Source organism: Cricetulus griseus, chromosome X (genome assembly GCF_003668045.3).
Source record: "Cricetulus griseus strain 17A/GY chromosome X, alternate assembly CriGri-PICRH-1.0, whole genome shotgun sequence".
NCBI lineage: Eukaryota > Metazoa > Chordata > Mammalia > Rodentia > Cricetidae > Cricetulus > Cricetulus griseus.
In genome coordinates this window covers 2,720,408-2,775,841 of record NC_048604.1, presented here as the reverse complement: position 1 = coordinate 2,775,841, position 55,434 = coordinate 2,720,408, and the positions used below count along the sequence as shown (strand labels likewise).

At 45.2% G+C, this 55,434-nt stretch overlaps 1 protein-coding gene across 1 annotated transcript; it reads right to left on the bottom strand.

Moving 5' to 3' along the window:
* Positions 1–39,574: 39,574 nt before the first annotated feature.
* On the bottom strand, positions 39,575–51,034 carry Nsdhl (NAD(P) dependent steroid dehydrogenase-like; the record flags this gene model as incomplete). The annotated part of the gene is given in 4 exon segments (XM_027433108.2): positions 39,575–40,379; positions 41,234–41,336; positions 49,156–49,298; positions 50,906–51,034. Coding segments are annotated over 4 exon segments (708 nt in total), but the record flags the coding sequence as incomplete, so codon positions are not given.
* Between the last annotated feature and the right edge of the window lie 4,400 nt (positions 51,035–55,434).

Here is a 55,434-nt window from a genome sequence, read left to right as displayed (position 1 = left end):
CATCTATAGTCACCTCCTTCTACCCACACACCCATACCCATATCCCTCACCCCCCCCACACACACACAAAGCAAGGTTTGATGAAAGGCAATTAGATCATTGGGAGAACTGTTTTATGATAGATTTAATGTCTTGGGAGAACCTGGTTAGTTCGCATGAGTGTTAGTTACCCAAAAGCAAGTCTAGGCCAGCTCTGGTTTCTCCCTGGCTTCCCATTTCACCATGTAAGTTGTCTCTCCGACACACAGGTTCTCCTGCCTGCCACAGTGATACCACCAGCCATGAGATCCTTACCTGAGCTAAGGCACTGCTAAAACCATGACCTTGAGTCTCCAGAACTAAATGAATATCTTTCCTCTGTAAAGCACCAAGCCTCAGGTACTGCATCACAATAACAGAAAATGAACTCACAGAGGCCCTTTGTGATGTTAGCACACCAAGATCATGCAGTTTCCCTTCAGGTATCAGGAATGGCAAGAGTCAGTAGAGTTCTGAATGTAGAGGCCAGGGAATAAGCACACATTCCACAGCTGAATGCCACACCTATCTGTAGAGCCATGGCTGCTCAACTGGAGAATATGGAATTTGTGGGCTGTCACTGTCTGTTGTAGTCCGTTATTAAGGGCGCACTATTGAGTGCTAATGGAAAGACTAACTCTGGAGAAGACAGCTTGCAGCAAGGAAACTCCAACAGTGTCATGGAGACTACTGTGGAGCTGAGCCAGCACTGTAGAATTGAGAGGGTAGGATTGAAGCACATCTCAGGCAATACACCTTTGGGGGTAGGCAGATGGCTTGGGCATAGGGTGAGGGCTCAAGGAACCAGCTGCTTTAGGATTGGACCATGTTTGTTACACCTTAGTAGCTATCAGATCTTGGGCAAATCAGTTAATTTCTCTGGGCTGCCTCAATTTTTTATCTGTAAGGTGAGAGTGAAAATGTTCTACCTTCCTGCTGTAACATCAGGACATATTGGGCAGCAGGACATAAGCCAAGTCGTAATGACTTTTCAAGCTGTTTGCTGGAGGAAAGATAGTCAGTGTTCTCTAATCAGTAGAGGAAAAGTGGCTATTTAGGGTTGGCCTTTCATCCTGTTTCTTCACAGGGACCCAGTGCTGAGGAGTGGCCTCAGCATCAGAGGAGGAAGAGAATCTGGTCAGGGCCAATGGGTTCTTTGTACTCTATTTTCTCTTCTTACCTTCTCTGTGGCTGGCAGAGAGGCTAGTGAGAGTGGGCCATATAAGGCTATTCATCTGTTCTCCAGGCATAAGACCCCAAGCTGAGCAAGAGCAAAGGCCTAGACTGGGTTTGGATGTTGCTGCAAATAATACAGCTCTCTTTGGACCTAAAGAGAGTCCGGGAGGTTCAGGGGTGTGGGCTTGACAGAAAGCAAGGCTGTGGATGTGGTAATGCAGAAAAGCCTTCCTCCTGGGGTCTGCCACCCTCTGAGTCCCTCGAGGGCTAGGTTTTGACCATATCAGTAATGGTGCCAGCTGCCAGGACCTGGGCATGTTTCCATGGAAGTCAGGGGCACACTAAAGGGGGAAGAGAAGGGGGCAAAGACCAGATTAAATTAGCTATGTCAGCAAGAGCCTGCTCTCCCATAAAGTGTACCAAGTGCAATCCAAGCAGGCTTAATCTGCACACCAGGAATGACACCTCATCATGGCCACATCAGAGTTCTGTTGTTCTTATGACTGCATAAACCCAATTGTCTGCATCCTAGCAGGATGTGGAATAACCCCATGAGCCAGAATGCATGAATACAGTCAGTGCCTGTCGGCAGACCACTCAAGCCTTGGTTCCTGGGTCTTTTGATGATACAAAATGTGAAAACCTTGGACAGTCCCTCACCTCTTTGCCTAAAAGAAAATGCCCACTTGTTGGTCCCTCAAATCTTACTAGGCTACTTTTGCTGTCTAATTTTCTGTAAGACATGTCAAAGACATACTCCTTTTCAAGACCCCAGGGACTGTGGCCAGTTCCTCTTGATAGATTCAATGGCCATGTTGTCTAGTTTCATAATACATCAAAACCAAACAAGCCACTTCTGAAATCAAGACAGACTCATATATGTGCAGAATGCCTGGCAACTCCCCAGGCAAAGGAACAAGGATATGTGTAGGGGAACCTTTAGCCACACCCTAAGCAGGCATGGCTACAGGTTCCCCTACAGATATGTGCCAGAAAAGAACCATGGCTGGTGCTCCTGTATCGGCTGCTTTCTCTCGAGTCTAACTACATCTCAGAAGCCCAATTCCTTTTTCAATAAGACAGTAAACCTGAATGGGTTTACTGGGAATGTAGCTCAGTTATATCAGTACTTGTTGAGTACCCATAAGGTCCTGGGTTCCATCCTCACCACCACACAACTAGGTATATGGTAGATTCCTGTACCCTTAGCACAGGAGGATAAAAAGTGCAAAATTTGTGACGCATATAACCACCTACACACACACACACACACACACACACACACACACACACACACACACAGACACATACAGACACACATACACACACAGACACACAAACAGACACACACACACACACATACACACACACAGACACACACACAGACACACACACAGACACACAAACACACACACAGACACACACACACACAGACACACACACAGACACACACAGACACACACATAGACACACACACAGAGACACACACACAGAGACACACACACAGACACACACACAGACACACACACAGACACACACACACAGACACAGACACACACACAGAGACACACACACAGACACACACACAGACACACAAACACACACACATATATACACACACACACAGACACATACAGACACACATACACACACATACACACACACAGACACACACACACAGACACATACAACCACACATACACACACAGACACACACACAGACACACAAACACACACACATATATACACACACACACAAACAGAGACACACACACATACACACACAGACACACACATAGACACAGACACACACAGACACACAGACACACACACAGAGACACACAGAGACACACACACAGACACACACACAGACACACAAACACACACACATATACACACACAGAGACACATACACACACACAGACACACACACACAGACACATACAGACACACATACACACACACATACACACACACAGACACACACACAGACACACAAACACACACATATACACACAGACACACACAAACAGAGACACACACATACACACACAGACACACACACACATACACACAGACACACACACACAGACACACACACACAGACACACACACAGAGACACACACAGAGACACACACACAGAGACACACACGCAGACACACACAGACACACACACAGAGACACACACACAGAGACACACACACAGACACACACACACAGACACACACAGAGACACACACACAGAGACACACACAGAGACACACACACACAGACACACACACACAGACACACACAGAGACACACAGACACACCCACAGAGACACACAGACACACACACACACAGAGACACACAGACACACACACAGAGACACACAGACACGCGACATACACAGACACACACACACAGACACACACAGACACACAGAGGAGAGAGAGAGAGAGAGAGAGAGAGAGAGAGAGAGAGAGAGAGCACAAACACCTGGAAGCCCAACTGCAATCCATGGACAGGAAGAATATTTTTAACCTCCTAGCACTGTGAGAAAAAATGAGCTGAAGTGAGCCAGTGGCTACCTCACAAACCAGCCCTGCTAACTCTAGATTTGAGGGCTTCAAGTCTCCTGAGACAAAATGATGAGATCCAGGTGACCTAGGTACATCCACTGCTGGCCACCTCTACTGCTTCTTCTAAAGCCAGGAACTTAACCTCTGATGTCAACTCTCCTTGCACAGCCTAGCTTAGCCTAACTGCTGAAATTATCAGCATGTTCCCACTAAAGCCCATCTGATGGCAACTGCTGGATGGATCAGGGGTTAGGAGCTCTTGTCTTGGACTTGGGTTTCATTCCTATTACCCACATTTGGAGACTCATAACTACCTTTTAACTACAACTGCGGGGGATCCATTGCCCTCTTTTGACCTCCAAGAGCAAACACATGCAAATGACAAACACACAGATACACAGCATACACATAAAAACATTCAGAAAGACTGCTAAGTCACTGAGCTCAGGTCCTGCCATCTGTAAAATAGAGCAGGGAAAGTGGGCCTTCTTCTGGCATGGCACCCTTAAGTTACACCATGTAGCCTATTTTCCATTCCATGAAAATTCTGGTGGATGTTCTTGCCTCCCAAATGGCCCACAGAGACACAGTTCTAGTCAGATGGCCTTTTCTATCCTACCTTAATGGGGGAAATGACTTCTGGCTCTTTGGGAGTATCCAAATAATTCTTCTTGGGGCTTGGTCTGTGCCACCAGGGAACAAGTCACTTGACATTTATGATGTCATCCTGAAGCCCCACTACATGGAGCCCTGAATCACAATACCTCTTTCTTGTCAACTGAGTGTAAAGTTCTGAGCTGTACATGTCTTCTGGTGGCAGGTTAGGCTGAGAAGGGCAAAGAGAACAATAGAATCAAGCCCCATGGCCTGTATGAGGGAGGGAGATGGGGACAGTCCTTCTTATATTCAGATAATCTCAAGGAAATAATGGGTAGTAAATTCCTTTTCTACCTACCTCCTTACTACTGTAGCTTCTCAAGGCTGCCAAGCAACCTCTGGGAAAGAAGTTCTTGCCCTGATTGGACAGACAAAAACAACAAGCCAATGAGGGAGCTGCAAAGATCTTGTTTTTCTAGACAGCTCTAGACCTGGTTTACTCAGAGGAGAACATGAGAGCTGCTGCACACAGGAACTAATCTAGTTATGTTACCACATGCATAGGGAGCAGAGGGAGTGGTGAGTCAGCAGACAGTGACACAACGTGAGAAAACAGATAAGAACAGCAGCAGCAGGAGCAGCCTTTGCTCCACAGGGCCTTGGTATGTCTCTAAAACTAACTCAGAGAAAGTTTATCAAAATCTCTTACACACACACCACCCCTATACCCCCACACACCCCACCCACATACACACACACACACACACACACACACACACACACACACACACAATTTACACACCACACACTCATACACATACCCCATACCACACATATATACATACCCCAAACCCCATGCACACACATATACACAAGACACACATATACACTCCACGCAAACACCCAATGCATAGAACAGCCCCATACACACGCCACGCACATACACCCTAGACCTCCCACACTACAAATACCATGTATACCTATATACAAACCACACATACACATACCATGGACAAACATACACACACCCCTTCCCCATATACACCACACACACACACACACACACACACACACACACACACACACACACCACACGACATATTTCACACATATACACACCAGACCACACACACTAGACACCCTCCACAAATCCCTCCATCTACATGTACACACACAAACACTACATACCCACACCCACCACAGACATACACACACGCTACCCACCCCACACTCACATACATCACACACATTCTTCACTCACATACCACATATACAACACACACAGATCACATACACCACTCACATACTCCCACCCATACATTCTTGATTACCTCTGGGAGACACTTCCCACAAAAAAATCTCATTGCCCACTCCTCTTTGGCTCAGGGACACAACCTAGTCCCAGTTGGTCATACTGTACTAAACATACAGGGAGAGGAAACATGGGAGAAAAGGAACGTGTGTCAGGTGGTCTATCTAAGGAGCTAAACTCCTTCTGACCAAGTCCAGGCTCCTTGATGCTCTAGTTTGGAGGTAGGAAGCCCAGGGGAAATGGGCATGGAGGGAAATTTGCCCTAGTGACTGTGGTATCCCCTGGGTGCCATCCTATACTGGAGTCCTCACTCTGGTCCTGCTGCTGTTGTCATATCCACCCACCCCAGGAAAAGAGCTCCTTTCTTCCTGGGCGTCTTCAATAGAGATGGAGTGGATATTGTGAAGAGGTGAGATGGACTAATCCAGTCAGCACCTCCTCAGCCCTTGGCACAGTGGGCCTACATCAGGCCCCTGGCACTGGATTGCTCTGGCAAGGGCTTGGGAGAGAGTAACAAGCAGACTGGCCTTCTACAAGTCTGAGTGGCAGGGCTTTATATGGGCTCCAAAACTACTCTGTGGTTGGTGGTAGATGCCAAGTAGAGGTAAACCGGGAGTGAAAGAGGCAAAACATTTAGCATTATTTGTTTTTTTCTTTCATTCATCAATTCATTCATTCAATCTATCTGTCTGTCTGTCTGTCTGTCATCTATCTATCTGTCATCTATCTATCTGCTTATTTATTATACCAGGCTGGTCTTGAACATACTGTGTAGCCAAGAATGATCATTAGCTTCTGCTCCACTTGTCTCCATTTCCCAAGTGCTGGGAGTATGAGTATGCACCACTACTTCTGTGCAGTGCTGTGGATTGAATCCAGGGCTTCATGCACAGTACGCAAGCAACTCCACCAACTGAGATAAATCCTCAGCCCTAGCACTAACTTATAAGATCACAGAACAATGATCATTTTAGTGCAGGGTGCAAAGGAGATCCCGCCAGAGGGCATGGATGACAGGGCTTGTTTGACTGTTTGTGTGATAGGCACTGGCCTAAGAGCAAGCAAGAGCAGAAAGAGGTGTGTGTGTGGGGGGGGGGCTTCATTCCCAAAGATAAACTATGATACTTTATGCCCAGGACTGGAGAGCAAGCCCAATTCCAGTTCTCCAAACTTGCAAACCCTTTGCAGGGTTTAATCCCTGACTTTGTCAGCCAGGAGCTCTTAGAGCAGCTAGGTTTATAGAGATCACACCACAGTTCTGTTTCTTAGTGGAGAGTCCATGTTTCAGCCCTAGATGAATTCCCTAGGCATGAAAAAATATAATAGCAGGATAGAGCACTAATATGTGACCCAGTAGCTAAATACAGATGGGTAAAGTGACATCTGTATGAATCCAGTAAGACCGGAGATCCCCAATGTCAGCATGCTGTAGGAAAGGTTTGCCTGCAAATATTTCTCTGTTGTTTGGGGGCAAAGGCTTCACCTGCAGTGACAGAACTAGAGGTTTGGAATGTGGCTGAGAATGAGCTCTTCTTCCCATCTGGTCATAAGGGTATCAACAAAGTGACACTAAGTCCCAGTCTCCCAGGAACATGCTATCCCAGATGGATGCATGCAGTCAATTGTGATCTCTTGGATGAGCACTGCTTTAGGTGGGTGGACAGGGCAGTATCAGAGAAGACAGCTGGTCTGTGGGAAGGAGAATGCATCCTCATACTAGCTCTGTCACCCTGGGAAAACCCTCCTTGTACCCACTCGGCACCTTAGCCCCTTACTGTATATGGGCACAGGACAAAACTTGGAAAAATCAAAATCTGCAAGGGAGATGTTACCGGTGTCCACTATGGCTGTCTCACAAGAGCCATATTTGGCTCTTTAACTCTTAGAATCCAAGCTTCCTGAGCCCCAGAGCCCAGCCAGCCTAAGTAGCTCTTTGCCTGGAGTTCTTCCAACCTTCCCTTCTTGCGCAATCCAACCTGTGCCAGCAGATACAAGGATGGCCTTAGTGAAGCCCTGTTATCAAAATGCACCCATACTTGTATCGTATTTTTCCTGTGTGGAAAGCAGAGGCTTCAGAGCAGCTTCTTTGCTCATCACCCTGTCCACCACAACCCAAAAAATGTGTGCTGCTTTGCATGGGTGGTGGAAGGCCAACATAGTAGGGAGTCTTGGCTGTGGCAGTCTGCCTCTAGAGTCTGAAGAATGAAGTGCAAGGGTGACCAGGTACACTGGTTTTGCCAGGCTGGGAAAAGCTCTGGGTTGTCAGTCTTGGACACTGCCAGGAGTACAAGGGGCTGAAAAATACTAGAATTCAGGAAACAGGACCTCTACCTTCAACTCACACTTGGCATACTTAGCTGTGCTAGTCCAAACCTTTCTCAAGGAATGCACTTGGCCCACAAAGTTTGGAGCAAGGCTGACCTACGCTAGCCCTCAAGCTGCCAGCTTGGTTCTCTAGGCCAAAAGGAATGGAATAATGAAATTTTCTATTTGTGATGGAGCCTCCTGTGGCCAAGTTTTGTAACCATGGGCATTCTGATTCCCACTGTCTTCGACTGGAGCTTCAGCAGTAGTCAGCAGATGGGTTGCTTTCCACCCATAAGGACCTAGAAGACACACTACTGTCACTGGTCCAGGAGGTGCTGAGATACAGAGCTGGGATTAGGAGGGGAGTTGCAAGTGATTTAGAAACCTTGGACAGACCTGGCTCTGCCAGAGCAAAGGCTGAGCAGCAGCTGGCTCCCGTCTGAGCTCCTGAGTCTCCTGCTCAGTGTATAGGTCCCAGGAACCGAATGCTGGGCCCCTCTGACAGGAACATGTGACCTGTCTGCAATGCTCTAGTCACTGGGGCTCCTGCCTGCAGGCCAACAAGGCAGAAGGAAGGAATGATACTACGTGGAAAAAAGCTGGAAGATATTTGGGTTGCAGAGGGAAAAATGTAATGTGGAAAAAGCAAGCATGGCGGGGGAGGGGGAGTATTCTTAAATGTTCTTTACAGGTAAATGACTTCTGCATGAAAGTCTGGAATTTCACCTCCCGCCATCCCATCCCCAAACCCCAGATTCTAGACTTCTTGGCGACTGTGCTAGAGGAATCCTGGGAAGAAGATGTCTGAGTCAGGCCAAGTCCATCCCAGCTTCGAAGGGAGCTGAAACTCCAAAGAAGGGGTATTGTTAGCTATCTGCCATTCCCAAGACCCTAGAATTTCCCGTCTCTCCTGTACCCATTTTCTGGCTCTCAGGGGTGTTATGACAAAGTGTGTGGGGAACCTTGGCAGATTCCATGGGAGGCGAGGTTAACCGAGGCAGGGGACAAACGTGCCAGGCAGACAGCGCTTAGTGAGAAGTCTTATTAGAAAGGGGAGGGAGGGGGAAGGAAAAAGAACAGAGGTAAAGACACACAGAGACAGAGAGAGGACAGAAGAGAAGAGGGAGACAGGAAAAGCCCTGTCTGCCCCAGGGGAACAGCGGGAAAGAGATCATAAGTGGGTCTTTTAAAGGGGTCCTTTGCCCCTGTGTGGAGACTAGTAGTCATGGAACCCTGGGCTGACCAGGGTACTGCCTGAGTGCATTCTGCCAGGTGACAGGGGCAGGCCAGAATAATGCCCGAATCCTTACAAGAGGGATGAATTCAAACAACTGTTTGTTGAAACTGGGCCACTTTAGAGGTGCCTTGGCATACAGCACTACTGAGGGATGCTGGGAAGAGCTCTCAGAGATTGCTTTCAGATACCTGGGTGACGCCAGGCTGCTGAGGATAAACAGTGACCATTGGACCTCTTGCTCCCAATACTTCTCTAAATTCCCCAAATGAGCTATTTGCATTGTTACCTCTGTAGCTATACCCCAAGGCATGCAATGAGGAATTCATAGGCCTTCCTCACAGTCCTATCTACCTGTACACTTTAACATCTTCACATCCCAATAGTTATTTTTGCAACTTGAGAGCTAAGGTCTCAAGCCAGCCCTAGTCACCCAGAGATCTCCATCTACAGATGGGTATGTCAAAAGGGGCTGAGGACTCAGGAACCTACCACCACCCCAACATTCTCTCCCCTGGTACTTCATGAGAATCCCAAGTCCTCATAGCTGCCACTTGTTCAACCTTTACCAGAGCACAAGGAAACAAGAGCTCAGCACCACTTGCTCCTAACTTTGGCTTTTGTCCTTTTTGCAAGTGATCCTCTAGTGAGGATGAAAAGGAGAACTACCCAGCAGCCCCTCCAGCACCCAGAAATGTTTCTCTTCATAGCCTTCCTCTCATGCAGGCCCTCTATACCTTCTGTCATATGTTCCTGTCCAGCTTAAACTCAAAGTCCCTTTCACTCCATTCTTGCCTGTACAACAACCCCCATTTGGTGATAAGAACATGGGAGTCAAGAGATGAGAATGCATTTGTCCAAGGTCACATTTTCTTTTCTGCAGCAAGCACCTATGTAAAGCTACCGGTCAGGTTGGGTGCTTGGGAGATAGACAAGAATCAGCGGAAGAGAGACAGGCCCTGTGGGCCCTGCCAGAGTGCTGCATTTCCCAAGGAGGTGCCCTTGGATCAGGTCCTAAACTCTAAAAGAATGAGTAGGAGATGAGTATGTGCATGGACAGAAATGGTGAAACAAGGTCTGCTCTTTGGGTTTTTTTCTCTTTTTTTCTAGGCTAAACTAGGCAATGCCTGCTGTCAGCATTTTCAACAGGGATCCCCATTCCTGTAACTGGAATTCTGGTGCCTCTTCTCTCCATAGCAACCCTCTGCCATATCAAGCTCTCTGGGAAAGTGACATAGTCATCAGAAAGTGGTGTTCTGAGCCAGCCATCACAGGGATTAGCCTAAGGGGCCTGAACCTCATGCCTGAGATATGCCCACAGATATATCCAAAGACAGGGACCACCAACAGGCATCACAAGTATCTTGGGCTTGCCCACCACCAGCCCAAGAGGTCAAGTCTTTTCTGAATCCAGGATGTGTCTCCAGAGCTTGACAGCCTCTCCAAGCCACCAGTAGTAATTTCAAGGGCAATTGTGCAAGAAGAGGTACTACAAAGCAGGCATTACCAGGTAAATAAAGAATTGTCCATTTTCTGTTCTATCTACTCCCCATGTTCCTAGCTTTTCCTTAAAACCAGAAGTAAGCACTGCCCACAAGAAATGCCCAGGATGTGTTTCAAAGACCAGTCTCTAGGTTTCTCCAGAAGACAAATTCCCCAGTGACATCTGCTTGAACTGCAGATTCTTTCCAGCTTCCCTACTCTCAATCTGAGTCTGCACATCAGCCCTGGAGAACGACATGCACAGGGACTCTTGGCCTTGAGTTTTCCAGTCTCTTTTCCACTCAGATCCCCCTTCCCTTTTCCCTGTCCACACCCTCTAACTCTGGTCATCCTAGCAGGGAAAGTGAACTGAAAAGACCTGCCAAATGCTTCCACATGGATCCATAGGAGAAGGTAAAAGGGCTCCATTCCGTGTCTCAGTTTCCCTTTGGGAAACATGAACTGACACCAGCTATGTCAATGGAGAATCAGCTCATACCAGGACCAGGGCAGTGTGCTAAGGGGACTGACAGAAGATCAGGGGTATCCAATATATTGCTCCTAGCAGGGTGTGCTGTCAGTGAGGACAGTGTCTTTACAGCTTCATGGGTAAGAGAAAAGCCCAGAGGCCACACTCAGTTCAGAATCCAGCTCAGCAACCATCCACTTGTACAAACCTGGGCATGTCACATTATGGCCTTGATTTCCCCCTTATATTCAAGCAGCTTGGTATTAGGAGAAGGTTTAAGTGGGATGATAGTTTCCTCCTATAAGGAGGAAGAGGTGAGGTAGGGCCTAGGTTGGGATGAAGAAGCCACACAAGTTGCCAGCACCCAGTTCCATTCCCAATCATGGGTGCCCAAAGTTTGGAGTGCAACATGATAAGTTTCTCTGAGCACCAGAGCCCTAGAAAGCATCTTTCTTCTTTCCTGGCAATGATCCTGTCCCATGTCACCACCAGGCTGGCAATGAAAGTGGCCTCAGGGCTCAGCAAGCAGAAGGTAAATTTGTGTTATGTGTGACCTGGCACAATATAGGCTATGGCTTGAAGCAACGTCCAAACCAAAGGGTCAGTCACATAGGGAGGCTTCAGTGAAAAAGGGGGGCGGGAGGGCTTCTGGTTTTCAGAGTTGCATCAAGTCAGAATTGGGGGTGTTTTCTTGACATACAACTGAAGTCAGTTCAGAAACAGGTGCCAATGCCTATCTCGGCCAGGTCCTGAGTGCTGGGAAATCAGAGGCCCTGCCCTAGAAGGTCTTAGAAGACTTTAAAGGCCTCTGGAAGCCCAAAGCACTTTGAGGAAGGGTTATGCTAGATTCTAGCTGCTCCTGGGACCACTACCCTCAAGTTGGGAGGGCTTTGACTGAGATCACACAATTGCTCCTATTATGATTCAGATGGCAGCTCCTTCCAGAGTGACCTGTCCCTTTAGACTTGTATTTATAAAATGTTGGGCTGATTTCTCTCCTACTCCTCTTGACCTGGAGGCTTCTGGACTCTCACTCAAAGAATCCCTCCTCCAGGGAGCCTACCTAATCTTTCTAGTTGGGGTTGAATCCCTGATCCAGGTTTAGGAAACCACCAATGCTTTTATGACTCTCAAAGCTGCAACACCCTCTGTAGTCATGAGCCACCTTTGTCACTGACTCATGAGTGTCCAAAGGATGGAAAGGAACAGATTTTGAGCACCTGCTATGTTCCTGGCCTTGACCTATCAGTCCCACCCCACTGATGCAGAACCCCAGCCATGGCTGAGAATTGATGGGAGCAGGACAGGTGAAATGGTGCTGTTCCTCCCAATCCTGCAGCGCGTGGGCTGAGGATGCTGAGGTGAATCGCACACACCAAAGCCCTTCAGCAAGTTGTACCTGGTGAGTGCACCTGTGCCCTGGAGACTAGTTGGCATCTAAGCTGGCACTGTTTGTTCAGATGAGCCAGTTGAGGCTATGGGAAGATGACCTCCTAAGCCTCCCATTGCAGCTCTGGGATTCAGAGGCCCTCACCACTATTGAGAGTTAGCAGCTTGTGGAAACCAGCTTCCTACCCCAGTCCAGGTGCCAAGACCAGAAACCCAAAGAGCCATGAGACCAAGGCAAGACCAAGAGCAGGTGTCACCACCTGCCTTAATATCAAGAGTCAGTACAAATGGCTTGTTGAAAACACGACTCTCAACAAACTTCAGAGATTCCATAGTTCTGGAAGGCTTTTTCTCCCTTTGACCAGCTGGAGCTGCTAGGTGCCACAGCTTGGAAGGAAGTGCCAGAGGAGGGCCTGAGTTTTCAGCCTTTCTCAGAGGCCACATCACTATGCAGTTCCAAAGAGGATGAAGCTCTGGGCTCCCCCTGCCCCCTCACAACCATTCCAGTCACTGAGCCTGTGCTGTGCATGGCAGATCCTGCTGATAATACCACAGTGACACTTGATTCGACGCCTTCTGATAGCACCTTCTGTCTGAGTATGAACAGCTCCCTTCTGAGCCCTGAGATTGCCCAATGTCCAGTACATGCCTATCACAAACCACCATCAAGTCCCTTTTCCCTAAGCTCCAGGCCAGTAAGGGGTGTCTTGGAGTACGCTTGCCTCTGAATTTCAGTTTCTTCATCTACAAAATGGGCACATTTTACTGAGAATGTGAGATTCCATGATTTTTGCAAAACACCAAATCTGGGCTCACCCTGCCCTCTCCCAGGTGACATTCTACTAACCATTGGTCTTATCCTCAAATGATTAGGACAGAGAGACAAGGGCAGCTCTTGTTGGTCACACTAAAGTACCCTGCCTCTCCGTTTCTTCACTTGAAGTGAAAAGTAGAAAACAGCGGGCACTGCCTCCCCACGACGGGAGTCCAGGAGGGATGCTTGGAGGGAGTATGAATTATGGGTAGAGAAACTGAGGCCCTGGCTTGTGTGCACAAGGATACAAGCCGGGTACCCCTTGCTGCCTTCCGATTCACCGAGTCCTTCAGACGGCATCGACAACCCTACCTGGTACAGGTTCCTGGCTTGTGAGATGGGCGGAGGGTCGGGCGGGCGTGCTGCGCGGGCTCCCTCGGGTGGGCAGCGCCGGACCCTACTGGGAGGCGTCAGCGGGCAGGCGCGGGGCGCGGGGTGCGGAGTGCAGCCGGTAGCTCACAGGGAACAAGGAGGCACGGACTGGGCTCCGCCCGCCTCAGAACAAACAGGTTTTCTCCGGCTGCAGGAGCCTCGCCCCTCCCCTCGGCCGGCCCCCTTCCTCTGCCTTCTCCTGGGGTAGGTAGATGCGCCTGGCACATTCGGCACATTCTCCCGCCAGTGTCCTCGGTCCTCCCACTCTTTCCCTGCTCCGCCCCACGGAGCTGCTGGAGAAATCAAGGCTGGGGCTTCACTTGCCCGGCTTGGAGAGAGCTCCAGAAAAAGTTTTGCCGCCATGGAAAACTTCCAGGCTAATTCCTCTGGGCACCCGGCCCTGGGCCAGGAGGCCTCCACCACGTGAAGGGCCCCCGCTGCCTAGTGGCGTCCCTGTCTGCTCTCAGCGAGATCTGGCCCAGGCTCTGAGCAAACGACTTCCACAGATGCTGGCGGATCCATTCTGTGGAGAACTACTGTGCCTAGATCCATTTTACAGATGGAAATCCTAGACAGGGGCGGGGAAAGGACGGAGGGGGTGAGGGTGGGGACGGCGACTGGTGGGTGAGATCATGCAGGAAGTTAGGCAGAGAAGAGAAAAGGTGAGCAAGAAACTTCTGTTTGACACCTGGGAAAACTTGCACCCTGGAAGGCCATTTTTGGAAGTGGTGGGGCAAGATGCAGAAATCAGGATCACCTCTCAGGCCACGCCAGAGACACACATGCAGTTTGATAAGTAACATTCATTCATGCTTGTTGGATACTTAATGTGTGTGGAGCACTGGGTGGGACAGTGTAGGGGCTGTTGAACTTAAGAGAACATTTGACAGACTCCTAACCCTATCTGTGAGGTAAGGGAAGGCCTCTCAACAGAGGAGATAAGCCAGCTCAAGCAATAGCCTATCAGGCTGACAGGCTGAAAAAAGAAAAGGAAAGGAAAAAAGGTCAATAGATCCCATTTCTCCAGTCTTGCTAATTTTATAGCCACTGCAGTGGCCTTCAAATCTGCCCACTTGTGTCCCTGCCTGCAACTTATACTGCCTTCCCACCCAGCTATCACACAGAAGTCTGGCTAAGCAGCTTCATTGGGTGAATATGACCAGATGCTACCTGCTTAGAGCTTTCTCCTACAGCTTCCTGTTGCTCTTTGGATCAAAAGCAGATGTCTTTAGAATGCTTAATGGTTCACTGTGGTCAACCTCTCTCTGCAAGACTGGCCACTCCACTGTACTCACCCTGGCTTTCTCCTGTCTTCTGAGTAAGTACATCATGTGTCCTCACACCTCAGACATTGTTCCTGTACTCACACTCTTGAAGTGTCCTAGTGAACTCAGTTATTCCTCAGACTTCATCCAACCATTCCTAAATCCTCCCCAGCCTGCCACCTAGTCAGGTTGACCACTTCCCTTCTGTGCCACTCACTTCCCAAGTTCCCTTTCTTCTCCATAGTGAGAGTAGCACCCTGTCTGATTATCTCTGGGTCACAGAGACCAACCCAGGAGATTTGGGGCATTTGTGGACAGAAGAGATGGGAGATTGTAACTCAAAAGAAGGGTTCTTCTCTTTGAGGGGTCTATCAGACAGGAAGGAAATGCCCCCTGTGTTCTGGGGGAGCGGTTAACCTTTGTGTCCTGCCAACAGGTGTTATTCTCCTTTCAATTTGGTTGGCCCCAGGCTGGTGGCCAGCATCTAATGCTTCTTCCCTTTTTCCACAGAGGCTACCGATGGTCTTGCATTTGGCTTGGCATCCTAGCTCCCAAATATACTATATTACCTAGGGTGAACCACACACCATTTTGAACCTTGCCTAAAAAGAGGCAGAATGTAAAACAAAGTGTTACACCATGGGTAAGGATGAGTAAGGTGGTGGCACTTGTCCCCAAGGCCCTCCAGAAAATAGAAAGCTCTGCCCCAGAACCTTGAATTAGGATGGGCCATCTGAGAGCATGAGCTAGAGTGATTTCCAGTAACATAACTAGCCACTGAGGGCTGTACCAGACCTCAAGCTCTTTTCCTGTCCCAGGCGACTCAGCCCCTGCCCAGGACAGATCCCTCATGACAGCTCTAGCCGAACTCCTCCCTCCCAGCAAGGCTGCCAGGCCCTGCAGCGGATCTTGCCTGCAAACGAGTTTGACTTGAATGGTAGGTGCCCTGCCCTGCCCTGCCCACCTGTTCACTGCCCCAACAGAATCTTCCAATGATGCTTTCCACTCCTACACTCTTCCAGGGTAACCTCCAGTCACCTCAGCCGGTCACCATTTGGGGAGGAGGGATGCTATGTAGCCCATGTTGATCTCAGACTCACAGCAATCCTGGACTTGGGTATAGATATGTACAAGTAACATGCATACAGATAAACCAAGTGCTATCATATCCCAAGTGCCCTTGTTTGGGATGACATGCCTTCTTTGGGGACATCAGGTAATCTTTACCCATTCTCACCTGTCAAGTTGTTGTCTTCATAAACCTTTCCTTGGATTCCTCTCAAGTTCTGGCCCAAGGTTTTTGTGGCCCTCCTTTCCACTACTATACCTTAGCCCTTGGCTCATCCCCCAGACTAGCCAAGAAGTCTCCCCCTTTCAGAGTTGCAATTTCCCCCTCCATCCTTTCTTTCTAGCTCTGGCGTCCTTCCAGCTTGGGTAACAGTGCCCAAGGGGACTGGGAAGTAGCCCCCAGGAATGCCATCAACAAGACATTGCTCTGAAACCACAGGTGCTGGTTTTAAATGCAAAAGGCTCAAAGAGCAGGCTGGACTACCAGGAAAGGGAAGGGGTGGTAGGTCGTGTCTCTGTTCAGAGCGGGGTCACAGCTCAGGAGGAAGCGGCCAAAACAACTTCTCCAGAAGGCCCGACTGAAGTCAACAGATGGGCCAGAGGACAGATGGCTGTCTGAGAGAATGGGCCAGCAGCATTACTAAGCTCCCAGGGTGGCCCCTTCACATCTGCAAGGCTGGAAGCAGAACCCAGGCAGGCCTATTTAGCTAAAGAGTTCCCATGCTTGGAAAGGAACAAAGGTGATCATAAAAGCTACCAGGACCCACAGGTGACTCAGGCAGGATACTTATGCCAGAGTACACTGGAGACAAATACCCTGAACTCTGCAGCTGTACACATGGAGAAATGGAAGCAGGGAGAGGGATCTTGAGATTGCACAGCTAGTCTGATGCAGAGTTGAGCTCCAGAGGCTCTGGATAGACTATGTGTTTAGCTGCTAGAAGCTGGGGTTTGTGTATGGGGAGTGCCATGTTCCTGCTTGAACCCTAATCCCCTCTTCCCCTCCCTCCTTCTCAGGTCCTGCCCTGCCCTGCTGCCTCATCCTGCTCTTCAACCAGTTTATACTTGCTGGATGACTCTGCTGACTCTCAGCAGGGTGGGTCCCCTGAGGCTAGGGGTCCCCAAGCCAGGCATAGCTACACCCAGGAAGAGATCTATGGAGCCCTGAGCTTGTGACACTAGGACTCCGCAATCAGCTCACTTGCTAGGAGGTGGCCCAAACTCTCAGCATTTGGGGTGAGTTCCTCACCTATGCAATAGTGCCTTCAGGGATCCCCTACGACTCCAGCAGTTTGCTCTATCCACTCTGAAGTTGTGCCTCTTCTCCAACAAGCACAAACACTCTTACTTGTCAAGAGCTTCCACTACACTGCCATCTCCATCTTGCTCAGGAAAAGGTAGCTCCCAGGGTGGTGGCAGAGACAGAGAAGTCCTTTCTGAAGTTCAGCTTCCATGCCCAGGGATTGTTTGCTCCTCAGGCCGAAACCCTGCTGGGAGTCTTGAGCTTATCTTCCAGTAAGGGGACTAGGGCCTAGGAGGTCATCCATCTCCTGAGATGGGCCACTTTGAAAAGTCTTCTAGCCCTGTGCTTGGAGCTGTGCTGGCTTGCAAATATACTGTTTTGAATAAGCAGGACACATTCTACCAGCAGCCTCTGCCTGCATGACCTGATGCTCCAGAACAGACTCTGCCTTTTCTTTCTGGCTCTGAAGCTGCCCCAGACCAGGCCGCCAGAGCACGAGTGCACAACCCGAGCCAAGGCCTTGCTGGCAGATAATCCCCACTTGCCCTGAAGAATGGCTTTTTGCTGCTTTAAGAATCATCCACAGATCGGAAAAAGAATGTTCTAATTGGAAAACCTCCCCGCCATGGTTTTCCGGAGTTTTAGTACGGTTGGCCAGCAAGAAGGCTCCTGGGATGAGGAGGAAGGGAAGTCATGAGGAGGAGACAGTGGGCTCCCTGCCCAGTACCCCCCTCATCTCCTTAGCTAGCTCAGATACTGCTGGCCAGCATGGAGCCATGCTGAGGGCTTAGGCTTGTCAGCCTTGAGAAATCTAGAGGCTGTCTTTAGCTAGCAGCTTCTTCCTGGAGTCCACCCCAAACCACCCCCCAGGAGGCTCAATTGCTTCCCCAGAGTATTCTAGGCTCTTGGGACCCTCTCACAGGACTGATGCCTATTAGGCATTGTGAACCAGTGCCTGGAAAAGAAAGGTGTGGAAGCTGCGACCTGCTCAGAAACAGAAAGGCATAGTCGATAATGGGGTCTGTGGGGCCCATGGCTCCAAGGGGCCCTGCACTAGGAGGCCTGGCAGCCTGCACTTGAATGTCCGAGCAGCCCCATCTGTTGCAGGAAGCAGAGAAAGAGGCACCTCAGACTCCGGTCCTGCTAAACCTTGCCTGGTAATCCATTGAGTAAGCCGTGGCCACAACCACTCAAGAAGGAGCTGTGACTTTGCTCTGTTGGGTTGAGAGCCCCCTTAAACCTGTAGAGCCCCACCTAGGAAGGAGAAGTGAAGCACATCACTGAAGCCTCATTGTACCTTCTTCATCCAGGAGGGGGAAGATTACTTGTGACTCACTTCTTATAGGTGGTAGACCTATAAGAGGTAGTCCTATAAGAGGTAGACTTTCTCAGAAACCTTCCTAGATGCTTACCTGCCTTGACTTCACTGAGCAGGGGGGGTGGGGGAGGGTGAGGGTCAACCTTTGGGAGAATAAAAGGAAGGAGTATACCCAATTGTTCCTTGTCCATCTGAGGAGGATCATTATTCTCCTGCCCCATCTTTCAATTGAGATGAGCATCTTTCTTCTTGTTGCCCATGTTGCTGCTGGCCAGATTCCTGGCCCAATCATGGAAAGTCAAGATCAGGGCAAAGGCCTGGCTTTCATCATAAAGGATCAATCTGGCTGGGGGATGCCTTTGGCTCCTGCTTATGGCATGTAGCTTTAGTAATTTTTATCTGTGGACCATGAACTGACCATATGGCTGTAGGCTGGCATTGTGCCTTCCATCCTTCTCTTCCTCTTGTCCCATTCCAGGCTTAGGGTTCTGCGACTATGTAACCTGAAACCAGTATATATCTGTAAAGCTGTACTGGCTTCACTGGCCATTGGGGGGTGTTCTTGAACAGACAGTGATCCTAGGCTGGGAGGCCTAGCAGAGAGCTACAGGGTACACATGAATGCTCATTTCTAAACAGCTGCATCTGTCCTGCTCAGTGGCCCCGATCCTGAGTTTTAAATGAGTCACAGTGAATACTGTTGGAAATTCTGCTCCTCTTTCATCCTGGCCACATTTCAAATGCTCAGCCACCCCATGGAATTGATGGCTACTATGTGGGGGAGCACAGACAGAAGATGTATCCATCATTACAGAAAGTTTCATTAATAGTGCTGCTCTGGGTGCCCCACTTCCTCTTTGATGGGTCTCTCTCTACTTCATTCATAACTCAAGCTTGCTCCCTCCACCTGGCAAGGGCTCCCTGGAGACCATTTCAGGAGAAGCTCTCCCACATTCATCTTTCTTGAAATGGGCTAGTTTGTTCCTGTATGGACACCAAGGTCTATTGACTTTTGTAGCAGGTGTGGGAAGATGACTAGAGGCAACAGCAGTGCCATAGGCTAGTCAGTATGTGGCACCAGTCACTCATCACCAACCTGCACCTCCCAATTTTATGTACTTTTGTGTCTCCAAAGACTCTGTCAAGTCCACTTCAGGTACCTGGCATGGTGTCTGGACTTCTAGAATCTCTAATACAGGCCTCCATTTTTACCACAATTTCCTCTATTTGTAAGGTTTTTTTTTTTAAGTTGCTTCTGAGACAAGTAGAGCTCCTAGTCTGATTTCTCTGCTTGCTTTAGCCCCTTCCTTTCCTTGTTTGTCTCCTGATGCAACTAAGTCCACAATTTATCCCCTTAGCCACACTGTCTTGTAACAGGCTAGTCTTTCTCTGTCACTTCCACCTTGTAACAGCACTAAATCTGTGCACAAGGAAACATCCGCATCTTTGAAACACTTGTCCCAAAGCAATGAAGAGGGAGGGCTGCGAAAGCTCATACAACTGTGCAGAAAGGTGTACCTTCCTAAATCCTTCACAAAACTTCTTCAACTACCTGTCTTCCCTCCCCCCTCCCTCCCTCCCTCCCTCCCTCCCTCCCTCCCTCCCTCCCTCTTTCCCTCTCTCCCTTCTTCCCTATCGTCTGTCTGTCTGTCTGTCTGTCTGTCTGTTGACTCAGGGTCTCACTATGTACCATGTCTTGCCTGGAACTTGCCATACAGTCTACGCTGGCCTTGATCTCACAGTAATCACCTGCCTCCTCTTCCAGAGTGCTGGAATTTAAGATATGAGTCACTATACTGTGCCAATTTTTTAAAACAAGATTTATAACTGAACCTGGAACATGCTGGTTCAGATAGACTAGCTGACTAGCGACACCTTCCTGTTTCCCAGTGTTGGGATTTCAGGTGTATATCAAAGCACCTGGGGTTTTGTTGTTGTTGTTGTTTTTTGTTTTTTAAACAGAGGTCATAGGAATTGAATTTAGGTCTTCATGCTTATATGGCAGGCAGTTTACTGACAGAACCACCACCTTAGCCCTATAACCTTTTCTTTTGTATCATAACAATGTCTGTCTCACTAGTTCAGTGTTACAATGCCCACTTAGTATTTGCTAGACCTTGACATCAATCGCTAGCACTTCAAAAGAAGTGTCCATCTTATCTGGAGCATTTCCCATCAGCATTATTATTATTATTAATTTAATCTTAGTGGATCCCACTCCTACCTCTAGTTGCTGCTCAACTTCTGTTCCTCTACTGGGCAAAATCTAAAGTTTTCTAAACTTATTTTCTCTACTTCTCCCATTATCTCACAATCTCATTCCCATTAGGATTTCAACCTACCGCTTGCTTAAAATCACTGTTGTCACCATTTCATATTACCAAACTCACAGCTCACATCCCTGCCCTTTCTTCGCAGGTACAACTGACTGCTCCTTCTTTCTAGAAAAACTTGCTTTTCTTGGCTTTTCTGAAACCCCACTTATCAGGAGATAACGAAAGTTAGATGCACAGTCTCTGGAACCAGATTATCTAGGTACAAATTCTGGATATGTAAATTATCCAAATTACTTGCCCTATCTGTGTTTCAATTTCCTGTTTGTGCATTTGAAGCAAGAGTACCATTACCTGCCTTTGTAAAGCATGGCACATGCATTCTGTTAGAATACAGCTTGTTACTTGGCAGTGCTCAATGAACGTTTGCTGTTGCAAATATTGTTATTGAATTCACCACGTGGATGTTTAAGAATCAACTAAATTAAAAATGTTCAAAAATATTTTAGTCTCTTCATTCTAAGCCTTGGTTTTGTGACACAATTTTACCACACATAGCCATGCACGCATGCATGAATGCATGCATGCACATGTACACACACACACACACACACACACACACACACACACATTCATCCCACATAGGGAGTCTACAACATATCAAATTATGCATATTACCCAAGTTCAAGTTGGTGAACTAATGAGTTTTGTTGGGGTCACTTATAGGATCATGGGTGAGGGGTTACTTAAAGGAACAGAAATGACTCAAGGACAAGCCAACACATGTGACAGCTCACAAAAGCTGGGAACCTGGAGCACACTGCGCAACCTGTAGTCAGTGAAACAATTTGGAAAGTGTCCTTTTCAAGTAACTTAGTTGGTGTAAGCCTCTTCCAGGAAGTTCAGCTGGTTTCTGCTTCTTTAGGCAGCTTGACTTGTTCAAAAGTGATTCCTGGCAGTCTATTGTTTACTCTTGGGAGGGAGGGGCCTAGTAAATCTGTTCAGTTTTAGGGACTTCCTGAACCTGTTTTGAGTTGTTTACCTTTTGTCTTAAGGAGTTTCCCTGGGAGGTGGAATGTTTCAATATCAGATTAAATTTCTCCAAACAAATCTTTACTCCCTGACTTCATTATCAGAATGGCTCTTCCATATTCAACCAATCTGCAAGTCTTGATTGCAGCTCTACCTTTCTGAACACTTCTTACCCATACTCATTGCCATCTCTACCCCTATACTAGTGTCCTCATTTATCTCTTCTCTGCTTTTTTGTCTGCTGCTGTCAACCCACTGTTTCCCCTCATTGAAAAGCAGCTGTAGTGATTTTTCCCTGTTCTTTCTATCCAAGCTGGCAACAGAGCACCATCTGAGACTCTGTAGCTCCTGACCCAGATCTGATGCCACGTACGGCCCCTGTCTCTTTAAATCTACATTGGGTATATACTGGATTTCTGATTGTTCTCATCCAAGACTCATTGTGTTTCTAAGTTTTAGTGTTGATGAGGTCTCCTTCACCCACCTTACCACCACTCTCAGTTTGGGGTTTCCCTGTATAACATCCCTGGCTGTCCTGGAACTTGTTCTGTAGACCAGGCTGGCCACAATGCCACAGAAATCTTCCTGCCTCTGCCTCTTGAGTGATGAGATCAAAGGCGTGCTCACCACTGCCTGGCAGGAAGTTGTTTTTAGCCATTAAGATCTAAAGCAAGGTCTCTTCCATCGGCTTTGTCACAGTACTTACTACCTGTCATTGACACTGTTTCCTCCATTCCTCCTGAATTGTGGGCATGTCCTTTACACCTGCCCTTTTCCTGAGTGAGCTCTTGATACCATGCCTGGGTGAGCACACATGCAACATCTAACAAATACTTAAAGGAAGAAAAAAAATTAAAAAGTTCATTTCAAATGCAGTGTGATCAAGGTAGCACTTCAAATCAGTGCATTAAAAGCATATCATTCAAGAAATCATGTTAAAACAACAAGTTGGTTTGCTATTCACACTCCACATAAGAATAAACTCCAGATGGCTCAGAAATTTAATGTAAAAATGAAACCATAAAAGCACTAGAAAAAATCTTGGGGTGGGGACAGCCTTTCTAAATATGTCATAAAAAACAGAAACCATAAAAGATGGAGAAATGAAAAACTTCTGTACAGCAAAACCCACCATAACTGTAACTACAGAAATAGCAAATAGGCCAGAGTCATTTGCTGTACATATGACAGCTTGAGCCCCAATCTTTTTAAAATTAACACAACAGGAAAATAGTTCAGTAAAGGAATGGAAAAGATGCTTAAAAACAGAATTCTTCAATTGCCAATTAACACACAATGGAATACAAAAGAAACTGGCTGTTTCTACCTCTGCCTCAGGTATGAAGAACTGAAAAGGAACATGTAAAACATGGGATGATTTGGGGTGAGAGAAAGTGGGTTTGCTAATGTTCTAGTAGGTCCTAGGAATGGGAGTATAGGTCAACGCCATCTTCTTCCTCCAAAGTGATCCAGGTAACAAAATGGTGACTCCCTTCCACTCAAGAGTACTAAAATGTACAGATTTCTTTTAATGTAGGGCATAATATATGCACATTTGTATATTATATAAAACATGATGCACATAAATATCTATCCATGCTATCAGCATTAGCTAGGCACTCCACCTTCTGTCCTGGTGCTTGGGCATGGCATGCCCTTGCTCAGATGAAAGGTCAATTTATATGCTGTAGATCCCATTTCCTGTCACATACATACACTACTTCCTTCCTCCTAGGTTAGCTGTTAGTCCCTTTTAACCAGACCATTCTTCATTCTGATCAGCATTCTGTAACTCTCCTCACCACAAGAAGCCAGCTTTTTCTTGACCCCCATTGTCCTTTCAGAGAATCACCTACATTTCCTGCTTCTGTCTCTTCTATTTTCCTCATTTGTATCACTATTGGCTCTTGTCAAAGGCTGAAGTCTTCTGTGTTGAGAAATCCAATGGCTGTTTTTAAAGTTCATATTTTACTGGACACCAGTGTTATTTAAGACCAGTCACTCACATTTCCTGTAGTCCCTTCTTGGCTCCTCCTCTCTCCTCAGGTCACCCTCTTAATTTTTGAGGGATCCAGGACTCAGTTCTTAGAACTCTAGTATATTAATTTCTATGGTGACTTCAATCCATATTGTAGCTTTAAGTGCTACCTAGGGAGCAATGGCTTCTAATTTTTTAATTCTAATTTCTCATTCAAGCCTATCATCTGAATTTCAGGTTTTTGGATCACATGGCATTTTCAATATCTCCACCTGTATATTGGTTGTCAACTAAAAAGACCTCTCTCTCTCTCTCTCTCTCTCTCTCTCTCTCTCTCTCTGCACACACACACACACACACACACACACACACACAATACAACCAGAATGTTCAGAAATCCTTGTTAAATATGATGTAGTACCAAGCATGTTTGACCTGATAATAGAACATTAATTTTCATGCCTCAGCATCCCCAGTGTTCTAAATCCTTGCCAATACTTGATACTGCCAGGTGTTTTATGTTTGTCAATGCAGTGGATAAAAATGCTAACTTGCTGTGTTTAATATTATTACAAGAGTTCCCAAATTTAGATATTTATCTTTGCTTGCACCTGTATTATGGTGCAGAAAATGGAGTACAGGTATGCTTGCTATACTACTATTCACTGGTATTTTTAAAGTATTGTTTATTCTGGGCACTGTAGTACAAGCCTCTACTCCCAGTATTCAGAAGGTAAAGGAAGGAGGATCAGCAAGGCCATCATGAGTTTGGATTACACGAGACCTTGTTTCAAAACAAACAGCAGTAACAAAACGCACCAAGTTTTAATCATTAGGTACAAAATACCTGACAACAATAACTTAAAGGTTTATTTGACTTATGATTTCAAAGTCCATCATGGCAGGAAGACAAAACAGGGGCTCAGCTGGGAACTTATGTCAGTGGCTGTTCACATGGTGTAGACCAGGACAATAGGAGCATAGGGCTGGAACCTCATGTGGGTGTACTCTTCAAGACCTGCACTTAATGACTTACTTCTCTCAGCTAGGCTCCATATTACAAAGATCCAACAACTTCCACAAATAATACCACATGTTCTAACATTTCACATTTAAAACCAGACAATAACCCAAATTTATAACAGAATACTCTGGCTGACCAAGGTGATGATTTTAGATCTCAAGTTATAGACACAGAAAATTATACATCATATTGTTAAATGAAAGAGCAAAAATATGGTTTGCATGAAAATAAGGCACATTGGAGCCAGGCATGATGACATATGCATGCCTTTAATCCTCAGGAAGCAGAGGCAAGTGGAGCTATAGGAGTTCAAAGCCAGACTGGTGTACATAGCATTAGGATACATAGTGAGACTTTGTCTCAAACAAATAAATAAGAAATAAAGGACACATAACAACATAGTGTGACTTTTTTCTATAACAGAATACAAAGGCATTGAGAAACACCTTGGAGAATGCTACTAATAGCTGTAGTCTATAAGCTGGAATTCCAGCCACATTTTGTTGTGTTTGTTTTTTATATGTTCTATTTTATATTTACTATATTTTACTTCTAAAAGATTTATTTATTTTTATTTTACAAGTATTGAATTTTTGGCTACATATACATCTGTGAACCACATGGGTGAAGTACTCATGGAGGTGAGAAGAGGGAATCAGATCCCTTGGAAATGGAATTATGTGGACTGTCATGTGGGTGCTGGAAATTTAATCTGGATCCTCTGGAAGAACAGCCAGTGCTCTTAACCACTGAGCAATCTCTTGAGGCCCTTTCATTTTTTAAAAATCATCCCTGTAATCCTAGTACTTGCAAGATAAAGACTGAATGATCAGTAACTCAGTTATAAATAGAGTTCAAGATCAGGCTGGCCTGGGCTACATGAAACCCTGTCTCCAAAAAAACAAACCAAAAACAACAAAAAATCCCCACTTCTCTATGTGTTATTAGTCAAAGAAGAACCAGTTTCCCCAAATCATACAGAATACAGACATTGCTCTTGGTTGCCCATTAAGGCTAGATGGTAAGAATCTATTGCTTAAGATATTACCCACACTGGTTACAGAACATAAATCAAGTTGAAACTGATTTGGAAGCTTCTTTCCTCCTGGCTAGCTTTCATAGTGCCTGGAGGTTCTGTGCAGTCTTCTGGGGGAAGAATACTCATCAGTGGTCTTATCCAGATGTGGACCCTGCATGCTGATCTGCCAGGCAATTTATGACCACTGGTATAATGGTGTCATGACTTTTTGGAGGGTAATAACTTTCCGATGAGGCCTGGTCTATAGTAGAGAATACATGTAAAATTGATCAAAAGGCTGTAACTGGGGAAGTGACATGCTCTAGGGGGAAAGGTGCTATATACTATTGATGCTTTGCTACTTGGACAACTAGTCAAATTTCATTCTAAGTGTTCATGATTATACCCACAGACTAATAATGCTGCTTTCCACTTTGGACAGAGAAGCATCTTTTTGTAGTGGGAGATGCTTAATGCAGAGACTCATAACTGGTCAAAGTGCTGAGAAGTGACTGTTGAGTTCTCAGCCCTTAAGGGGACATCTGCATCAACCCTTCCAGGGTCCAGGGAACATTGTGGAAGAAGGGGCAGACAGAATCTAAGAGCCTGAGAATGGAAAGAAGTTCTGTAGAATGTTTTCTTCTGAATGTGTGGCATTTGCTCTACAAGCATGAGGACCTGGGGTTGAATACCTAGAACTTTTATAACAAGCAGGGCAAGTCAGCCCCTTCCAGGCCTGAATGGGTGGAGGACACAGATTCTCCCCCATGACTTGTTGGTCTGGAAGGAAGGGGCACAATCAACCAGGAGCCCTCCAGAGCCAGAGACACTATCATACCAAGTGCCACTCAAAATTTCCAGGCCCAGGCACTAGAGGAAAGGCAACAGCTTCATTCCATGCCTTGCAGCTGGGGTGGGTGGACAGGACTCAACCAAGCACCATCTGTGACCCAACCAAGAGTTCTGGCACTGGGCAGTCAAGCACCATTGTGCTGAGAGAGTTCAGGGTGGGAAGAGAGGGAAAGGAGGAATGGATTGTAGGCAGATCTGGATAGGTGAGAGTAGTAAGGTATGGGCTAATGTAAGTGTCCATCAGAGTCCAGGGTGATGTGCAGGCCTGGGCTATAGCCAAGGCCCAGGTCTTGGTCCAGGTCCCTGGATCAGCCAAGGGGCATGTGTTGATATCTATGGCTCCTAATGCTGCTGGGGGTCATGTACAGGCCTGTGGTCTGGGCCACCATCTGGGGCCATTTTAGGATCTGAGGGCCATGCTGGCACAGGAGCCATGCCAATATGAGTGGCCACCTGGGACCATGGTGACATCCTGGTGAGGACCATGTTTAGGTCTGTGGTCTTGCCTTGGCTGGGTCATACTCAGAACACAGCATTTCATAGCATTCCTCTCCATTCTCAGGCCCTTATATTCTTTCTGACCCCCCATATACCCCCATATGAATAACACACACACACACACACACACACACACACACACACACACACACACACACACAACACACCACATTCACACCCCTCATAACATACTGAATACACAAAAAAAGAAGAGGAAGAAGACAGAGCAACTATGACTGCCTGTTTAAGACCTATGAGAGATTGGGCACTTCAATATTTCATCGTGGAACAGGGAGGGGCTCATGAGGCCCTGTATCCCTCCCTGGGGATCTGTTGTCAGTTAATGGTTGCTGGGAGGGGTTGTCATTTTCATCCGTGGTGTAAGCCACTAGTAGGTTGCCCATGTTCTAGTAAATAACAATTAGCGAAGCTCATGTAAGTGATCCTAATTAGACTCGGTGATTTCAGAAAAAAGACATAAAGGTTGAAGGGACTATCTGGGAATAAGGGGTCAGCAGGAGTGGGAGGGAATGAGAGAGGGTAATAGGATGAATACGATCCTAATACATAGTGTGTGTGTGGGGGTACAAGTATATGCAATGGTCAAAAATGGTGCTAAATTAGTCTTTTTTTAAAAAAGCAATTTTCAAAATTCATCTGACTTTATCTCCTATTTCCATGATCAGAGTACCTAGAAGGTTTCACCCAAAAATGATCACAGTGGCTGTCTCTAGGAAGTGGGTTTGTGTGGGCAGAGTAAGAGGGCACTTTAAATTTTCTTTATTCCTTTCTGTGTTCTTTGATAATTCTTATGACAGTGCACTACTTTCATAATAAACTAAACTAATAAAAACAAAAAGGAAGCTGTTCTTAGCATGCAGGCTAGCTTTACCAGTCTCAGAAACTTTAAGTACTGCTTGAGCAGTGACTCTGAAGTCCCCAAGGACTTTACAAAGAGTCAACTCAAGCCATGCCAGACCACTCTTTTGGGGGGAAGTTGTAAGATCCACATCCAGTGGCAGTTTTGCTTTTGGATAATGCCTTAAGCCAGAAACCAAGTGTCACCCCATAAAATAACTGGTTGTGGGTTCCTTCCCCCTCTTTACTGGAAGGAGAGGCTATTCCCCAGAAACCCAAAAAGGAAACATTAACACAACCATGGAGCCAACAGGTTGTTAGGGGCCAGAAAGCTCCTTTGCCTGTCTTTTGTTTTCTTTTTCTTTATCATTTTTGAGACAGTCTGGTAGATGTGGTGCTGGACATCAAAGCCAGGGTTTTGTGCATGCTAGGAAGCTTTCTGCTATATGAGCTGCAGCCCAGCCCCATCAGATTGTCTTTCTAACCAAGCATTACCAGTCTATAAAGGTAGCAGGAAGTACAGTCTGAAAAACAAGAAAATGCTAAGTATACAAAAATGTCTCTATTCTACACTTAAAGATAAAATTTGGAGTCACCCCAAATTGAGCTTCCTCTTTTTCCTCCACAGTTCATGAGCTCTCAAAGGCAGAAGCCAGCTCCTATTCCTTTCTGAGCAGTAAGTAAATATTGGGGACAAGTGAATGGGATTTCCAGAACAAACAGTAAACAAAACAGAAATATTTTGTGAATGCCCATGTTTCTAAACTCAAGGTAGCAGGTGACATGTGGCTGTCTCCCAGCATTCCTAGTATTCCAGTCTAGGCAGTGGCATGCAGAACTCAGCTCATGTTTCCTTACTCCAAATTATTGACATGGCAAAAGCTGTAGGATTCTGGGCCAAGGCATCCTTGGGCAAGTAGATCTGTTACAAGTGGGTGATGTCTGAAAAGACAATAATCTCTTGATTGTAGTTTCTAGCTTTCAATAAAAGAGACAGAGAAAGGAAGGAAGAGAGAGAGGAAAGGAGAGAGAGAGGAGAGGGAGAGAGACCAAAACAAAACAGCAACCCAGAGTAATGCTTTACAGGCTATTAACTCATGATAGCAGGCAGAATGGCTTTTAGCTGTCCTTGCATGGTTTTGTTTTGCTACCTTTTTTCCTCTTTGTTGTTGTTTTAAGACAGGGTCTCACTATGTCCCCTTTAGCTATTCTGAAGTTCACTATGTAGATCATTTGTAGTTGAGATCTATTTGCCTCTGCCTCCTAAGTGCTGGAATTAAGGTTGTGTGCCACCATGCTGGACCATTTTCACCACTTTTGATGCTTGCTCAAAAGCATGAGCCCAGGAAATAACTGGTGGATTTTTTTTTAAGATTTATTTCGTGTCTGTGTGCGTGTGTCTGAGTGTATTCTCTCTCTCTCTCTCTGTCTCTGTCTCTGTCTCTGTCTCTCTCTCTCTCTCTGTGTGTGTGTGTGTGTGTGTGTGTGTGTGTGTAATGCATCCTTGCATTCATTTGCCCTTAGAGTCCCAAAGAGGTCCTCTGGCTCTGGTCCCCTGGAGCTGGAGTTCCAGGTAGTTGTGAGATGCCTGAATGTGGATCCTCTAGAAGAACAGCTAAGCACTCTTAACTGCTTAGCCATCTTTGCAGCCTCACTGGTGTTTTGCTTTTTTTTTTTTTTGAGACAAAGTCCCATTCTGTAGCCCAAGCTAGCTTAGAATTTGTAGTAATCTTCCTGTTTCAGGCTTCCCAGTGACAGGATTTCATATTTGAGCTACCATGCCCTGAAGTAACTGATTTAAAAAACACGTTGATTTATGTTTTGAAGTAACATTATTTTGAAATGAGGGTACTTTTTACATATTCATCATTTCTTATTTATTTTACATACCAACCACAGTTTCCCCTCTGTCTCTCCTCCTTTTACCTCTCCCTACCTACCTCCCTTCTACTCCCGCCCCCATCCATTCCTCCCCCATCGCCATTCACATGGAATAAGGCCTGCCATGGGAGTCAACAAAGCCTCAACTTGAGGCAGGACCAAGCTCCTCCCCATGCATAAAGGCTGAACACGGCATCCCACCGTTGGGAATAGGTTCCAAAGAGTCAGCTCATGCATCAGGGATGGGCCCTGGCCCCACTGCTAGTGGGCCCACAAACTATCACCCAGATGCAGAGAGCCTACGTTGGTTCCTAGCTGTCTGTCCAGAGTCCGTGAGCACCCACAAGCTCAGGTAAGTTATCTCTGTGGGTTTTTCCGTCATGGTCTTGATGGCTGGAGCTCAGAGAGGCCTAATCATGAAGGGACAGAGGCAACTTGTCTTGGCCCCTTGAAGCTCCTGGAAGACATGGTGTCATGTAGGTAGCATAAGAAAGAGTATGTAAAGATGATCAGAGAATCCAGACAGGAAACACAGTTCCATGAAAGAGGATTCCTACAAGGAAGGGGTTTGAGAAAAGGCCTCAGAAGTCACCTTGGTTGAGATTTACCTGGATGCCAAGAGTAGACCGGCTTTTCCAGGAGGCTGCCCTGCTTGGGGAACAGTGAGCACAAACCTGCAATTGACATTTCAATCTAGTCTAAATTTCTGTAACCACAAGAGACCAGAGATTTCTGAACCCTGTTTGACATGACATTATTGGATAGACAAGGCCACCTCTATAAGGCTGGGTCAAGGCAAGTGATTGTAGGGTGCATAGTTAGTTGACATTTACTTAACATTTTTTATGTCAGGAATCATTTCATCCCAGCCTCACACCACTCCATGGTGCATACTGCTAATTATTTACATTTTATACAGGGTACCAAGATTGAATAGTTGGCGAGTAGTGGTGTTTCTGATATCAGCAATGAGGCTCATCTTTACTAAGGCCTTACTGTGTGTTATGAATGGTGCTAAGTATCCATGTTAGGTGTCCTGAGAAATTCATCCTTGAGACTTTGGCCCCCTTCTTTCTGACACTCCATAAGGAAGCTTGTTTTCCTTTGGTAAAAATTAAATTATTGGCTGGGGATGGTGGATCTATGGTCTCAGCACCTGGAAGTCTGAGACAGAATTACTTTGATTCTGAGACCACCCTGGGCATGCATAGTGAGTTTGAGGCCACCCAAAGCTACATGCTAAGAACCTGTCTCAAAAATGAACTTAAGAAGCAGATCCAAGTGTTTTTATATGACAGAAAGCACATGATTGGTTTTTTTTAGTATGATATTTCTAAAAAGATCAGAAGGCAACTTATACTTGGAAGCTCCACCCTAAATGTTTGGCTGCTTGTAATGGGAGTGAAGGCCTTATCAGTCCCCAGCAAGGCACAGTTCATGACTGGCTTTCTTTCAGGGGGCTATGTATGACCTTAGGTACTTGTTGCTGTATCTCTTACTGAGAGTCCAGACAAACAAACCTGATCTAGGATATATGCCTGTGTTTTCTGCCAGCTGCTGCCATTGGGACAGGTGGCACCCTGAACAGATGGAAAAGGATGGTCCACAGGAGGATACTGACGCTTAGAGTAGTGACGGCATATAGCCATATAGCTTTGAAGTGGAAAGGACCCCTGAAAAGGATTATCTACCAGCCTGTTTACCCTTTTCTTTTGTATTCTAGTGACAAGGTGAATGGTTTTACTTTGTCACACACTTCCATCATGACGGCTGCTTCACCATAGGCCCAAAGCAATGGAGTCAAACATTCATGGTCTGAAATCCTTGGAAGTAAAATGAAAAAGCAAAGCATTTCCATGTCTAGATGCTTTTACACAACCATGTTTGTAAGCTGTCATCAGGATGAAAACTCATGCAAGACTAGGCTCTCCTTTTCTGTGTTATGATTTAATAGAGTGAAAAAACAAAAGAGTGCATGGTTTGGAGGTTTGGGTTGTAAAGGTTTTCTTTCCTTTCATAATATGAAGGATTGGAAGAGAATCCAGCAAGGACGGCCTTCCTTTCTTTGCTAGTGAACAAAGACAGTCTTTGTATCACCAATGACGTTCAGGTCTATCTGTTGGGATACTCAAGTGAAGTTTCAATAGACGGGGCCAAGAGTGGATATGCTTGGTACAAAGTGATCTAGGTTGATGCATGGGGGATAAAAGAAGGATGACTTGGAGTCTAGACAGCCTGAGATTGTGCTATTGCTGTCATCATGCTAATTAGTGGCAGAGTTAAAGGCAGTACTCTAACCTCAATTTTCTATCCATGGCATACCTATTGTTTAGCCAATGATTCTGGCACTGTGGGGACAGCCCCAGTCCTCCACTCCTTATCAGGGCCCATTGTTTTAATCTGAATATCCTCAAACTGTGGATTTTGACCCAGATTGCCTCTGGCTCCCAGCAGATTCCTGCCTGTAGGCCTTATAAGCAGCTACTTACTCATTTCAAGTAATTCTTGCTTGCTGGTATTTTGAACAGAAACACCAGAGGGATTCTTCTTCTTTTAGTTCTATTAGGCAGAATCCATACTGGTCCTTGGACTTACAGTATAGAATAAATCAAAGGACATGTGCTTTAGTCGGTGTTTGGACCACTAACAAGACAATTTTGATGATGTGTGAACAAGTACACTTCATGTGGTTAACATCCCTGTACTCCCCATCATCCTCAGTCACAGAAACCATTTGTGTGCCCATAGCTGGCCATTTTTAAGTCTGGGGAACTGAGATGACTGGAGGGCCTTCCCTAGCCATGTTCTGTGGGACAACTGGGAAAGGTTCAACATGTTACCACAAGACGAGGCTCAGAGCCCAGCAGTCACCAGACTGTGCTTCTGGCTAGATCTGGGAACAGAATGAAGATGATGTCACTAGAGCCTCACATTATTTCACCCAATTAACTGAGAGTTAATTAGTATTTCAAAAGTGCTTTGAAGGGGAAGAGTGCTGTTTATTCACTACTGGAGTGGCATCGAGAAGATCACTCACTTAGAAGACATGGAACACTTACACCTTTGCACACATGTGGGAAAGGTTAGTTTGCCAGTGCTGCTGGAACAAAGAACCAGAAACTAGGGGCTTAAAACAATTGAAGTGCATTCTCTTTGAGTTCTGAACGCCAGAAGTCTGAAATCAGAGTTGGCAGCACTATCCTCCTTAGAAAACCTCTAAGAGTGATCCTTTTTTGTGTCTTCCAGCCTCAGTAGCATGGCTCACATATGTTCCTTTCTCCAAATGGACGTCTTTTTACTGAGGATACCATTATACTTAAATTTAGGCTCCTATAATCTTATCTTAGCTTGACTTTATCTATAAAGACTATTTATTAAAAAGGTCACAACACACGGGCTTGGACTTGGACATGGAACCAAGTTCATGAAATCAGCTTGACAGTATCTGTCTGTATATTTTCTTGCTTTGTTCCTCCTCTCTTCATTGGAACAGTGACATTTGGCATCTTGGGTATTTCTACTGTCACTGGTGCTGGGTTTGACCTTTGCAGTCTTGCTCTTGAGGGTCAAATTCATGTGGGAAGCCCCTTCAGTTGGAAAATGAATAGGCAGATGTCAGCTGGAAGCCTTTATCTCAGCCTCTCAGCTCCCTTTCCCTATATGCTAGTTGCAGTCCCAAATGAGGTACAAAGGGGTATGCCCAAGTCTCTGAGTCCCATCTTCACTGGAGCCACAGATCCAGACCTAGTAGCAGATGTTCCAGTCCAAAGCTTGGAGAAGTGCAGAACAAGCACTTACTCACCCTGGGCCACAGGATTCTAAGGAGGATCCACCCACATTTCTCAACTCCACCCTCTTGAGGACCTCTATATAGGTTTTGCACTAATCGGTTGGTGCCAAATGAGCCCAGTGAATGATCTGAATAGTTCTGGTAGACAGGGCTGAACATATCTAAGTTTTCTCAAGGTCGTAGGCCCTTGTGGGGCAAGAAGGGAATAATAGGCAGTCCTTTAGCATTTTCCTCTCTGAGCCAATTTGCCTGGCTGCCCCAACCCAGATTTGTGGCAATTGAACCTGTTAGGACTTGCTTGCCCTTTGACCTCTCTTTCAGGTGAACTTAGCTTCAAAATTGAGCTCCAGTAAATTTCATGCCTCAGCAGGGGGCTTGGTAGCCTCTTCTGTTGGTGCTTTTGCATGGTTTCAGGGCTTTAGAATTAAGGCGGCTTGGCTCCACTCACTTGAGCTTCGTTCTCTACCTTTGTAGAACCAAATGCTTTTGATATGCAAAGATTAGAGGTCCAGGATACTTCTGCCCTACAATCCTACCAGCCAGAGGAGCTCTCTCTAGGTTTCAGCCATTATGGAAGGCTGATTAATATTCCCCTCAATGATGTCCATCCTCTAAGCCTTACGGCCTCCTGTTTTTGTTATATGGGCAACAGACTTTGCAGATGTGATTAAGGATGATAGTCCTGGATCACCAGGCTAGGCTTGAGGATGATCATAAGTGTCTTATTAAGAATAAGTGAGAGAGGAATAGGATAGTATAAACAGAGATCAAAGTAATACACTTTGAAGACAGAGGAAGAGGCCACAAGCCAACAGAACAGGTGATCACTAGATGCTGAAAACAAAACCAGCACTGACAGCAATGGACTTGAACCCTTTGGAATAAAATTTGAGCATTTACCTCTGTCTCTAGAACAACTAGAAAGTATTTTTTAAAATATTGTTTTAAGCCACCGAAATGGTGCTAATTTGGTGAAGCAACCACAGGAAATAAATTCAGGGCTCTCATCCTATGCTGAGGCAAGGGTACACACCTCACCTGTGTGTCCCAACATACAGACCTGAACATCAGTGGTGACACAAAGACTGTCTTTGTTTCACTTGAAAGAACAGGAAGTGATTTGGTAAAAGGTTATGGAGGTGGGGGCTGCCAGCCTGGGGCCAAGGTTCAGCTCTACCCCTAACTGGCTGTGTCTGAGAAAGTCTGCTTTTCCTCTTTGAGGCTTCAGGATTCCTTGCACGACGTGGGGGGGATCATAGACCTTACTGGGAAAAATCAAAGGAGAAAGTGAGTGGGCATTTGTTCCTCCGAGTATTTGGGAATGAATGGGCCTGTTGGCTGAGGAGGTGCCCTGCTCCCCATAACCCCTATAACTCCAACTCTTTGTTCACACTGCTAGCCATTATGGTATCCCTGACATTCTCCCTAAGGTTCCTTTGGCTTTTGGTTCATGTCTGAATTCTCATGGTCCTACCCTTCATCCTCTTATGCTCCTACAGCTTCAAATTACAATAACAAGCCAAGATGCTATCTCTCTTGTCTTCTAGACTCTTAGGATAGACATGCAGGAAGTGAGGGGGCCATAACGAAGGAAATACACTGGAGATGGAGTTTCAAAGAGAATCAGTTGCTGTCTCCCACCCCCCATGAGCTGTATGTTGAGCATAGGAGAATGCTGCTGAGGAAATGAGTGGAGAGTGGCACAAACTAGACTCCTGGGTTATGGGGAATGTACTGTGTATGTTTATCCTATTGATTGTTAAATAAAATACTGTTTGGCCAATAAGACAGCAAGTTAGGCGGGACTAAGAGTCAAAGAGGATTCTGGGAAATTTAGTAGAGAAGTGGTGATCCAGGCAGGAAGTGACATAGCAAGGAGACTCATATTTAAGTGAAGGAGAAACAGGAAAGGTCCTTTTTTCCCCTTGCTCCTCCAGCAGCGCAATGTGATCCACCGGCAAGGAGGGACGCCAATAAGGCGTCCGATAAGATAAGTCTTATAAAATATATAGGTTTATGATAATTAAGACTGAGCTAACAGATGAGAATCCCAGTCATTCGCCAAGCAGCTTTGAACCTAATACAAGTTTCTGTGTATTCATTTGGGCCCTAACTTGGGTGGGCAGCTGGCGTAAAGCTCACACGTGGCAGTGGGGCTCGGCGGCATTTGGCGGAAAGATTTATCGTAACACCTGGGAATGGAAGAGGAGAGTTGGGAGGGAAAGAGAGTATGATGGGAGGATCAGCATACATTGTCTCACAGCAAACCTGGAACCTCTGAAGGGCAAGAGGTCATGGCTTTCCTTTGCATGTGTTCCATGACTTCCATTTTGGACTCATGGGCCATAGAGTGGAATAGATAGTTCAGAGACTTGTAGACAGGGGTGCCCACTGCCCCATTACTTTCTCTCTTGGATCTCTCCCCCAAGCAGGTTTCCCCACAGATGCTAAGCCTCAATTCCCTGGCTTGTAATTTTTATTAGGTCACAGTCTTGTTTGACACGTTGGTAAAAGGCACATGTGAAAGGCTAACTTATGGTACTCAGAGGTTGCAGACCCCACACATGTATGCTGTGACTGAAGCTATGCTCTACCCTAACCTGGCAGGCCATTTCCTTTTGGGTTGCTATTGTTCCTCTAGGAAGACCAAGCCAGAAAAGATGATCACCTGTGCTTACTGAACACCCACTTTGTGCTGGCAGGGAACAGTGGTTGGCTCTGTCCCTAAAGAACTTCTGGCCTGGTGGAAGTGGGAGAAAGCAAAGACAGGGAACACATGAAATGAGGTGAAGTTCAAGAGCCACAGGCTGGGGAACCAGAGAGGAGACAGATAAAGCTAGGATTCTGGGAAGGAAAGGATTGACCACTCTAGACCTAGAGAGAGAGCCATGAAAATACACTGTCAGCAAGCAGGACAACCTGTGTAAGTGCATGGATGACAGGGCATGAGTCAGAGTCATTGTGCAGTTTTGCTGAAATAGAGCATGTTACACTAGTGGGAGGACTGAAAAGGGTGGCTAGGAGAACAGAGACCTGCTAAAGCATTTTTGGTAGTGAAATGGAAGCTATAATTGTTTTAGGTCTGACATACCAGGTGTAGAGACTGGACGGGAAGAGGGATGGATCATCTTGCTGTCACAGCACACCTGAGTCAGGTGCAGATGGGCCAGGAAGAACTAGGTCAGCAGCCATAGAGAAGGGAAGAAGGGTTGAAATGGGTGATCTCCTCAATACACATACAGGGAGCTAACTGCCTTCCTTTGGCCCTGATTCTACAGAGAGAAAGTACCACACGGGAGAGGCAGAGGCTAAGCTCCATGCTCTAGACAGCCACTGTAGGCTGCCAGTTATCAGGAATGGTACAGGTAGGTACAGGACTTGGGCCTGGGATGAGAGCAGGTTATGTCTTGTAGTGGCTAAGGTGAGGATCTAGCTATACTCAATGATGTAGGGGAGACTACTTTAGTGGTTGAAACCATCTGCAGGGATTGTGGACACAGTGTCAGATCCATCCTCAGTCTCAGTTCAGCAAGTTTGGGGTGTGGCTTGAGGCTGAAATTTCCTGGCAGTTGTACTTCCTCCAAATTGGTGTAAAGGGTGAGTGGGTCTGAGTGAAGAATGCAAGGACAGAATAGTCAGCTGGGTACTTAAGGTCTGTCTGGGAGACTTCCCCAGTCTCTTCCTAGTTAACTCACCTCATCTTTCAGGTCTGAGGGGACACTGCTTCCATGCCTTTTTTTTTAGCTTCAGTTTTTACCTGCACCAAGTTTGCTCATAGGTCCATCTCCTGTCCATGATACTCTGGACTCTCCCCTTAAAAAAAGATTTATTTTAATATGTGTGAGGTTTTGTCTGTATGCATGTATGTATGTGCATCACATGCATACTGGGTGCCCATACTGGAAGTCAGAGTGGGCACTGGGACACCAGGAACTAGAGTTGCAAATATTTTGTGAACCTCCCTATGGGTACTGGAACCTGAACTGGGTCCCATGCAAGAATAATAAGTGCTCTTTACCACTGCCCCAGATTCGTAGCCTCAATATTCCCCCTTTTCAATTTTCAACAGTTTTATGTTATAGATTAGTTGTGTGGCCCTGCTACAATGTCCATGCTAGACAAGCAGGATCTATGCCTGCTGTACTCACTGCACAAGCTCAGAGCAGCACCCAGTGAAGATGTGTGGACTACACAAGTAAACAAAAGCCAGTTTGAGAGTCTTGGATATCTCCTACAGGGCTGTATGTTGAAGGTTTGGACTCCATCTCCTGGTGTGGCTTGGAAGTGGTAAATCCTTTAACAGGTATGGCCTAGCGGAAGGAAGTTAGGTCTTTGAGGTATATCCTTCAATGTGATAGGGCACCAACAGAGCGAGCCAACCACATCTCTTCCTTTCAAGTTGTCGATGTCAGGTATTTTGTCACAGTGACAGAAGGCTTACAAAATAGAAGGAAGAATGTATTGGACAATTGTGTTTGACAAGGAACATCTTTGGTCCAATAGCTGTTAACATTTTCGAAGGAGTTTTAAGGCATTTGGTTCTCAGGGTTTGTTAGCTAGATCTATTGCCTTGTTATCCAGCATTTCTGAGCAACTCCTAAGCTCTGTTCCCATCTAAGGTGCATCTTTCCTTTCTGTGATTAACTCTGATTCCTTTCTGAGTATGCCCATTAAATGTTCAGTTCTAACTCATTGTTATGCTACTTAATACTCTCTGGTCCCCCATGTAGGACAGTCAGGAAGAATTTTTTGATATCTTGTCTCCTACTGAGTAAATCCTTAATTGTACAAACTACCACAGGTTGTCCAGACCTACAGAATAAAGGTTATTTCCTGCCTCCCTCTTTAGCTTGACCAATGTCCTACTGCTTCCCAAACTAGCCTTCCCACTTGTGACCTGTACTGAAGTGAAGTTATACCAGTAAGTGCAAGATACAGTATTATTTCATATATGGTCAAGAAACACGACATGCTGCTGAAAGCTGTTGCCTGAGACTGATCTCTTTATTCTGAAATGGCAATTGGTTGGTCTCCATCAGTGACCATTTCTCCATCCTTCAAGTCCAGCGTCAATGCAGAATCTATGCCACTTCAGTTTGTTTTATATAAGTACACAAGTGCATCAATTTTTACCATAATTCAGGGGTTTATAAATATAACTCCATTATTGTAAGACTCACTGGCAAAGATGGCATCTTATATACATTTATGTCTGAATACCTTGTCAGCTCAGCATGGTCTCTCCCCAGACAGAGCTAATAAGTCAGCAATACAAACTGAATGACTTTTATACTTTTATTTTATTTTCTCCCAATTGCCTTCCTACCTTTGAACAATGATGAAGAAGAACTTAGAATTCTTCAGGAATACATTTTAATGAGTTCAGAGAACAGAAAACACTAGATTGTTAGATGGGCTGTACTCTTTGGAAGATGGCCTGATAATGTTGTTCTGTGAGGTGAGCTGCAAGGATGTCTGAAGCCCATTAAGCATCATCTCATTAAGGAGTTTCTACTCAAACATCAGGCAGAAGGCCAACCTCCAGCTTACTGCAAACCAGCCTAATATCCCATGTTATAAGGAGCTGACCAGTCAACACAGCACACAAAGTACAATATTAGCACTCACTGTATCACTACTGACAACTAAAGACCACCACTAGATTCTGTGGATGAAGGGAAATGTTTTATGGAAAAACAATGCAGGCAGACACTGCAACCATTTTTTAAAAGAGACGCTGAAAGTATGCAAGGCAGCAAGGAACCAGGAGTGGATTTATTCTTAGGGATTGGGGATTGGGGGGTACAGTCATCAACACTTCTAACAATTCTACTGTGATCACATGAAATGTATATCTGAAGTCGTATTCTGTGTTTATAATTTCTGTTTTGCTTCAACTTTTAAGAACTTGAAAAAATGTTGTGGTTTTCAGTTTAATGTTGGTATACTCAGAGTTGTCTTCATGATAACAATATGGGAGAGAGAAGTAGGGGTTAGGAGAGAGAAAGACCAAAGCAGTAGATTATGCACCTGCCTGCTTTAAGGCCAATGCTATCCTGGAAAAAATGCCTCCTGTTGTTGTCACCTCCTCATGGAGGGAGTCAGGCATGCTACCATCTAACCAGCAAGGGGCACATAGCTCAGAAGAAATGCAAGTAAGGATATTGGTTCATCAGAAGAGAGAAGAAAACTTATTGGTGAGGGCTTGGGGCACGTCACTTGCCCTTCCGCAGGTGGTGAAAACTCTGCACTGTCCTTTCCACGGCATCATCCATGGTGACCAGTGGCCGGTACCCGAAGAGCTTTTTTGCTTTCTCACAACTGTAGTAGTGGAACGTACCGGCCAGTGCCACACGCATTGGTGTAAAAGTTGGCTGAATTTGGATGAGAGGACTGACCACCATCACCAGTAGAGAGAACAGGAAAGCAAGGTAGTAGGCTACCCAGTAGGGGATGTGGTACTTGGGGGCCTCATAATTGAGGCCTGTCAGCATGCGGGACAGGAACGTCCAGAAAGGGATTGGCTCATCGTTGGTAATGTGAAATGCCTGGTAAAGGAACACGAAGTTAGACAGGCCTGCACAGCTGCTGGGGTGAACATGGGTCTTCAAGTTCTACTAGCTGATGGCTCCATTTACAGCTCTTGCTGTGGGAAAGCAGGGGCACACTGTCCTCCCTGCCTTATCTCTTTTGCAGGACCACTAAAAGGTGAGATGTTTGTTATGAGGCCTTACATGCCTAGCTGCTGTAGTGTATCACAGTCTGTCTTAGATTCTCAGAGTGGGCAGTGCATGAGGGCAGAGGGAAGGTGATACACATTCTACAAAGAGGCCAGGACTATAAGTGAAGTCTAGCTTGCACTTAGGAAGTTATTTTTGGTAATTATAGCCCATGGTAAAACTCTACAGCTTTATCTTTGCATGTAACAAATGGTCCCTATCAGATCTTTCAAACATGTTACAAGTGTGAAAATGGAAAAGGTTCACAGGGAGAAATAAGCATGAGTGCTTAGAAGGATTACAGAGTTAGCAGTGAGAAACAAAGAAGACAGGTGAGCCTGAGAAGTGGAAGGCAAGGTGGGGGCAACAGAGTAGGACCTCTCAACCCTGTTGATTTCTGAGTGACTCCATTTATATCACCTGCTAGAGGAGTGTCAGGCCTGAGCAATATGAGCCATGTGTGGGCGGTGAGGGAGAACAGAGATCTGAATATGAGGAGAAAAGCGAGAAGTAAGCATCTGACTAATGTACACGTGACCAGGCCTGGAGTGAGCACGGGAGCTCTACAGAACAAAGTCCTGAAGCTTGGCTCCTCGATTTTGGCAGTCCAAAGTAATCTGATGCTGCAATGACGTAGAACTTCCCAGTGGGTCCTAAACTGCTGGGAGAAGCAAGTGTCTTACCTTCCCACCCAGCGCTGCATCTTGGGATAGGTGCTCAGCTGCCAAGATATGTCCATGAACCACATTCTCCACAAAGGTGAAGTCCACTAGGTTCTTCCCATTTCTGTAGGTATACAAGAAGTATTTCAGTTGTGGTGAGTGTTTGGCTATCAGCCCCACAAAGCCCTAGCACTGAGACATTTGAGAGACTAACCTACTTTTATCCTAACAGTATCTGCCTCTGGTACACCTGAGTGATTGCAACAGGTAAGGAAACATGGCCATGCAGAACTACTGGGACTTTGGGGGGCAGTAGGATATTGAAGGACCAAGCAATGAATGTGAAACTGTGGTGTCCTGAATGCCCCCACATTATCAGCAGCAGTGTGTCTTGGGCTGTGATTTGGGATATAGACCTTGACCACTTTCCCAGGATACACCAGGCCAATGGTTTTCCAGTTTTCTCTCGCTGTCTCTGAAAGCCCTCAAAGTCTTAAGTCACAGCATCAATGAGATTTAATAATTAAAGGAAGACATGACAAGGGGATAAAGAAGAAAGAAATGTAAAAGGTGCTGGGCATAGTGGCTCATGCCTTGAATCCTAGCACTTGGGAGGCAGAGGCAGAGGCAGGGGGATCTCTGAGTTTCAGACCAGCCTGGTCTACAGAGTGAGTTCCATGGCAGGCAGAGCCACATCGTAAGACCCTGTCTTGAAAACAAAATTAAGAAAAGAAAGGGCATGTTTAGTAGCCAACCATGCCTGCTGTCATTCTCTACTTTTTAAACACATTAACTGCCTTGTATATGCAAGGAGTCAAGGGTCATTGCTTCTCTCCAGAGCTTCAGCTCCTTTTCTGGTTTTTCAAGATAAGGTTTCTCTGTATTGCTTTGGAACCTGTCCTGGCACTCACTCTGTAGACCAGGCTGGTCTTGAACTCACAGAGATACACCTACCTCTGCCTCTCGAGTGCGCGTTCCACCACCCACCCAGCTAGCTTCTTTAAATTCTAAGCAGGAACACACATCTTTTCCCAGTGTACCTGAAAGAGTGTACAGAACTGAATAGTATCCTTCCAAAACTTACATCACTCTGGAAATTGTGGAGTTGACCTTATGTTGAAATGGGGTCTCTGCAGATGAAATCACTTAAGGTCAGACTAGGGTAGAAGTCTTGGCTCAATAATTGATGTCTTAAAAAGAAAGGGAAACTTGGCCACAGACAGCACAGAAGATGGTCATGTGTAAAGGCCGAAGAGGTAGGAAATGCACTGGCATGCAAGGAGCAGTAAGGAGCCCACAGACGCCTGGAACACATTCTTCTCACAACAGCCAGAAGGAGCCAGTTCTGCCAATAGTTGCATTTCAGACTTCTGCCTTCCATAACCAAGAATCAAGTTTTGTTGTTGTAAGAACTATTTGTGGGAATTTGGGATGGCAGTTCCAGGAAATCAACATGGAGGACAATGGAGAATATCACATGTATGGTCTGAATGTTTGTGTTCCTTCTATATTCTTGGTAGAACTTAATTCCTAATGTGCTGGTGTTCTGAGGTGGAAATTTTGCAGGGCAATTAGACCATGAAGAGCTCTGCCCTCATGAATGGGATCAATGCCCTTAATAAAAGAAGCTTGAGGTCCTGCTCAAAGACACCTGAGGCCTGGGGACTGTGCATTGTGGATCCCATCCCAGTGGGATCCTGCCCACCTAGAGACTGCCAAGGCCCCGGTACCACTCCTGCCTCCATCCACGGGAAGAAGAGAGACATCAGAGAGGACCTGTTTGCACCCACCTAAAGGAAACCTTGGTCCCGTACCCACCAGGAGAGGAAAAGACCCCTTCTACACCCACTAGAAGAAGGGATGGGAAGAAGACAATATAAAAACACATTCAACAACAGAAAAACCAATATGACACCACCGGAGTCTAGGGACCATAAGACCTGAACATCACAATGCAGATGAAGCAGAAGAGAATAACCTTAAAAACATCTTCATGAAAATGATAGAGGCCCTCAAAGAGGATATGAGAAAATGCCTTAAAGAAATGGAAGAAAAAACAAACCAAAAAATACAAGATATCCACAAATCTCTCAAGGAAACAGTTCAAGACCTAAAAACTGAAATAGAGACAATAAAGAAAGCACAATCTGAGGGAATGCTGGAAATAGAAAAGCTGGGTAAATGATCAGGAACTACAGATGTGAGCATAATCAACAGAATACAAGAGATGGAAGAGAGAATCTCAGGAGTTGAAGATACACTAGGAGAAATAGACTCATCAACCAAAGATAATCTTAAATCCAACAAATCCCTAACACAAAATATCCAGGAAATATGGGATACTGTGAAAAGACCAAACCTAAGAGTAATAGGTATAGAAGAAGGTGAAGAAATCCAACTGAAAGGCACAGAAAACATATTCAACAAAATCATAGAAGAAAACTTTCCCAACCTAAAGAAAGACATGCCAATGAAAGTACAAGAAGCCTACAGAACACCAAATAGAGTGGACCAAAAAAAAATCCCCTTTCCAAATAATAATCAAAACACCAAACATACAGAATAAAGAAACAATATTAAGAGCAGCAAAGGAAAATGGCCAAGTAACATATAAAGGCAGACCTATCTGAACTACACTGACATTTCCATGGAAACTCTGAAAACCAGAAGGTCCTGGATAGATATTCTACCTACACTAAGAGACCACGAATGCCAGCCCTGACTACTATATCCAACAAAGCTTTCAATCAATACAGATGGAGAAAACAAGATATTCCATGACAAAACCAGATTTAAACAATACATATCTCCTAATCCAGCCCTACAGAAAGTTCTGGAAGGAAAACTCCAACCCAAGGAAGTTAACTACAAACAGAAAAACATAGGCAATAAATAATCCCACTTTACCAACAGCCAAAAGAAAAATGGGATGGAAATCCACACACAATTCCACCACAACCACCAAATCCAAAACAAACGAGAATTAACACTCAATGGTCATTAATATCCCTCAATATTAATGGTATTAACTCCCCTATAAAAAGACACAGGCTAACAGAATGGATATGAAGACAGAATCCATCCTTCTGCTGCATACAAGAAGAACATGTCAACTTCAAAGACAGGCATTACCTCAGAGTAAAGGGTTGGGAGAAGATTTTCCAATCAAATGACCCAAGAAACAAGCAGGGCTAGAAATCCTAATATCTAACAAATTAGACTTCAAACTAAAATCAATCAAAAGAGATGAAGGAGGTCACTTACTACTCATCACAGGAGAAATCCATCAGGATGGAGTCTCAATTTGGAACATCTATGCCCCAAATACAAAGGCATCCATGTTTGTAAAAGAAACATTACTAAAACTCAAATCAAACATAAAACCACACACACTTATAGTGGGAGACTTCAACACCCCACTCACACCACTAGACAGGACCACCAGATAGAAACTTAACAAAGAAACAAAGGATCTGACAGAAGTTATGGACCAGTTGGGTTTAACAGACATCTATAGAACATTCCATCCAAACACAAAAGAAGATAACTTCTTCTCAGCACCACATGGAACCTTCTCTAAAATTGATCACATACGTGGCAACATAGGAAAGCTACACAGATACACAAAATTTAAAATAACCCCCTGTATCTTATCAGACGACCATGATTTAAAGTTAGAATTCAACAACACAAATTGTAGAAAACCTATAAACTCATGGAAATTGAATAATGCACAATTGCACCATCCCTGGGACGAGGCAAAAAAAAAAAAAGAAATTAAAGATTTCCTAGAATTCAATGAGAATGAGGACACAACATACCCAAACTTATGGGACACTCTGAAAGCAGTGCTAAGAGGAAAGTTCATAGCACTAAGGCCCACAGGAAGAAACTAGAGAATAGTCACAGTAGAGAATGAACAGCACAACTGAAAGCTCTAGAACACAAAGAAGCCAACACACCCAGGAGGAGTAACACCAGGAAATAATCAAATTGAGGGCTGAAATCAATAAAGTGGAAACTAGGAAAACAATACAAAGAATCAATGTAATGAAGAATTGGTTCTTCGAGAAAATCTACAAGATAGACAAACCTTTATCCAAACTAACCAAACACAAACAGACATTGAGGAAATCCAGAGAATCATCAGGTCATACTTTGAAAACCTGTACTCCACAAAATTCAAAAACCTAAAGGAAATGGACAATTTTCTGGATAGATATCACTTACCAAAATTAAATCAAGAACAGATAAACAATTTAAATAGACCTATAACCGCTAATGAAATAGAAGCAGTCATCAAAAGTCTCCCAACCAAAAAAGAAGCCCAGGGCCAGATGGCTTCAGTGCAGAATTCTACCAGAAATTCAACGAACAGCTAATACCAATTCTCCTCAAAGTATTCCACACAATAGAAGGGAAGGGTCCTTGCCAAACTCTTTTTGCCAGGAAACAATTACCTTGTTACCCAAGCCACACAAAGAAACAACTAAGAAAGAGAACTGCAGACCAATGTCCCTCATGAACACTGATGCAAAAATACTCAATAAAATACTGGTAAATCGAATCTAAGAACACATCAGAGAAATCATCCAACATGATCATGTAGGCTTCATCCCAGGGATACAGGGATGGTTCAACATACGAAAATCCATCAATGTAATCCACCATATAAATAGACTGAGAAAGAAAAACCACATGATCATCTCACTAGATGCTGGAAAAGCCTTTGACAAAATCCAACACCCCTTCATGATAAAGGTCTTGGAGAGACCAGGGATAACAGGAACATACCTAAACATAATAAAAGCAATATACAGCAAGCCAACAGCCAAAACCAAATTAAATGGAGAGAAACTCAACGCAATTCCTCTAAAATCGGGTACAAGACAAGGCTGTCCACTCTCTACATACCTCTTCAATATTGTCCTTGAAGTTCTAGCTAGAGCAATAAGACAACAAAAGGAGATCAAGGGGATACAAATCGGAAAGGAAGAAGTCAAACTTTCACTATTTACAGATGATAGGATAGTTTACATGAGTGACCCGAAAAACTCTATTAGGGATCTCCTACAGCTGAGGAACACCTTCAGCAAAGTGGCAGGATACAAGATTAACTCAAAAAAAATCAGTAGCCCTACTGTATATAGATGATAAACGAGCTGAGAAAGAAATCAGAGAAACATCACCCTTTACAATTGCCACAAACAACATAAAATACCTTGGGTTAAGGCTAACCAAACAAGGGAAAGACCTGTATCACAAGAACTTTGAGTTTTTAAAGAAAGAAATTAAAGAAGATACCAGAAAATGATAGGATCTCCCATGTTCTTGGATAGGTAGGATCAACGTAGTAATAATGGCAATCTTGCCAAAAGCAATCTACAGATTCAATGCAATCCCCATCAAAATCCCAGCACATTTTTTCACAGAACTTGGAAAAACAATTCTCCACTTTATATGGAAATACAAGACCCAGGATAGCCAAAACAACCCTGTACAATACAGCAACTTCTGGAGACATCACTATCCCTGACTTCAAGCTCTATTATAGAGCTATAGTCCTAAAAACAGCTTAGTACTGACAGAAAAATAGACAGGTAGACCAATGGAATTGAATTGATAACCCTGATATTTACCCAAACACCTATGAACACCTGATTTTTCACAAAGAAGCTAAAGTTATACAATGGAAAAAAGAAAGCATCTTCAAAAATGGTGCTGATATAACTGGACACTGGCATGTAGAAGACTGCAGATAGATCCATGTATAAAACTTAAGTCCAAATGGATCAAAGACCAGCCACACTGAATCTCTTAGAAGAGAAGGTAGGTGATACCTTGAATGAATTGGTACTGGAGACCACTTCCTAAACATAACTCCAGTAGCACAGACACTGAGATCAACAATTAATAAATGGAACCTCCTGAAACTGAGAAGCTTCTGTAAGGCAAAGGACACAGTCAACAAGACAAAAAGAGCCCACAGAATGGGAAAAGACATTCACCAACCCCACATCTGACAGAGGGCTGATTTCCCAAATATACAAAGAACTCAAGAAGCTACTCTCCAAAACATCAACTAATCTAATTAAAAAGTGGGGTATAGAAAATAGAGAATTCTCAATAGAGGAATATGAAATGGCTGAAAGACACATAAGAAAGTGCTCAACATCCTTAGCCATCAGGGAAATGCAAATCAAAACAACTCTGAGATACCATCTTACTCCTGTCAGAATGGCTAAAATAAAAAACGCCAATGACAGTTTATGCTGGAGAGGATGTGGAGAAAGGGGAACACTTCTCCACTGCTGGTGGGACTGCCAACTTGTACAGCCACTTTGAAAATCAGTATGGTGACTCCTCAGGAAAATGGGAATCAGTCTACCACAAGATTCAGCAATTCCACTCTTAGACATATACCCAAAAGAAGCACATTCATACAACAAGGACATCTGTTCAACCATGTTCATAGCAGTGGGGTTCATGGTTATTATTTGTAATAGCCAGAACCTGGAAGCAACCTAGATGCCCCTCAACTGAGGAATGGATGGAGAAAATGTGGTTCATCTATACAATGGAGTACTACTCAGCAGAAAAAAGCAATGGAATCTTGAAATTCGAAGGCAAATGGATGGAACTAGAAGAAACCATTCTGAGTGAGGTAACCCAGTCACAAAAAGACAAACATGGTATGTACTCACTCATATATGGATTTTAGACCTAGAGCAAAGCATTAGCAGATTAAAATCCACACCGCTAGAGAAGCTAGGAAACAAGGAGGACCCTAAGGGAGACATACATGGTCCCCTGGAGAAGGGGAAAGGGACAAGATCTCCTAGGCTAAGGAGGAGCATGGGGGAAGGGAGAAGGAGTTAGAAGAAAGAGAAGGGGAGAACAGGACATGAGGGAGCAGGAGGATCTAGTCAGGGGGAGAACAGAGGAGAGCAAGATAAGAGATACCATAATAGAGGGAGCCATTATAGGTTTAAAGAGAAATCAGGCACTAGGGAAATGTCCAGAGATCTACAAGGTTGATCCCAACCAACAATCTAAGCAATAGCTAAGAGGCTACCTTAAATGCCCTTTCCCTATAATGAGACTGATGACTGTCTTATATGCCATCCTAGTGCCTTCATCCAGTAGCTGATGGAAGCACAAGCAGATACCCACAGCTAAGCACTGATCTGAACTCTGGAATCCAATTTTAGAGAGGGAGGAGTGATGATCAAAGGGATCAACACCAGGCAGGAGACACCCACAGAAACAGCTGACCTGAACATGGGGTTGCTCATGGTCCCCAGACCGATTGCTGGGAAACTGGCATAGGACCAATCCAGACCCTCTGAATGAGGAGGTCAGTTTGGAGGTCTGGACATGAATGGACTTTGGGAGCCCTCTCCACATCGAGGGATGCTCTCTCAGCCCAGACACATCGGGGAGGGTCTAGGCCCTGCTCTAAATGATATGACAGACTTTGAAGATTCCCCCCCCCCCATGGAAGGCCTCTCCCTCCCTGGGGAGCAGATAGGGGTTGGGATGGTAGGTCAGTTGGGTGCAGGGGAGGAGGGGAGAGGGAACTGAGGTTGACATATAAAAGAAGCTTCTTCCTAATTTAAATAAAAAATAAATAAAAATGAAGTTAGAAGAAAAAAAAGAGGCTTGAGGGATCCTGTTCGTTCCCTGAGCCACATAAAATACACAGCAAGTAAGAGGATTAAACCCCACGTTCGCTGATGGCTGACCTTGGACTTCTCAGTTTCCGTATCTGTGAGCTGTGAGTTACTCTTGTTTGTGATGTTATCCAGGCTATAGTATTTTGTTCCAGAAGCCTGAACAGATTCAGACTATTATACAATGCTGCTTGGCACACTCAAATTATTATTTGCATGTGTACTCACACAGTCTGAAGGGGACAGAATGAACAATGGTAACTGCCTTACCCAATCATAAACTTCATTTTGCCCTTTCTAGCTGCATCAATTAGGATAGGGACTAACTGGGGGTCCCTTGGGCCGAAAATGCCATGAGGACGAATGGCTGTGGTTAAGAAATTCTTGTCAGGGTTGTTGGCATCCAGTACTTCCTGAAAGAGAGCAGTAGAGAAAGGGCCCAGTGTAAGTCTTTTCCAGAGCTAAGATGGTCCCTTACTATGTGTGGAGTACTTCCCGTTAGAAGATAGATCAATGACATACTTGGTGTATGTGCAGGCCACTGGACAATTATCTGCCTTGGGACAAGATATCTCACATTACAATTCTGTATCCCATCTATCCATGAAAAACCAACAATGAAGTAGAAAACTGGCTAACACCTGAGAAAGCTCAGATTGTATTCAATGGCTTCGTACACATGCTGCCAGAAGGTGTATCCTGGCTTCAATTTATGGAAGAGGTCTGAGAGTTCTAGTTAATGGGGTAAGCTTAAGCCTCCAGTAAGGCTGCTACCACCAAAAGAGCTCCTGCATTCAGTGGCATGTGCAAGGCTTCAAATCTACTCATTCACTATGTAACAAATAGTTCAGTCAAAAACAGGCACATATAGTTGGGTAGTTAGCTCAGTCAGCAAAACACTTGTCTTGCAAGCACAGGGACATATATAGATTATAGTTCTAGCTACTTTAAACTAGTTATCAATTGAGTGAATGGCAACCAGAGCTTCGGGACCCAACTCCCCTCAAATGCTGCTAAGTGTCTGTGGTGCTGAGGGGAGTGACCAAGCCTTCAAATGGACTTTGACAAGGCTATCTCTATAGAGTTTGAAAAGTTCCTAGACCAATCCCAAAGATGGCTTATTATTATTAAGAGGGTTTAAAGTGGTGTTGATCTTGTAAACAAGGTAAGTTACTGCTGAAGTCATCTCCAGTTTTTCTTACTTCTAGTTGAGTATCCTAAATCCATGCCAGTGACACATTGATGACTTGAGCCCAGGCTTCCATCTGGAAGTCATGAGCCAACTTAGCTGTGGGTTGGAAGCCTAGCATCTCAGGTGACATTGCACAGAGCCTCTGAGTTAACTATTATTATTTGGAGGCCCATGGTAGGCTTTGGTCTCCCTTAAGCCTAGTTCCACAGAACAGGAGGGCATAGCCTGGACATAGGATTTCTTAACATAGGTGAGAACAGGCTCTGCTGTGATTTCCATGTGACTGTGTCCTTCTGAGTGAGAACAACCAGAACATTTCAGTGTAGAGCCTCAGTTTACAAGTACCGGCTTGGAGAGCAAACCTCATTGTATGTTGTGCTACAAAGGCCTAGGATACGTAAGTCCACAGCTGCCCAAGTAACTGTGGGGGTACAGGGGTACCCCAACCTGCAGTACAGAATTTCCAGTGTTTTGGAAACTTCAATGCTCAGCCCACAAATTCTGCCCAACACATTCACATGGAAATTATGGGATCCCTAAGGAAGATTGGATCTGTGTATTTTCCTATAATCTGGAGACCGTAAGAGTGCCTGTTGTATTAGATCATTTTGGAGAGTAAAGGAAATAGTCCCTATAAAATACTGAGAACAGTATCTGGCCACATTAAGTCATTTTGTCCTCTTGAAATTTAATTCCACACATGAATTTACATCTCATGTTGGGTACTTAGGTCTCAAAATACTAACTTTCCCATGTTCAGAGGCATTTTTTCTTATGAATGGATACACCCGATGTTTTTGTTCATTTAACTGGCTTTAAAGTACATACTCTCTCCTGTAAGATCTTGGTCTCTGTGTAGTAGTCAATGGGCTTCATGGCATAAGGGAGGTCTTCAGTTCCATTTTTTATGTCAACACCCTCAAAGACGACACTGGCACTGCTGGTTAAAATGAGTTTCTGGCAGAGAAAGATTTAAAGTAAAGCACAAGTCAGGAAATATTGCTATTCCAACTGCCTAAGAGTCATATATGAGCAAGCCCTATCCACAAGGCACTTCCAAGTCACCTGCTGGAGTGCCTTTTCTTTTACATCTTCTAAGATACCTCAAAGATCACCACCTTTGTAGCCATAGGGACTTAAGACACATTCTGGTATTACAATCTAAAATAAGTTGATCTCGTTTTTCTCCAATCCTATCATGTCTGAAGAGAAAACAAAACTAACACTATTCATGGTAGATTCCTATGGGAGAGAATCTCCATGGAGGGAGGGATGGACTACCAACCAGTAGGGAAAATTCTGCTTGCAAAATCCCACTGTATACTCTAATACCAATCTTGCCATGTGAACACAAACATATGCATATGCACCTAAGCCATGCTTTGCTAGTAGAGGCAAGCACCTAGTATGTGTAAGGCCCAAGGTTCACTCCACAGCACCATGTTAAAAGGAAGGAAAGAAGGAGAGAGGGAGGGCAGGCAGGCAGGCAGGCAGGCAGGCAGGCAGGTAAGCAAGCAAGCTAGCTAGCTATATTTTAAAGGAAGATGCTCTCTTCTGCAGATCCCTAGATTATATCATTTTGGTTAAGAGCAGTTCATCTGATACGGACACTATTAGCTCCCTTTATTTCTTTTATTCTACATCATTCTACAAGTCCTAGCCAGAGTGGTAGAAGACAAACACAAATTTATAATGTTTTTAAAAACAAGAAACTAAACTAATCTCTCAACCTTCTTCATGCTTCAACCCTTTAATACAGTTTCTCATGTTGTGGTGACCTCCGACCATACAATTATTTCGTTACTACTTCCTAACTGTAATTTTGCTACTGATATGAATTGTAATGTAAATATTTGATATGCAGGATATCTGATATGTGATCCCTGTGAAAGCATCATTCTACTCCCAAAGGGATCGTGGCCCATAGTTTGAGCACTGCTGTAGTAGTAGATGATAGAAATAAAAAGATACAATGCCTACCCCTCCCCCCAAAAAACATGGGCAAGCCTACAGAAAATATTAAGAGTTCAGCAAACTAGCTGAATTCAAAATCAATATAAGGAAATTAGGAGCTGGAGAGATGACTCAGGTTAAGAGTGTTTAGTGTACTTGAAATAAACCTGAGTTGGGTTCCCAACACCTATATTATATGGCTCACAACCACTTGTAACTCCAGTTCCAAGGAGATTTGATTCCTTTGGCCTCTGAAAGCCCCTGTACACGCATGTGTACATGCACACACACTATCACACACACACAAAAATAAACACCAAAAAACCCCCAAACCCCTAGGAGATATAATATGAAAATTACCTATATTCTGAAACATTAGCAGGAATTGAAAATGTAGTATGTTGGTGATTAACAAATGATGGGGTACAAAGGAATAAATTCAACAAAATATGTAGAAAACCTTTGTGAAGTACAGTACAATTATCACTGAGTTATATTATAGATTGGGAGATATTTCACATTCATAGATAGAAGACTCAATGTTAGAAAGACATAAGCTCCTTTTTAAAATTACCCAGAATATAAATGCAATTGCAGTAACAATCCTAGTCAACTTCATCAAGGAACTTGACAAGCTGATTTTACAGTGGATGAGAAAATTTGAACAAAGGGCTCAGAACAACTAAGGGATCATTAAAGAAGTTTGTCAGGGAGTGTGTCCTGCTAGATACTGACACAAATGCTGTGTCCAAAGTATGTTGCAGGCAGCATATATTTACACAAAGGTTGGATTAAGCCATCAGCATGCTAAACTGATTATTTGGAAAAAAAATCGACCTTGACCCTATTGCATATAATTATAGATTTCTGGTTAATTAGATTTAAATATGGGAAGTAACACTTTAATTATTTGAGATAAAATACTTTGAAGACTTTTTTGGTTTTGGTGTTAGAGATAATGTTCCTTACATCAATTTCCTTTTGGCCTTACACACCAAGCTATCTACCCCCTTAGAGGATGAACAAGAGTTGTATATATCAAGATGCATAAAGCTCAGAAACTTAATATTGGTGGAAAAAAGTTTCAGAAAGATATGTTCAGTATATTATTGGTATAAAGTTCTACAACATGCAGGGTAACACCTTATACTGTAAGTGTATGGAATTAATAGAAATAACAAGCCCAGATTCAGAACTGTTGCCCAACATCAGTGAAGAAGACATAGTGACAGTGAGGAAGGGGGCCCAGATGGCTTCAGTTATGCTAGTAGCAAACACTTTGCTGTTGTATTGTTCTGTGCCTTTGATTTAACCAACAGCAGTGTGGGTGCTTCACAGAACTCCTGGAGTGGAGTGTCTAGATCTTGGCAGCAGAAGGTCTGCTTTGATTCCCATCTCTTTTATTTATTACCAGAGACTTTGCTTCGTCCCTGGTTACCTAAGAAAAAAAGTAGGTGACAAATGCAGCACAGCCAAGTTCTTGTTGAGCATAAAGCATAGCTGGGCTGCTTTCACAGTTGGTCTGATTGTCAACTTGATGGGGTTTCAAATCCTCTAGGAGACATACCGCTGGCCATGCCTGTGAAGGCATTTCCACAGAGCTTTAGCTTATGGAAGGTAATCCACCTTGAATGGGATCATGGGCTGGGGTCCTGAACAGGAAGAAAGGAGGAAGTCAACTGAATACTGGCATCCATCTTCCTCTTTCCTGCTTACAGACGTAATACCATTACCCAACGGGAATTTTAACTGATGGGTATCCAGAAGAGTTCCCCTCTCATCCATTCTTGTTGGGTCAGTTGATTACTGGGAACTGGCCAAAAGTACCCAGGAAAATTATTGGGAGAAAGCTCCTGCTCTCTGTACCCTTTTTCTCAATTTCAAAGTATTTGTGGCATGCAGCACTATGAGCAAATGAGCTGTTGCACCCAGAGGCTGGGGTTCCATTAAGGTCGTTTTAGGCGCCAGATTTCTAACAGTATTGTGAGCTGACAAGGCCAAAATTTGTATGCCCTTAGGCATAAGTCAGGATATGTTTCTGTCAGATATAAGCAACAGTGCTTTCCTTCTTTTTCTTTTAAAATAAAACCAGGTTGTTAGCCAATGTGATGATTTTTTATAAAAAGGTTCAGCAAAAAATTAACTTATGATCCAGGAATCGCATCCCTGGGTAGACTCAAAAGAATCAAAAGCAAGCAGGGCAGTGAAGGCACAGGCCTTTAATCCCAGCACTGGGGAGGCAGAGGCAGAGGCAGAGGCAGAGGCAGAGGCAGAGGCAGAGGCAGAGAGGCAGAGAGGCAGAGAGGCAGAGAGGCAGAGAGGCAGAGAGGCAGAGAGGCAGAGAGGCAGAGAGGCAGAGAGGCAGAGAGGCAGAGAGGCAGAGAGGCAGAGAGCAGAGGCAGAGAGGCAGAGAGGCAGAGAGCGCAGAGAGAGGCAGAGGCAGAGGCGCAGAGGCAGAGGCAGAGAGGCAGAGGAAGAGAGGCAGAGGCAGAGAGGCAGAGGCAGAGAGGCAGAGGCAGAGAGGCAGAGAGAGAGGCAGAGAGAGAGGCAGAGAGAGAGGCAGAGAGAGAGGCAGAGAGAGAGGCAGAGGCAGAGAGAGAGAGTCAGAGAGGGGCAGAGAGGGGCAGAGAGGGGCAGAGATGAGGCAGAGAGGGGCAGAGAGGGGCAGAGAGGGGCAGAGAGGGGCAGAGAGGGGCAGAGAGGGGCAGAGAGGGGCAGAGAGGGCAAGAGAGGCAGAGAGAGGCAGAGAGAGGCAGAGAGAGGCAGAGAGAGGAGGCAGAGAGAGGCAGAGAGAGGCAGAGAGAGGCAGAGAGAGGCAGAGAGAGAGAGGCAGAGAGAGGCAGAGAGAGGGCAGAGAGAGAGAGCAGAGAGGGAGAGAGAGGCAGAGAGAGGCAGAGAGAGGCAGAGAGAGGCAGAGAGAGGCAGAGAGGAGAGAAGAGCAGAGAGAGGCAGAGAGAGGCAGAGAGGGGCAGAGAGGGGCAGAGAGGGGCAGAGAGAGAGAGAAGAGGGCAGAGAAGGCAGAGAGGGGCAGAGAGAGGCAGAGAGGGGCAGATAGAGGCAGAGAGAGATAGAGAGGGGCAGAGAGAGAGGCAGAGAGAGGCAGAGAGGGGCAGAGAGGGTGAGGCATAGAGAGGCAGAGAGAGAGAGGCAGAGAGAGAGGCAGAGAGAGGCAGAGAGGGGCAGAGAGGGGCAGAGAGAGAGGCAGAGAGGGGCAGAGAGAGGCAGAGAGAGGCAGAGAGAGGCAGAGAGAGAGGCAGAGAGAGAGAGGCAGAGAGGAGGCAGAGAGAGGCAGAGAGAGAGGCAGAGAGAGGGCAGAGAGGGGCAGAGAGAGAGGCAGAGAGGGCAGAGAGAGGCAGAGAGGGGCAGAGAGGGGCAGAGAGAGGCAGAGAGGGGCAGAGAGAGGC